At 30.9% G+C, this 72,089-nt stretch overlaps 3 protein-coding genes across 4 annotated transcripts in view; all 3 read left to right on the top strand.

Annotated features, from left to right (window-relative positions):
- The first annotated feature begins 16,969 nt into the window (after nucleotides 1-16,969).
- Nucleotides 16,970-30,646, top strand: LOC120070966 (pleiotropic drug resistance protein 1-like). 2 transcript variants are annotated; one of them, XM_090309897.1, is made up of 24 exons: nucleotides 16,971-17,348; nucleotides 18,321-18,441; nucleotides 18,550-18,638; nucleotides 19,979-20,063; nucleotides 20,579-20,738; nucleotides 20,983-21,059; nucleotides 21,951-22,004; nucleotides 22,428-22,518; nucleotides 22,651-22,952; nucleotides 24,604-24,885; nucleotides 25,843-26,159; nucleotides 26,252-26,412; nucleotides 26,728-26,831; nucleotides 26,932-27,070; nucleotides 27,158-27,223; nucleotides 27,423-27,535; nucleotides 27,857-28,189; nucleotides 28,326-28,616; nucleotides 28,869-28,952; nucleotides 29,042-29,175; nucleotides 29,265-29,492; nucleotides 29,650-29,821; nucleotides 29,900-30,154; nucleotides 30,269-30,646. In XM_090309897.1, the coding sequence occupies exons 1-24, from the start codon at nucleotides 17,047-17,049 to the stop codon at nucleotides 30,524-30,526; spliced, it is 4,218 nt and encodes a 1,405-aa protein (XP_090166023.1). In that variant the 5' UTR covers nucleotides 16,971-17,046; the 3' UTR covers nucleotides 30,527-30,646. The 2 variants fall into 2 exon arrangements, with proteins under 2 accessions (XP_090166019.1, XP_090166023.1); XM_090309893.1 differs by having other exon boundaries at nucleotides 16,970-17,348; nucleotides 29,650-30,154.
- A 30,247-nt stretch (nucleotides 30,647-60,893) lies between these two features.
- Nucleotides 60,894-63,392, top strand: LOC120070341 (putative 2-oxoglutarate-dependent dioxygenase AOP1). Its single transcript, XM_039022272.2, has 3 exons — nucleotides 60,894-61,374; nucleotides 62,079-62,406; nucleotides 63,038-63,392. Exons 1-3 carry the CDS (start codon nucleotides 60,980-60,982, stop codon nucleotides 63,278-63,280), a joined length of 966 nt encoding a protein of 321 aa, XP_038878200.1. The 5' UTR covers nucleotides 60,894-60,979; the 3' UTR covers nucleotides 63,281-63,392.
- A 4,155-nt stretch (nucleotides 63,393-67,547) lies between these two features.
- The window catches only part of LOC120070171 (uncharacterized), a 5,044-nt gene continuing 502 nt past the window's right edge, over nucleotides 67,548-72,089 (top strand). Inside the window, exons 1-3 of the mRNA XM_090308253.1 lie at nucleotides 67,548-67,686; nucleotides 67,983-68,068; nucleotides 71,935-72,089. The exon at nucleotides 71,935-72,089 is cut by the window's right edge and continues 26 nt beyond it. Coding sequence (XP_090164379.1) covers nucleotides 67,650-67,686; nucleotides 67,983-68,068; nucleotides 71,935-72,089 — 278 coding nt within the window. The 5' untranslated portion in view covers nucleotides 67,548-67,649. The remainder of the gene's footprint in view (nucleotides 67,687-67,982; nucleotides 68,069-71,934) is intronic.

Below are 72,089 nucleotides of genomic sequence, written 5' to 3'. Positions count from 1 at the left end.
TCAACTCTTACAACATTGCAACATTTTATTTTAACTTTTGTATGAGTTTTTACCCAAAATTTTCATCATCTTAAAGTCCAACTGATGTAAAGAATAATAAAGGAAAGTTAGTCAAAAAATGTGACATTTAGAATATAATATGCCATTTTTAATAAATAATCAACCAATATTTGTTTATCAGCAACAAGACTAGACAGTTTATAGACTTTTTTTTCTTCTTTTCGAAATTCACCTTTCAATCTCAAGAACATTGAATTAAAAAGATATCCTTCATTATTTGCACATAATTTTTATATTCACATTACACTTTATATATTTTTGTTTGTTTCCATGTTATTTTTATATTCATATTTACTCATATAGGTTTTTAAAATTAATTTCAGAGTTCAAGTAAGAGGATTATATGTTGTCAATCGTTTAAATATATAAACTTGACAAGCAAGTTTTAAAATCTTCTAAGACTTTAAGTTTTTATACCTTTAAATCTATATAATAAAATGTAATACTTTTATTATTAATAATTTTGTAAAGTTAATTCAAAATTAATATGGAGAGATGTTATAAAAGAAAAACAATAATAGAGACCATAGAGTTATCATCATCAAAGAAGAAAAATGTTTTAAATTCTGCATAAATTAATCTAGAAAAACTATCTGTACATCTTGGTTTAAAAACCAAAATTTATAATTATAATTAAATATTCGAGATCAAGTTCATTTAATTATAATCATATTTTTCCACATAACACTACTACAAAATCTATATTACTTGACACTTGTAGTTTTTAATTACTTGACATTTCTTTGGAAAAAAACGTAGAGTAATGACCTTTTAGAAGAGAAAATGTCAAGTAAAAGAGTTAAAAAAGCGGAGTTTGAGGGAATTTTTTGGATATTTTCACACGAACATTACTTGACACGTTTTTCATGTGAAGTAATATAAGGTCTTGTTTGACACGTTTTTCGTGCCAAGTATAAGAAACTCTTACTTGACATATTTTTCGTGTCAAGTACAATATAAAAAATAATATTTTTGTAATCTTTACTTTTTGTTTCTCTCTTCCCCATTTTCATTCCCCTCTCAAATTTGGTTTTCCTCCCACCAAAATTATCAAATAAAATATAAAAAATAATTAACTTATTATTTTAAACAAGTAAAAAAAACTTCCCTCTTTCTCCTTTTTTCTGTCGCAACCCCCTTCCCCCCTCCAAAAACCCTCTCTTCGCAGTAGCCAACTTTCCCTCTCCCTATGCTCGCTGACTCTCCCTCTCCCCGCCACCAGCAGCTGTACAGCTAACCTCCGTTCGTCAGCCCTGCAGATCCACTGTCTCTCTCTTCGTTCGTTAGTCCAAAAACCCCTCCCCCCCGTCGTTCGTCAATCCCTGTTCGCCAGCCCAGCAAACCCCACTGTCCCTCGTTCGTTAGCCCAGCCCTTGTCTGCACCCCTCATCGTTTCGTCTGCCAGCCCTCGCCGCTCTCCCTCTTCTGTTCCACCATTGATCTGGCGGCGGTTCTAACCTCCATCAGTAGCCACTTGAAGATCCATGGCTTTTGACGCTTACTGTTACAGCTCTAATGAACGAACGAAATCCGACCGAGACATTGGTGATGAAGTCTCTTAACGAAGAGCATCCATGAGCGCATTCGAATCTTTCCGATTTCACCGTGACTGAAATACAATATATACATTATAACATACAGTTATGCAAACAAACAGTAATTAAAGGCATGCTTCAAACAATAAAAAAACGAAAGGAAAGAGTTCTCATTCTAGTTGAAGACCCTCTTCAAGTGATGAATTCAGATGCAGCGGAAAACCTTTACGCAATCTCTATCGCCCAGCAAACAAGTCGTCTGCAGTAGCACGAACTATCACGAACAAGTGAATGCAGCGAGGACGACACCACCAACAGAATCCCTTGGTATTCTCGGAGTGAGAATCCAAAGTGTGGTCTTTGGTGAGATTGGTAGAGGTAGAAGAAAGAACTAATCATGTAGATGATAAGCAAGTGGGAGAGAAAAGGAAGCTATCATATAGCTAAATGCTTATCGTTTAGAAGAAGCTACACGATCGTGTAGGTTTTACTAAGCGATCGTTTAGTAAAAGGGTGGATGATCGTTTAGAAAACATGACACACTATGCGATCATTTAGGAACTAGCGCGCTATTGTTTAGGCGCGAGGTGTGTGATTGTTTAGGCGCTGAACGACTATCGTATAGGCTCTCGACTATGTGATCGTTTATGTTTCCACACTGATGCCAATTTTTCCGAACCTTTGCAAAATGAAACAAATTTTTATTTTATTCTTCGGTTACCATAACCGAAGCGACTGCTCCCACTAACGCACGTCCGAGAGAAATTTTAGGTCAATTATCATATAATTAATCAATTAAATAATTAATAAACATAATCATATTATATTCTTTACCCTATAGTTTGATATCACATATCTACTATAGTAATTTCTCCTCTACTTGATATAAATCATATTTATATCTAAATTTTCTCCAAAATAATGTATCTCATACATTTAGTCAATTATATCAATATAATCAACTAGTTCAATTATATCATATATAATTGAACTCTCTCTTATCAATTTGAACATTTTAGATTAACCCAAACACTAATTCTCGACTTAACCCAATCTACCTAGAGGACCTAATGGACCTGTGGCTCGAAGCTCCAACGGTCCGTGAATAGCTGACTAAACTCTTTAGCCACGAGATCCACCATCCGTTAACTGTCAAGCATTCTACTAAAGACCAACAGCTGAACTCTTCTTACCACAGATATTTTCTGTGTCCATCGGATATAACCAATCATGAGTACGATGATCTTTCACAGATTTTCGTAAGTATAGTTGGGCCAATTTACCGTTTTGCCCGTGTAGTTACATCTCACTCTTTAAGTACCACTGATTCCTCTAATGAAAAATACAATATAGTTCAACTATGTGTGAAGACCCCTTGGGCCATGAGAAGGTGTGTGGCGCCACATCGTTCAAGCTCTGGAATCAGCCCTTAAGGGAGCTATCTATCTACTTACCCTTATATCGGGGAAGGAGTGAATTCCATCTTGTGTAGCTGAGTTCCCAGCTCTCAAATCAGACGAATCCCCAAAATGGTAGGTTTGAATCGGCGACCTAGCCACTCGCACCCATACAAATCAAAGGACCGCTCTCAATGGCAGGAGTTCTCAACTCACTCAGGATTGAGGTCATGTTACCTATGGTCATCCTAGTGAAGTGAAGTCTCTGTCATGAACGGTATTATATAACGAGACGATAACACTTCGTGGTCAGGTCTTATACAAACTCTTTGTATAGGACACCCCAGCTCGCATGTCCCCAACACGAATGATCAGAATCAGACCATCTATGACAAGTCACAACACTTGTGACCATTCCACAAAGCGGGCTGTATTCATAGCGTTACCAAGATAAGGTTTCTCTCCTATATCCATATACTACAGACCATTTTGGTTATCACTCAAGACGTGATCTACTTGTATGTCACCACATATATGCTTAAGTTGCATACAAATAAACAAAGATTTTATATTTATTGGTTTGTGGTAAAGCAAATAAAACATACAACTGAGAAAAAAAACAAGATGTGAAGTAAATATCATATATTATACAATACAAGCGTTCGTACAAGCTGTTTTACAAACTACAGGACATGAGACTTTAGGGCATCATCCCCAACAGGTGATCCAAATGTAGTCCTGCAGACAGTTTTCAAATTCGTCAACTCTGACAAATAGTCCGATCAATTTTCTGCTGGGAGTTAAGGTAAGGTTAAATTGTTTAGTCTTTGATTGATTTGTGTAAGAAGTTCTCGAAATTTGTTGTTTGAGATTTTAATTAAATTTTTGACTTAAATAACCTTTCGAAATAGAATACTCTGCTGTAAATTGTTTTGTTTGGGTATCAATAAATATGTTGGAAGTGTTGGAATATTTTACTTAAACAACCTTCCATTTGTGCTTAGGTGAACTCTAAATTTTCTTTATCAAATATCATTCTAAGGCTCCTTTGAAGCAGGATTCCTCTTGAACTTATCAAACATATTAATTAAATATTTTACTTAAATAACCATATGAAAAAAGATTGTTGGAAGCAAAGTTGTGTAGCCATGAAGAATTGTAGCATCTTCTATAATGATTAATTTTGATGTGTTGGAAGGGGTTGAGTTGGTATCCAATAGGTCTGAGACCGATATTGGCAAGGTTTTGGTAAGTTTGGAGGTTAGTATTAATAGTTCTTTGTTATCCATTGAAGTATTGGTCTAATAATTGACTTATTTTCAATTTTTGATGTTCAATTCAAAGATTTCAAGGGATTGGAGCCACTGTCCAGCCAAGTGAACGATGTTTGGACATTTTGATAGGTATTGAGGCCTTGAAACTCTTTTGGAATTGTTACATAGTTGCTGGAATTTGCGTTTTGTAACCATTATTATTGAAATTTTTGTAGGTTGGATTACTTAGTTGTAGCTTTGAGATGGCATTCGAATCAAGTCAAACTTTGGGTAATTTATTTGGAGTTAATTGGTTATTTTGGTGAATGAAATTTTGAAGAAATTTTTTATTGCTTGTAGATAAGATTGAGCTTCCAATATTCTTTATTTTTTGTGAAAGTTGTGAAAGTTGGGGGAAATGTATCTGCATTCTTCTATTTTAAATTTTAGTATATGCTTGATTTGTTGATAATCTTCTTCCTCTTTATTATATTTTCTCAAATCTCTCACATCTTTCTTTGTTTTGCAGCGAAAGGCAATTGTTCCTCCTGAGGTTGGATATGGTCAAAAGAGAATGAATGAAATCCCAGTAAGTCCATAACTTTAAGTTGTAGATATTTTTTAAGTTTCGAGTATGATATTTTTCCATTACATAAAGTAAGCCAATCATGTACATTTTTCCTTATGCGTGACTTTTTTTATTGTTGTATCTTAACACTTATTTATATATTTTGAAATTTGATGTTATCGCTCTTTATTCTATGTTGCAGGTTGACTTGCTTAAACATAGCTTGCCTAACCCTTAGTTCTTGATCTTTAGACTTCAAAGCTCAATGTATAGATTAAAATGTACTTTGTTGAGAGGTTACTTATTAAACAATTTATCACTTTTGTGTTTGTTGAAAGTTGAGTTTTGTATACAAAAGCAATAGTTGAGATTTTATTTTGTGCATGTACATTTGAAAGAGAAATATTGTTGTAATTTGTGAGGAGTGTTCATATGAAATGTCATAGTTGAACATATGGATTTTTAGTGAATATATTGAGTTGATAGATCTTAAATGTATAATATTTATTTGGTTGATGTAATTGTATTGTTGGAATACAAGGCAGAAAATGAGAATATCGATTGGGGCATTTAATTTGAAAAAAAAAAAGACATGTACTTGACACATAAAAAATATCAAAGAGTTATCATATATGATACATAATCAATATCAAGAATCAATAAACTTGACATACTACCAATGTCAAGTGTATTATCTTTCTTGACGCGAAAATTGTATCAAGAAACATTTGTCTCGACGTTTTCTTGGAATCAAGTTATCACACTATACTTAACACTCGAATACTCGATGCTTTTATAAGTGACAAAGTAATCCAATTTCCGTAGTAGTGTAAGAATTTTGGTACAAAGTCAAGACAATTTAATATAGGTTGGTTAAGTGAATTTCTAATTGGTTAGAATATAACATTTTAAAGAATGTTGTATTTTGTTTATATTGCTATCTATTCAAACTAGAAGTAAGTGAATAGTCAAGATCACTTTCAAAACATGAAAACTTGTAGAGAGCCATTATAATGTAATAAATTAGTTAATATATGAAGTTATATGAATATTTTTTTTTACATTCATTTATAGAATTTTTTTAATTTTATTTTAGACTTGTAACATAGTGCTTGCCTATATAAAATATTTGGCTAATTGATGTCAACTACCATTGAATTATGGCCACTTTAACTATTACTCACTAAGTTATGTTTGAATGAACTATGAATTATATATATTAGCAAGATAATGTCGGTGAACATATTGTTTGTTATAGCCTTATAGGGCTTTTATATGAGGTACCTTCTTGGTATGGGCCATTTATTGCAAACTATTTATTGTAAATGTAGGCTATTCATTTGTCACTTTCTTATCTGTGTATGGGATCACATGTCGTGCATACGACATCTAATGCTTATATTAATTTGAATGTTTTTTTTTATATTAAAATTAAGATGGTGAAAAATTGAATTTACATCATTATTAATTTTAACTATAATTTTCACTATCTATTATACATTTCGTTTGAAAAAACATCGTATGAGATTTATAATTGTATCAAAAACCACAAATTTTTATAAATTAATTAATTTAGACTCTTATGTTAGTGTTTTCTTTGAAAAATCGTCAAATACATCAACTACTCTAATCTTCCATTTTATAAAACCAACATTTGGATAAGTTAACAGACATTTGAGAATTGATGCATAGATGATTTTTGAACATAATTGTAATGAATGATCTAAATTGATTTGCTTATGAAAATTTAAGAATTTAATTGATACAAATTTTAAGTTTTATATGATATTTCAAACAAAATATGAAGGAGGATAAAAATTAATACACTTACAAAAACTAAGAGTATAACTTCAATAATTAATTCAAGGTTTTAATTAATACAAACTCCAACAAATTTGGGAGTATAAATTGATATTGTCATGTTACATCACGATTTTGAATCAAAAGAGAGATTTCAAGAAATGACAAATCTACGTCATCTATCAATAATCGAGTCGATCGGTGTATCATAAGGGATTTTTTTTTTTTTTCTATTGATTCATATGGATTGAATCAAAAACAATTCTTGAATGAGGTATTCAACTTCAGGACAATGAATTGAGAAAGAAATATTTATTGATTCTACATCCTATTTTTTATGAAGAAAATGATTATTATTATTATTATTATTATTTTTATCGAAGGACCAAGAAAGAAAAGGGTCCAGACGGGAAGAGTTAAATAAAATTATACAAAATACTCTTAAATTTGTAGATATGTTTCAATTATATATTATCCAGGATGTTGAAAAGTTTTATTTTTGCCTTTTTATCCCTAAACGTCGAATTTTGTTTTAAAATATACCCTTGAATTATGAATGGTTCTAAGAAAATATATTTTCCATAAAAATGAAAACGATTTCCATTTACACTTTTACTGATCTTCAGCAAACATGATATGTAGTACTCATAAAGAAAGTCTAATTATCATCGATAGTAATACTAATTTAACATACAAAATTTTTTGTTTCCTTTTCTTTAGATTTGTGTTTTATTTCATTTAAACGATTGGTATGATTTTGCATATTGAGACTGACAAATTATAACTAATATTGTTGATTAATAATATTCAGGTTGGCAAATTATGATTTTGCATATTTTTTATGGAATGCATCACTTTTGGATCAGGGTGTAATGAGGACGCTAAGGGTATCCCCAACTTCTAATATTTTGTTAAAAAAAAGAAATTATAGCTAATTTGTTTAGATAAAATAAAAATTGGCTACCAATTATAATTCTTCAAAAGATTGACCATTTTTGCTGAAGTTACACTTGTTTGTTGAGTGAAAAGCTCTTCTTTTGGAGAATAATTGATTAGGGTTTAGGGACATTTGAAAAACTAAAATTACCAACCAAAAAGTTGCATTTTTTTTACTTGTTTAGAACATAATTGTGATTCAAGAAGTTATAGATTTCTCGGCTTTATTATATGTTGTTGAGCTAAAAAGTATCTTTTTATTTTGTCCTTACTTCTAGTATATTCTAAACTATACATATGGCATCTAATATCTAGTTGTAATATATATATATATATATATATATATAGATAGATAGAGGGAGAGAGAGAGTTGTGAATAATATAGACCAACACATCATTGAGAATCATTTACAGATTTCTTTATTCCAAAGTCTTGATCAATTGATAAAATAGAAAAACATTATTAATGTAATTTTAATTCTTATCAGGAATTGAGATGAGCTACAATCGTGAGAGAATCAATTGAAGTGATCATGAAATCAATCAAAAGGAGAATTTAAATGGAAATTTTAAATTTTATAAAATGTGTGATGTACGTATTAAAAGAATAGATCATGAGTAAATTTTTTTATTAGAAGAATAATAGCAACAAAAATAAGAGAGAGAAAAAGGTAAACTAATGAGTAAAAAAAGTTGTAGGTCTCTTTTTAGGGGTATTTTGCTCACCAATATGAGTTGACTTAAGTTGGTATAATATACTAATTCAATATTTGGTCTACCAACTTTAAATGTTTGTGGAGTTGAGTTGGTATACTTTACCAACTCACCACAACTCTCATTGTTCCAATGTTTCCAATGACTCCACCCTTCGGCCACTGTCGACGACTATGTGACCACACTTCGGGCTCCGACAACGACTTTCGATGACAGTTCTAGCGACTCACTTCAATGACCAATTTCGGACTCCGGCAACCACGTTCGATGACAACTTTGGTGACCCAATTTCAATGACCACCTTTGCGCGACCAACTGCGACGACTTATTTTGGATTGTGATAACCACTTTCGACAACAAACTTCAATGACCAACTCCGATAACCACCTTCATAACCTCCGAAAACCACCTTTGTAAGCTTTGACAACCACCTCCGACTCCAAATTTTGACGCCTTTGATGATCACCTTCGAGTGAGTAACTCTTACGACCAACTCATGGCTTCGACAACCATGTCCAATGACAAAACTCCAACAAACAATACCAATACCAATACCAACTTCGAGCTCCAACAACCACCTCCAACTACAAACTTCGACAAAGAATCATCTTTAAAGATCAACTTCAACGACCACTGATAGGTAGAGATTTACTGTCGCCTACAAACCTTTGCTTAACAAAAATATTTTTATATTATCCAAACCTATGTCTTATACTAACAAGTAGCATAAGCGGCAAGTAAGGGTCGAACCACAAAGAAAGGCCAAGAATTAAATCTTTCCTAAGCTAAATTTGACTATGAAAAGCAGTAAAAACGAGGTTTTGGTTTGCTTGATAAAATTTGAAAACCTGTAGGAAATTAAAATGCAAGGGATAAATGTAAACACGGATTGGTTTATCTAGTTCTCAAATCAAGTTAGACATTCAATGCAATTTCTATCATTGTTTTCTGCCAATTACTAATGCAATTGAATTATGCATGCACAATTACTTGCTTGATTCAATCTAACTAGCCTCTATAGTGGTAGACAACTAGCATGAATCTAACCAAGAAAGCGTCCTACTTATTAATTAAGGTTGGAAAGGCCATTCCCTAATTAATCTACATGCTTCTAAATTCTATAGGGTTTGATAGAGGCCATATAGAACTAAAAACACATGCATAACGATTTAGAATTCAATTGTGTCGATTAATTGTCAAGAAAGCCATATTCAATTAACCAATATTATTTTTGAACCTAGCAATTAGCATATTCTAGGAATAGCCATCAAATGCCTAATTAACTATTGCTACTTAGGTAACCTTAGCTAGACATTTTTATGCAAAAATACATTAAAACGACATATTGATGCAAGATTGTGACAAAACCAAGAATCATAGCTTATCGTGCTTATGAGTGAAAAGTCATCCATACAAACATGCTTTTAGAAGTTAAAGAAGATTGAAAGAAAACATAATTCAGTATGCAATCATCAGGAGTAGAAGACTCAAGAAATTAACATAGAATATTTGATCCAAGAAACTAGATAGAATTTACCTAAAAAATCCATAGAAAATCCCATGAGGTACAACCCAGTCCATGCTTATAATCCAAAATAAAACATAAATCTAGCATAATGATACTAAGAATGTAAAGAGGAAGGAAGAAAACTAGGCCTCACCTCGACCTCCATAAAAATCAGCATAAAAATTTGACTTAAAACCAAAGAAAGATTATATAGAAATTGGGGCTAGCATTGCAACGCTAGTCAGAGCATTGCAACGCTCTTGTCAATAGCAACCCTCGAGCATTGGCTTGACATTGCAATGTTGTTGTGATGCTCACTTGCAACAGCCACACACGTGGGGATGCTTGGTGATTCATTAATCATTGTAGCGTTGTAACATCAAGGGTAGCGTTGCGATGTTGCCCTGCATCTTCAGCTTCTGCCATTCAGCATTGCGCGAACATTGGAGCTATACATGTATGAGCATTGCGATGCTCCAAACAGGGGCAATATGATCATTTCCTCTCCTTCGAAGCCTAGATGCTCAAATTACCTCCAAATTGCTTCAAATTAACCCCATTTCTCATCAATTGGTCAATTCTACCTCTTGATTGCTTGGTGCCTACAAAATATGATATTTAACATGTAAAATCCATTCACGAGCCTAAATTAAACTAGGATTTATAGCTCTTTTTGAGAGCTATCAACCACCTCCGCGTGACCAACTCCGACGATCAATTTTGGACTTCAAAAACTACCTCCGACGACAAACTTTGGCTACCAACGACAAACTTTGGCTACCGACTCCAATACCACCTTCATGCAACCAACTTTATGAAGAAAATCAGACATGAGGATTTCCATGAGCAGCAAAATGATCGTTCCACATTTCATTCGAAATTGAACATACACAGTACACAAATGAAAACTTATAGGTCATGCAACAACTAGAAATTACAGCATCCCGACAGATAATCAAAAGATAGAGTGTCATACCCTTGAAGACTCATTCTTTAAACTCCCTTGATCACAAACGCTCGTTCAGTTTCCAAGACAGCAATACACGAACGTTCGAATACAACGACCGCAACATAACACGATCAACAACAACCACCACACGAACAATGCGAACACACAACGAACGGCCTCCAAAACCTTGAACTCAGTCAAATTGAGTGAGGACACTACCACAATAGTTACCTTGGTATTCTTGGTGTGAGAATCCAGAAGTGTGGGCTTTGTATGGACTTGGTTAGAGGAAGAGACTGGAGGAACAACAATCATGTAGACGATTGAGCAAGTGGGAGATGAAAAGTGTTTATCGTATAGAGAATGCTCAATCGTGTAGGCAACCTATCGTATAGACAATGTCCTACGATCGTTTAGCTACAACCAGCTGAGTGAACTATCGTATAGTGTCACTCCACGATTGTTTAGTCTCTCTATGAGCTATCGTTTAGTGAAACCATTTCACTTGATAGCATTCCGTGAGTTTCTTCCGAATCAAGCAACAACTCTTTAATTTTAGGAAAAACTTTTTTCTTTTATCTCACGGTTACCATAAAACCACCAATAACCTCCCACTCAATTGGTTATTAGAGAAAAAGAGATAATTATCCAATAATTAATATTATTATAAATATATATGATAATCAACTTACCATATTATATTTATAACCTATAGTTTTAATATTTCATCTCATGAAATATATAAACCATAACTCTTTTCCTATTTCATAGTACTTAATGTAAATCATATTTATATTAATCCTCCACTTGATGTATCTCATACATCACACCGATCATATCACCCATACTAATCAAAGGACTGTCCTCAAAGGCAGAAGTTCCAAAAACACTCAAGATTAAGGTCATGTCACCTATGATCGTTTAGATGAGATGTAAGTCTCAAGTATCAACGACGTTATATAAAGAGGCTAGTCATCTCGTGGTCCAGTTTTATACATACTCTTTGTATAGGACACCCCTACTCGCATGTCTCCACATGAACGGTAAGGATCAACCATCTGTAGTAGTTCACAACACTTGTAAACCTCTATAAAGTGGGTTGTATCCGTAGTGTCACCAGGATCAGGTATCCCTCCTAAATCCTTATACTACAGACCTTTTTAGGTTATTATTTAAGGCATGATCCACTTGTATATCTCATATACATACTTAAGTTTTCATATAATAACCATGGAGATTTGTTTATTGAATATGAGTAAATGCAAAATAAAATAACTCTTATTTTATTCATAACAATGTATACAAAAACTACGAGACTTGGGGAAAATTACGACACCAATCCCAACACTTTAGACTCTGATAACCACTTCAAACTACAAGCTTCAGCGAAAATCATCTGTGATAATCAACTTCGACAACCACTTTCGACTATTATAAGACTGATGATTATTAAAGTATGTTGTAGGGTTGGTGATTACATAAATAATTGTATATTGTCTACATTAAGTGCAATATTTATACATAGAAATTTGTATTTTATTTAATTGAATTCACATATCAAATGAGTTTTAATAATATTTGGAAAAGTATATATGGTTGTTGAATAGTATGTAACACATAATAAAAAAAAATCCTAAAATGGAGATTTTTTTCCTAAACATTTTCTGGCAAGAAATAGTGAAACATAGAAATTTGTTCTTTGATGACCCTCCAAATTTGGAAGAATTAAATATCTATTTTATTCAATATAAAGATGGGTAGAATTATTGAATAAAAAAGTTTCAAAATAAAAATAGTCGTCATAAAAGAATATTATTTAGGTCCCATTTAATGACCATTTTGTTTTTTGTTTTTGTTTTTGAAATTAGACTATGGACACTACTTCCACCCCCAAATTTCTTCATTTATTATCTACTTTTCACCGATGGTTTAAAAAACCAAATCAAAATTTGGATGAAATAGGCTTAATTTCCAAAAACAAAAACAAAAAACCAAATGGTTACCAAACGAGGCGAGTTAAAAAAACCACACCAGATATCTAGACATATGAACTCAACTATGCATCTCAAGCATAGATATATGAACTCAAACCAAATAACTTTGCACCATAAATATAAACATATAAGCTCCACATATACATGAACTCCAGACATTATATCTCAACTCAGTGTCCCAAATAGCCCTTTAATGATATTGTAGTCCAAAGAATAAGAAACGAAAATAAAATTGATGAGAGTTTAGGAGAGAAACAAGACTACTCCATAGGAAAATTTCATTCCTACATTATAGTAAACACCATTGATATAATAGTAATAGTTAAATTTTCAGAAAAAACAAATGTAATCATGTAATTTCATTCCTATATATATTTCTCGACTTCTATTCCATTGAAGTGAAGAGACGGATATGTGTCATAACTAAGAAGTATATTATGTACACAAAAGAAATCTAGTTGTGAATAACATTATATCATCATAAGATTGGAAAATCGTTTTAGATCCCTTTATTCCAAAGTCTTTAATTGATAAAATAAGAAACATTATTAATGTAATTTTCCATTTGATAAATTATATACCGTTTATTTTTTTCAAATTGTCACATGCGTCCGGATACATATATATATGAATATGTATCCAATCTATTAACATTTGAAGTCAATGATGTGTTGGTTCTTTATAAGATATTCCTTAATGTATTAAACATATTAAAAATATTAATATATCAATAGATATATTAAATTATATATTACTATAATATTTATTATTCCATAAACATCAGAATACAGTTTGGAAGACATGCTAATGACTACTCACAATTTTATTAGTTTTGGAATGAAATAAACTAGGAGTCATTTTTAATATTATTTATTTTGTTTTGAGCCTTTTTTAATAATATTTATTTTAAAAATATAATCGATTCTACTTTGATATCACAACAAACTTATTATAGACTATATATTCATGAGTTAAGGATGATTAAGAATGGAAACGGTAAGAAATAACCCTAAATTCTTTCACAATTAGAACTTTTCTTCCGAAATGGTTATTATAGTTTTTTTCAGTCCTCCCTGATCGAATTTGATTAACATATTTTTTGAAAACGTTTGAAGTGACAATAAAAATACCATTTTAACCCTAATTCAAAACATAAATGGTTTTTCCTTTCCCAGCATATGAAAAAACCTTTACTCTTTACCCTCATGTCAAAAGACTCTAAAATTCTCTTAAAACAGTTTCAACCTTTTCCACCTATTTGTTAGCATTTCAATTTTATCAATTCACACAAATTAAAGGAAACCTATAATTATCAACCTTCTCAAACTCTCTTCATTTTGACTTTTTTGGATTGAAATCTTAGGATTTGAGTTTGTTCATCTAGAATAAGTATCGTGTAGTGCATACTAGCCATTTAGGAAAAAAGTTCAATCTTGCTCGGATCATATTGAATAAAGGCATATAAGTAAAATACCATTTAAATTAAATAACCGACAAATACATGGCATCAAGTAACTTTCTAATCGTTTCAAAAAATCTTGGGGTTGATCTTAGTCGAGAAAGATTGAGAGATTCTATGATAACAATTTCTAAAAAATGGTACTAATTGTGAAAAGATGAAACCTGATAAATTTTTAAATTTGAAGAAATTGAAATACATATATTCTTTAAGTTTAGAGGGGATGATATTTTTTGAAAGCAACTTTTATCACATGATTGATATTTTATATTTTATAAATTCTACGTGCAAGCACATGCATCTATATTAAAGAGTCTTTTAATTAGCTCAGCCACGGGATACCATTAAAGAGACCGGGTGGTATTGTTTCTTTAAAAAGGAAAAAAAAAAAAAAAAAACAATCCTTCGATAGTTGTTGGTTAGGATTACTTTTCTATTTTTACCCCAATATGTACTGTTTTTTTTTTTAAAAAAAACAAGATATTCCGATGGAATGATTAATAAATATATTAAAATATCTCAACTAGATTGACATATTCTTAATACTATCATCATATTCCGACACAAGAAGCTCTCACGGTCACAATTTGTACTCAATAAAAAAAAAAATCAAATTTTCTATGACAACAAATTAATTATTCCATAATTTAATTGGTTTTTTAGAATTAAGCCCGAATACGTACATGTAGGTACTATATAAAAAAATGAACAAACTCCATATGTTTTCATCATGTCCAAACACAAAATTGAACACTCATAAAATTGTATAAAAATAATTTTTTTAAAACATAAGATACATATAAACAATCTTTTAAAAATTTAGAAAAGGAAGAGAAATAGCAAAGAGATTGAAGAAAAATTTTATAGTACTGACATAGTATTCATGTACTCCTTCCACACTCAAATTTGCGCACGTAATTGGATTATAGATTATTTTAATGGTTAAAACATCATTTTGATCTCTATACTTTATAGTTTGTTCAATTTTAGTCTATATATTTTTAATTTTTCAATTTTAATCACTGTACTTTAATACATATTATATTTAGTTTTCAATGCTAGTTTATTGTTGATTTTTTAAAATTTTTTTTTTTTTTGTTATTTATAGCATTTTTACCATAAATTTGAAAACATATTCCACATATTTTATTTTTTTACATAAAATTATTATTATTATTATTATTATTATTTAATCAATTTTGGTAAAAATTAATTTTGAGTGACTAAATTTAAGATTTATTAGAACTATAAGGACTAAAATTGAACAATTGAAAGTATATGGACTAAAATTGAATAAACTTTAAAGTATGAGATCAAAATCGTATTTTAGCATATTTTAATTCATGGATCCCATACAATTCTCAAATACATTTTTTTAAGGAAAAACAATAAATAAAAGTAATATGAAAATTCTTTTGTATTACAATAATACGAGTGGGATAACTTTCCTTATTCACATACAAATCTCAAATACAATTTTCTTTTACGGAGAACAACGGGAATGTTGCAAGGTTGTCAAAAAAAAAATAATAGTGAAATTAGGTCCATAATCTACGGATATGGATTTTACAGAAAATGGCAAAATAACAATTCCAACCCAGTTGAAACAGTTGGATGACCAAAACGTCCTCACAATTAAAAATGCGTGATTGCATTTGATTGTCATCTGATTGTCAATAATATCAATTACTATCTTATTGTTGTCTTATTACTGTTTGATTGCTATTTCATACCGATTGTTATCTTATACCGATTGCTAATGGTATTGATTTGCTAGCTAATTGTTGTCCATTTATTATTTGATATTGATTGTTCTCTTATTGTCAATTACATCAGTTGTTATCTGGTTGTTGTCTGATTACTATCTGATGCTACTTGTCAATGATACTAATTTCTATCTTATTGTTGTTTGATTACTATCTGAGTACACTGACAATGATATCGATTACTGTTTGATTACTATTTATTTGCCTTCTATTTGGCTTGGGATGTAATCAAATCGTTGGTAGCTTATGATATTGCATTTTGACTACATTCATTGGTAGCTTATGTAATCAAATCGTTGGTAGATGAAGCTTACTGGCAGCAGCAGCCAACGATCGATGGAAGAGCGGCAGAACAACGAAAGCAAGCAACCATTGATCGGCGACAACTTGGAGACTGGAATGTGAGAGCGAGAGAGATGACTGAAAAGGAGGTTTAGGAGGAAATATATTTGAGGGTAAAACGGGAATACAATAAAACTATAAATAGACTGAGTTTTTTTTTTTTTTTTTTATATTTCTGCCAAATCTGAAAAACTCAAGCTGCATTTATTATTCCCCTAATTAGTTTTGCCCTCTATTATAATTTCCCAAAACATAAATAAAAGTGATAAAAAAAATTTTAGGAAGGAATTACAAAAACCACCCATAAATACTAGTATTTACGATTATACCTTCAAACTTTCAATCATAAAAATTAATTCCTCAAACTTATATAAATGTTGAAATTGGACCCTTAAACTTACATAATCGTATAAATTGGAGAGTTCAATTTTTAACCTTTTTGGAGGTTTAATTTATAAGTTTGAGAGTTCAGTTTTAGCACTATTATAACCTTGAGGATGTAATTCCAATTATTGACGGGTGGGTTTTACAATTTGAACTTTCCTTTCACACTTGGAAAATTGCATTAAACGTGTAAAACTCAGACGACTCTGCCACGTTTTTTGTTTTTTCAATAATGAATATTCATTAATGGTGGTTGTGCCATTTCTTTTCCTACATAAATCTTCATCTCAGATTCTCTTTCTATAAAGCTGCAGCCCATAAAATTCTCAAAATAGGAAGAAAAAAAATATCATTTGGGTCATTTTGAATGAGAATAATTTAGATGGATTTGGGGATTGGGAGTTCATTTAGAAGCAATGGAAGTTTCAGAAATATGGATGGATTTTCAAGATCTTCATTGCGTGAAGAAGATGAAGAAGCTCTTAAATGGGCAGCCATTGAAAAGCTTCCAACTTTCAAACGTTTGAGGAAAGGTTTGGTTACAAGTTTGAATGGTGAAGCCAATGAAGTTGATATACTCAATCTTGGGTTTCAAGATAGGAAGAATTTGATTGACATGTTACTTCAAGTTGCTGAACAAGATAATGAGAAGTTCTTGATCAAGTTGCAGAATCGTCTTGATAGGTATTTTTTTTTTCTTTTCACTTTTTTTCCCATTCTCTTTTTAATCTTTCCACTTTTTTTTTCATTATCACTAATTCGATTAGGGGGTAGTTTTGAAACATTTATGAATAGGTGAAGATAATATATTGTTTTCTCGTGGTTTTGTCATTTTCTTGACTGGTTGCTATTGTGGATGAAAATATCGTGGACATGTCGATATATCCACTGATATATCTGTAAATTGAAAGGTTCGATATCAATATTAAATATTCATGTATATCTCCAATATCTTAATTTTATAAACTAATAGTCCAACATGAATATAAATATGATTACTAATAACAATAATCATAACTTAGTTTTGGAGTAAAAACAACTTAATTATTAATCTAAATAAATTTTATAAATTTCATGACTTACATAAATATTCATTGATATCAATAGGGTTTTTGAAATTACAAGGTTGATTGATACCCTTGAACTTTGTCATTTGTTTAAAAAATATACCTCTAAACTTTTATAAATGTTAAAAAATCGTTGGCGTAGAAATTATTTAGAATTTTGGATGGAAATTGAGATATGAAATGTGTAGTAGTGAGACCTTGAATGAAAATTATGATCACCACATTATTTTTGATCAACGCCCGATTTCTTCTTTAAGTTATAAAGAATTTCTACTCCAACGGGTATTTTTGAAACATTTATAGAAATTCAAGGAAAATTTTATAAATTTGAAAGTATAGAAGTATTTTTTTAAATATTATTTGTTACAGTTTAGCTTTAAGTTTTTGACCGATGTCTACTTTACAAATGAATATATATATATATATATATATATATATATTCTCTCCCCAATCTTTACAAAATTGTTATGGTCAGAAAATTTGAAGGTTGATGGATGTATTAAATTTTTTTAATTCGTTAACTTATGATTTAATTTTCTAATTTTTTAAACTGAGATTTACAGTGTTAATTTATTTATGTAATTTTCAGAGTTGGAATCGAAGTTCCGACAATAGAGGTTCGTTTTGAGCATTTGAATGTGGAAGCAGAAGGTTATGTGGGAACTAGAGCTTTGCCAACACTTCTTAATTTCACCCTCAATATGGTTGAGGTAAAATTATTATAATAATTAATCAATATTAATATTTATCATAATCTTAATTAAGGATTTTATTTATTTCTTTAATTGCTGATGGGTTGACTTTGATTTCCTCCAAAGGCTTTCTTGGGTTACCTTCATATGTTTTCCAGTCGAAAGAAGCCTATAAAAATCCTTCATAATGTCAGTGGAATCGTCAAGCCTGGAAGGTAAGCAAAACAAAATTAAAAAAAAAATTTAAAAAAAAAATCCAAATTTACAAATTACTTAGTAATTTTGGTTTACTTTTTTATTAGATTAATGCGTTTGATTTTTAAAAGGATAATTGTTTTAAATGATAAAACTACTTAAAATATTTTGAAGCATTAAAAAATATTATTATCTATCAATATCCGCGATAGACCGTACTAGACATCTACCATTGATATAAATAGATTTCTATCACTCTTTATCGTAGTGTATCACAATCTATCATTGATAGATTGTGAAATTCTGCTATATTTGTAAATAAGTAGACTCATTTTTTTTTTTTTCAAAACAACATATTTTTAAAAATCAACCAAGTTTCGAAAAAAAATTAGGTTTAAAAAATATATATACACATATACAGAAAAGGTACTTATACTTAAAATTCTAAGTGTTTTGTTAATAAAGGTAAAAAAAATTGTAATTGAAAAATGGAAAAAAAAAAGCATAAATTCTTGAAACAAAATTATTATAAACAGGGCAAAAGGGATGGCCAGTAAACTAGTCAAACCTAATGAATTTTGTATAGGAGCAATGATTAGGTACAGTCCCATATGCTTCCCACTTCTTTACCACATAAAAAAACTTTAAAAAAATTAATTTTTAAAAAAATAAAAACTAGCACGTGATGGTATCATATTGTACTATATTTGGAATACATTAAGATAAGTGCATCCATAGAAACACATAAATTTTTCTCTTGGTGCAGCAGCAATAAATTGAAGTGAAAATGAAAGTAAAAGGAAACAAACTATTTTTTCCTAAATTATATAAAATACCTTTAATCTTGAGGTAAGTTTTGAATATACACTAAATTTTGAAAAGTTTTAATTTTTACTATTAGAATTTTAAAAATTTGTTAAAAAAAATATTTTTAAGCTTTGAAATTTGCAAAAAAAAAATATATATATCTTTTCTCATAAAAATAAAGGATAAAAATTGGCTATGATATACAAATTATTATAATCGTAACTATTTATTTCATCTTAAAAATATCATTATAATTATTTACATACATAAATTAGTACGTCACTTTATGTAAATGATTTCACGTCTATTTTTTAATTTTATATACTAGTTAGTCTAGTTAATTTTTAATCTTAGCTTAATAGATTTTGTTTTAATATAGAAAAAACTCTGCAAAATGTATCTTTTAAAACAAATTTCAAACTTCAAAATAAAAATGAAACTTTTTAAAAATTTTAGAGGAGATTTTGTATAATTTAACAAAAGAAAGAAAAGGAAAATAAATTCTACATCATAATTATTTTCTTGTTTCTATTCTCTTTAATTCTTTTGGCAGAATGACACTGCTGCTGGGTCCTCCTAGCTCTGGAAAGACCACTCTTTTATTAGCACTGGCAGGAAAGCTTGATCCTCAAATAAAAGTATATAATTTTTCTACCCCTCATTTTTTTAAGTCTTCATTAAGATATTTACATTTTATTTTAAACATCAATATAATCGTAATGTGATTTCATTAATAAATAAATCATAATTTACCTCAATCGTAAACGTAATTAGATTGTTTTTTATTATGTTTATCTAGAAGGTTAGAATTATGATTCTGTCATATTTACTGTTACCGTTATCATTTATTACAGTAACAATAATTATAACGGTAATGGTAAATGTAACAATAAATGTTATCGTTCATACTTTTTATATTGTTATAGTAACCGTAACAGTAAAAGTAATGGATGCTACATAATTTTCAAACAAAACCCGACTTAGCACCCTCCATTCCTGGTCTATTTTCCATATTATTATTTATGAATTACGTTTAACAAATGTGACCTTAGTGCAAAAAATTTATGATATTTTTATCTTTTCTCTAAACTTTGATAAATTTACTTTTATTGATAGTATTAGTGTTTGATCTCATAAACATTTTGCATTTTAGATAACTGGAAGGGTAACCTACAATGGGCATGGAATGAAAGAATTTGTACCCCAGAGGACTGCTGCCTACATCAGTCAATATGATCTTCATATTGGAGAAATGACTGTTAGAGAAACTTTAGCTTTTGCTGCACGGTGTCAGGGCGTTGGCTCACGACACGGTTAGTTTTATATTTAATATGTCCACACTTAGTTTGATAATGATTTTGTTTTCAGATTCATAAAAAAAAAAAAAAAAAAAAAACGACGACTAATTTTGTTGTCGATTTTGGACAGAAACGTGTAAGTGAAAATAGTATTTATAAATGTTTTTTTTAAAGATAAGATGGGTTATAATTAATATTAATTTTTGGTTCATATTCTCTTCATTTAAGTTTTAGTTACTAAGATAGCCTACTTTTGCAGACATGCTAGCAGAACTGTCAAGAAGAGAGTTTGCAGCAAATATAAAGCCTGATCCTAATATTGATACTTTCATGAAGGTTAGACATTATTAATTTGTATTAATTACAACTTTGTATTAAATTCATTATCATACTTGGAAGTGAAAAAAAAAAAGAAAGTGGATTTATAGTATGTTTGAAAAAACTTGTGAAAAATGGCTTTTTAAACCAAATTAATTTTTGGGAAAAGTACATTTTAAGCTTTCATGTTTTGAAGAATCTATCCATTCTTTTAGTCTTTGAATTTTCCAATTTTACCTGTGTAAGAATAACTTTAAAAAGTCCTTCTACTAATCTTTTTTTATTATTTTAAATAATTATTTAAAATTTAAATTAGAAAATAGTTTAAAACAATAATTTTAGAAAAGAAAAGGTAATTTTTAAAATTATTTTTCTAATTTAACATGTCATATAAATTATTTAAAATAATAAAAATTACTTCAAGGACCTTTTAAATTTATTCTTAAATATTTGGGATTGAAACACTACATTTTAAAAATTAAAGGACTAAAAAGGTAGATTTTGAAAATAAAGAAACTAAATGCAAATATTCTTAAAATTCGAAGACTAATAACGGTTTTTTTTCTTAATCTTGTATAAGTATCTCTCAATTTAAAATGTGTTTAGTTTAATTTCTTAAATGATTTTAGATGATACAAATGTTTTTTTTTTTTTTTTTTTTTTTGTTTAGAAAAACATAATAAATAAAAAAACACTTAAAAAAATTGGATGAATTTAAAAGTCATGTTTAGATAACTTATGTCTTAAACGTTCTTTAAAAACAAGTTCTAAATTAATCTAAATTCGTCAAAGCAAAAAGCATTTTTTTTTCCACAAGTAATACAAACACACTATTATTTTCCTTTTTTTTTTGGTTTTTTGATTGATAATGTTAGTGATACTAATTCAGATGAGGAGTTTTATTTTCAGGCTGCTGCAACAGAAGGTCAAGAAGAAAGTATGGTGACAGATTATATCCTAAAGGTAATACATATATTGGATTTTATTCTCATTTTTCATATTAGTTTTTTTTTTTTTTTTTTTTTTTTTATAATCAATTTGAAAGAAAAATTAGGCCACCCAATAAAGAAATTCTAATTTCTCATCCAAATTTGTATTTTATTCTCTTAGATGACCTAATTCATCTAATAACATATTAACAGATATAACACAATGTAAAAATTTTGTAGATATAGTAAAATTTATATCTAGCTTTTGAAGTCTATCAATAACAGTGATAGATTATATTGCCAACAAGAGTCTATTAGCAATTGAGTTTATTAAGGATAGATTTTGCTATGTTTGCAATTCTTAATTATTAGCCCTAAAAATGCTACCCGTTAAAATTGCCCTAAATTGAAACTTTGTAATGAAATACTTAATGATATGCTCATGATTATCATGTAGATTTTGGGACTGGATGGATGTGCTGATGTAATGGTTGGTGACGAAATGATAAGGGGGATATCCGGAGGACAAAGAAAGCGAGTTACTACAGGTAACTAAACGAGTTCATAGAAACCATGAGAGTTATGACCGGTTTGATAACAATTTTGAAGGAAGAAAAAAACAAAATAGTTATCAAACGAGCTTAACAAAGCTGTTATATTAAATGAAATTACACGCACAGGCGAAATGTTAGTTGGGCCGGCGAGGGCTTTATTCATGGATGAAATATCAACGGGACTCGATAGCTCGACGACATTTCAAATAGTAAATTCATTGAAGCAATGTGTACACATTCTTAAAGCAACAGCAGTTATTTCACTTCTGCAGCCAGCACCAGAGACTTATGAGCTTTTTGATGATATAATTCTTCTTTCGGATGGGCAAATTGTTTATCAAGGTCCTCGTGATCAAGTGCTTCAGTTTTTTGAATCTATGGGGTTTGTTTGTCCTGAGAGGAAGGGAGTTGCTGATTTTCTTCAAGAGGTAAGTTTTATTTTTCATTATTTTTATGTTGTATTATGAAATTAACTAAATATATATATATGTTGGAAATCTTATGAAAATTAAATACGTAATCGAAGTTGTAGCTCAATTGACATAAAGAATAATTATCGACTAAGAGATTAGAGATTTCAATCTCTTACCCAATGTATTGTTGAACTCAATCCAAATCAAACTCTAACTTGAATACTAATGTAATACGCACATTTAGAAAAGTTATATTTATCGTATATTTGAAAAAGAAAAAAAGTATTCATAGGAGTGGAATTTATATGTTTGTCTTTAATTTATGAAGGGTTATTAGGCCCCATTTGATACGGTAATTATTTTGTTTTTGAAAATTAAGTTTATGGACACTATTTCTACTTTTAAATTTCTTCTTATGTTATCTACTTTTCACCAATGGCTTAAAAAACCAAGTCAAATTTTGGGAACTAAAAAAAGTATTTTGAAAAAATCGTTTTTGTTTTTAAATTTGGTTAAAGAATTCAACCATTGTACTTCAAAAAGATCATTATAAGAATTATGAATAAAATAGGTTTAATTTTCAAAAACAAAAACAAAAAACCAAATGATTACCAAACGGGACCTTAGATTTTAGTTTTTGTTTTTGAAAATTACACCTATTGACACATTACTTCCACCTTCAAATTTCTTTCTTTTTACTAAAGGTTTAAAAAATCATGCCAAATTTTGAAAACAAAAAAAATAGCTTTTAAAAAGTTGTTTTTGTTTTTTTAATTTGTCTAATAATTCAACCATTTTACTTAAGAAAGATACAAATTATTGTAAATAGTGGAAGGAAATAAGCTTAATTTTAAAAAACAAAAAGAAATGCTTAGACTTTATTTATTTATCTTTATTATTATTATTATTTTTAGAAAGATATTGTAATTAAAATGTAGGGTGGGGAAATCGAACCTCAAACCACAAGATTGATTGTATGAACACTATGTCAAATGAGCTCTTTATTTTTCATACTCGTTTTCTTGGAAGTTCCAAGTTTGCTTTATATTGTTTATAAAGTTTTAGTATACAAAATTTTTAAGAGAGTTTTCTAAATTCTTCTCCAAATTCCTAATCCCCAATGCTGAAACTGTGTTTCTTAATTAGCAGAAATTTCAAACTTTTCCACACTCAAGTGATGACATCTCTTTCAAATTTCAATTTATTTCTTGAATGATGAAGTTTATGTCTATTTAGTCCACCAAATTTTAAAAGTATCTAATAGGTCTCTAAACTTTCAATTAAAAAAACTTCAAAATAAATTGATCTATTAGATATAAATTAAAATTTTATGTTTGCTAGAATCCTAAATTTTCAATTTCGTGTCTAATAGGATAAAAGTTTAGAGACTAAATTTGTAATTTTGAAAATTTAGCACCAAATCGATACCAATCCTTAAGTTCAAAGAATAATTTATAATTTAACCTATAATTTATCCATTAGCCACATTTGACATCCACCCATAAATGAAAGATACCAACTTGAGTATATAGATCGATGATATTGTTAAGACAATAACAACTAAATAGAGTCAAAATACCGAACATAATTCAGTTGACTAAGACATTATATCATTGACCAAAAGATTAAAGATTCGAATTTCCGCTCGATACTAATTTTTTTACAGGTGACATCAAAGAAAGATCAAGAGCAATATTGGAAAAACAAAGAGGAGCTTTACAATTTCATTACTCCTCTTGAATTTTCTGAAGCATTTCAATCATTCCATGTTGGCAGAAAACTTGGAGATGAACTTGCCATTCCTTTTGATAAATCTAAGAGCCATAGAGCTGCTTTGACAACCCACAAGTATGGTGTTGGAAAGAGACAACTCTTAAAAGCTTGTTTCTCTAGAGAGATTCTACTTATGAAGAGAAACTCATTTGTCTACATTTTCAAACTCTTTCAGGTAACTTTCAATAATAATTTTCTATTTTGAGTATGTTGTTTTGTTATGAAAGGATTGTGACCGAATAAAGCAAGATTGCATCTACATATATTGAGAAAAATGATGAGGGAAAAGTTCGTTTTTTTACCCTAAACTTGACTAGTTTGAATCAATCTTAACCCTAAACTTTTAATTTTATTAATATAAACCTCAAACTTGAATGATTCTATTAATTTTACACTATCGATTACATCGCATCAAGATTAAAATCGATACAATCTATAAAGTTTTAAGTTTAAAATTGATGAAATTGAACATTTAATGTTAAAATTGTGCAACCCGACAAGCTCAGGGTAAAAAAAAAAAAAAAAAAAGAAAGAAAAAGAAAAATCCTGTAATAATAAAGGAGAGGAGAAAGAATAACAGAATTATTTTACCTGGAAAACTTCTTAATAAATATGATTAAAAACTACAAGCAATGATAGAAAAAATCCACGGTATAAAATAGGGATTTTTTTTTCTTTTAGAGTAAGAAAAAATTCTCTTTATTTTATCTCTCACGTTTTCTCACTTGATTTGAGATGGTTTGGTTAAATAATCTTGGTCATGGAACAAATCCAATAGTCTCAAATCGACCTTGAACAATATAAAAAATTGACATTTAGTCGATGTGAAAGATCTAATGACCATAAATTTATCTTGAACAACGTGCATGATTCTTTGGCTATAAATTGGCCTCGTAGGAAACTTCTTGAACAATCTTGAATATGATATTATTTAACATTTTGGATGTAGTCTAATTTAGTTAAACTTGATTGATGATATGTTACCTGACAAAATCCTTACGGTTAGTCTATTGACTTTTTAGCTTTTGGACTCAAAAGAGATTTAACCTAGTATGAGAGTAGGAAGACGATCATGTGTTTGAAATCGTTCAATACGATGTATCTAACACAATTACTTTTTTGAAATTTTCAGCTATTGGTAATGGCTCTAATTACAATGAGTGTGTTCCTAAGAACTGAGATGCACCATGATACCATTGTGGATGGAGGAATATACACTGGTGCTTTGTTCTTCTCGGTTATTATGGTTATGTTTAATGGATTATCAGAGCTATCATTAACAACAATTAAGCTTCCTAATTTCTACAAACAAAGGGATCTTTTATTCTATCCTGCCTGGGCTTATTCTCTTCCTAATTGGATCCTCAAGATTCCGATTACTTTTATTGAAGTTGCTTTGTGGGTTGGAATCACTTACTACGGCATTGGATTTGATCCAAACATTGAGAGGTTAGCTAATACAAAAGTGTTACTGTTTTTGTTCATTATTCTGTTCCTTCTTTTTGATGTGTGAATATGAATGAGAATAAAAAATGCTGCAGGTTTTTCAAACAATTCTTGGTGCTTTTACTAGTAAATCAAATGGCTTCGGCTCTATTCCGATTCATTGCTGCATTGTGTCGGAATATGGTCGTTGCAAACACGGTCGGTTCTTTTGCACTTCTGACCCTCTATGCACTCGGCGGTTTTGTACTGTCTCGAGGTACGGCACTGCTGCACATAATAAATCCAATGGTTAAATTAGAAGTATGATCTTTAAATTTTCATGCTTGTGTTTAATAGGCTCTTCATCTTTACAAAACATTAATAAAATTCTAAACAACATACTATACAACTTTACGGTTTAGTGGCCTATACGATATAGAATTGAAAGTTCAAGAGTTGAGTCAAGATTTTTCATAATGTTTAAGAACTTATTAGATGTGACCTCGAAAATTCAGAAACCGAACTTGTTATTTAGCCCTACGAAATGAAGCTCGTACGTGGATTACGATCTTATTTGGGTTGTTTTGTGCAGAGGACATTAAGAAATGGTGGACATGGGGCTACTGGATTTCACCAATAATGTATGCTCAAAATGCTGTAGTTGTAAATGAGTTTCTTGGAAAGAGTTGGGCACATGTAAGTCTTTGAATTCTCTTCTTAGAAAGGTTTTGTTGCATAAGTATCTTCTCTATTTTCAAATCATGTTTTTATTTTTATTTATTTATTTTGTTTTTAGGAAGCTTTAGGATTTGTGGTTTTGAAGTCACGTGGATTCTTCCCAAATGCATATTGGTATTGGATTGGTGCCGGAGCATTGCTTGGTTATGTGTTTTTGTTCAACTTCTTCTTCACTTTGGCATTGTCGATGCTCGACCGTAAGTATCTTGACCTAAATACGACTTTATAACACATATATTTTCATACAAGAGCTTCATATTAACATCTTCGTTTTGATTTTGTAGCATTTGGGAAGGGTCAAGCTGTTAAATCAGGGGAAACAGAAAGCATTGACAATGGTGACAAAAGAGGTATGAAAAAGTTGTAACTTGAAAGTGATAAGTTAGGTTTCGTTTGTTAATCATTTTGTTTTTAACAATCGTGTTTGTTTTCTTGTCATTTCCTTACCATGATATTCATCATCTTCCTTGAAGAAAGATTTGAATTCATGGCCAAATTCCAAATTTCAAAAACATTGAGAACAATTATTGGGGCTTGTACTAATTTCAGGGACTGAAATGAATGTTCAAGACAATACCCAAAGGAGAAGAGGAATGGTTCTTCCATTTGAGCAACATTCAATTGCATTTGAAGATATCACATACTCTGTCGACATGCCCAAGGTAAATCCGATCAAAGTCAGACTATTTTGTTGTTAGGGACAATGAACTTAAATATTTTCACAATGATACAATATCGTCCAAAATTCTCATAACTTTATTTTTGGATTCATCCCTCATTCTCACTCATATCATCCTCTTATCTAGTCAGTATGAAGCTTTGGTCGTATTCCAAACATCTGTCAACTTCTTAAATCGACTAATTTCTTATATGCCCAACTCGGAATTGAAAAATGTTGAAACATAATAGAAAATTTGAAAAGGTAAAACATTCAATAAGTCTATTATTTTGCTATCCTAATGATGTGAGATGGGGTTTTGTAGGAGATAAAAAATCAAGGTATTGTAGAAGACAAATTGGTACTACTGAAGGGTATAAGTGGGGTTTTCAGGCCAGGGGTCTTAACAGCTCTTATGGGAGTGAGTGGTGCTGGTAAGACAACACTAATGGATGTGTTGGCTGGTAGAAAAACAGGAGGATACATTGAAGGAAACATCAAAATATCTGGTTATCCAAAGAAGCAAGAAACATTTGCTAGAATCTCAGGTTATTGTGAACAAAATGACATTCATTCTCCTCATGTTACCGTCTACGAATCCTTGCTCTACTCGGCATGGCTCCGTTTGCCTCGTGACGTGGATTCCAAAACTAGAAATGTAAGTTCAACTATGCCAATCTCTATCGAAGTTATCAATGTCTTAACTAGTACAACTGTATTCATATATAGTAGATAAAGATCGCGATGAGTAGTTGTTTCCTTGTGCCTTCTTTAATTGCAATGAACGAAAACAGATGTTCATTGAAGAAGTTATGGAACTTGTGGAATTGAAGACATTGAGGGATGCTTTAGTTGGGTTGCCAGGCGAAAACGGTCTCTCGACCGAGCAGCGCAAGCGACTCACAATAGCAGTTGAGCTTGTAGCAAATCCATCCATAATATTCATGGACGAGCCAACCTCAGGGCTTGATGCTAGAGCTGCAGCAATTGTCATGCGAACAGTCCGAAACACAGTGGATACTGGAAGAACTGTTGTTTGCACCATTCATCAGCCGAGCATCGACATCTTTGAAGCTTTTGACGAGGTGAAGGACTAAAAAAGAATAAACATCTCTAAAGCTTTGTTTCATAACCATTTTGCTTTATATTTCTAAAACAAAAAAAAAAAAAAAAAAAACAAGTCTTTTCAAAATATGGTATATAACAAAATAAAAAAAAATCTATAGATGAAGTAGTGTTTATAAGCCTAATTTTCAAAAACTAAAAACTAAATGTTAGGTGGTTATCAAACTAGACCTAAATAATTCAAAAGATTATGGTGATTCTATTTCTTGCAGCTTTTCTTGATGAAACCAGGAGGCCAAGAAATATATGTTGGTCCATTGGGTCGCCATTCTTTTCATCTAATAAAGTACTTTGAGGTAGGATTATTAAGTCTTAATAATACTCTAAAAGTACTTTTTTTCCCCTATTATTTAATCTTCTATACATTTGTATCTTTATTCTCAAGGAAATCAAAGGAGTTGCTAAAATAAAGGATCAGTATAACCCTGCCACATGGATGTTAGAAGTAACTTCCCCAGCACAGGAATTAGCTTTAGGGGTTGACTTCACTGATTTGTACAAAAATTCAGAACTTTATAGGTAATTCAGCAATTTGCATAAACATCATGCTCGAGAAATCGTTGAAAGTTTGTTAACGTCCTAACGATGTTTTCAAAAACATTGAACAGAAGAAACAAGATGCTGATCGAAGAATTGAGTAGCCCAACTCCAGATTCAAAAGACCTATATTTTCCAACTAAATACTCGCGATCACTTTACACACAATGTGTAGCTTGTTTATGGAAGCAACATTGGTCTAACTGGCGCAACCCGTCGTACTCTGCGGTGCGATTGCTCTTTACTATCGTCATTGCGCTGATGTTCGGAACAATGTTTTGGGATCTTGGTTCCAAAAGGTTAGTTTTTTGCCACACTACCCAATAGATTCTTGAACTTTTAATATTGTGTATTAACATTTACAGAGTATTATTGAAAACTAATAAAGATAATACTAAAAGTTCAGGGACGAAACTTATGAAACGAAAACTGAACATTGTGAGTTGTGTAATGAAGGAAAAGACGACAAGATATATTCAATGCTATGGGATCAATGTACACTGCAACTCTTTTCTTGGGAGTCCAAAATGCTTTCTCTGTGCAACCAGTGGTCGCCGTAGAACGAACCGTATTTTATCGCGAAAGAGCAGCAGGAATGTACTCGGCCTTATCATACGCATTTGCAACGGTAACGATGTCGTTCCCATTTCGAACTTTGTATCCATGTACAACATATAAGAAAAATAATCCCCTTTCATTTTTACAGGTGCTGATTGAACTCCCATATGTTTTGGTCCAAGCAATGATTTACACTGTTATAGTGTACTCAATGATTGGATTTGAATGGACTGTTGCTAAGTTCCTTTGGTATTTTTTCATCATGTACTTCACTTTGCTCTACTTCACTTTTTATGGGATGATGGCTGTGGCAATGACACCAAATCATCACATTGCTTCAATTCTCTCCTTTGCATTCTTTGCATTGTGGAATCTCTTTTCAGGATTTGTAGTTCCAAAACTGGTATGTTTTCGTTTCCGACTTCGAGTTTTTCGTTTCAGTGTTAAATTGTTATGATTTTGATGACTGAACTATGATTGCTAATTTGTTTTGTTTTGTTCTTCTTTGAACTGACAGAGGATTCCAGTGTGGTGGATATGGTACTATTGGGTTTGCCCCGTGGCTTGGACTTTATATGGATTGGTGGCTTCTCAATTTGGAGATGTGAAAGATGTGATTGAAACTGGTGTAACAGTGGAAGAATTTGTGAGATTCTACTTTGGTTTTAGACATGATTTTCTAGACATTTCTCTTTATGTAGTTGTTGGATTTGCTGTTCTTTTTGCTTTTGCATTTGCCATCTCTATCAGCATTTTTAATTTCCAAAGAAGGTGATAATTTCTTCTTCTTTTTTTGGAGGGGGAGGGGATTGTATAGTGTTGTATAAGTAAAAGATTTTGGAGATCATTGTAAAAGTTATTGATAATAGTTGGTATAGGTCATTTATAACGTTCATGTTTCTTGTTTCGTGTTTCATGTTTCATGTTTTCTATTTTCTATTTTTTTTTAAGAATTAGAAAAAAGCTATATTTGGTAAGTATTTCTTGTTTTTTCATCATGTACTTTGCTCTACTTCACTTTTTAAGAATTGAATGGACTGTTACTAAGTTCCTTTGGTGTTTTTTTTAAGTAATAAACAAGAATAAAAATTGTTTGATAACTAGTTCTTGTTTGGTAATTAATTCGTTTTTTTTTTATTTCTCTTTTTAAAGTTTAAATAAAATTTAGTTATTACTAAAGGTTGTTAATTTGTTGTACTCTAATAGTTTGTTAATTGTTCTACTCTAATATTAGAGTTTATTAATTTGTTGTATTCTAACTACTTTGACTAGAGTTAGTTTTAACTCTAACTACTCTAACTAGAGTTAATTTTATTCTTTTTGTATCTTATTTGTTGTACTCTAACTAGAGAATTATTTTTTATTAAAAGACTCAATGCTTTAATATGGTATCAGAAGTGAAACGCAAGATCTTCTCTTGAGTTTTTTCCGTATTCCCCTTTCGATTCTTCCCGCGCCTCCTTCAACGATGAACTTCTCGCTTTCCATTTTCCTTCTTTCCTTGGAACTCTCTGCCATGGCCGGTGAATACCCGGTCCCCTCTCCACGAAACCCTAACGTTCCCACCACTTCTTCTACCTTCGACTCCTCATCAATGCCGCTTAATCCTACCATTCTTGAACAATACACCAACCCCTATTTTCTTCACCATTCCGGCAGTACCAATCTGATTCTTGTGTTCAATTTACTCACTAAAACAATTTATAGATCTTGAGTCGAGCAATGGTCATCGGTCTCACTGTGAAGAAAAAATTGGGATTTGTTGATGGATCTATTCCACGTCCAACAGGTGATTTGCTTGGTTCTTGGATTATCTGCAATGGTGTAGTCACCGCTTGGATCCTTAATTCATTATCCAAGGAGATTTCTGCAAGCATTAACTTTGCTGATTCTACTCACGAAATATAGGTTGACCTCCAAGAACGATATCAACACAAGAATCGTCCAAGAGTCTTCCAACTTCAACGTGAGTTATCAAATCTTTCTCAAGATCAAACTTCTATAATTGCTTATTATGCAAAATTGAAAGCTCTCTGGAATGAATTAGCTTCTTACCAACCAATGTGTTCTTGTGGTCGTTGTACCTGTGGTGGTATCAAAGATCTTGTTCAATACTTTCAAACTGAATATTTAATGACCTTTCTCATGGATCTCAATGATTCTTTCAGTCAAATTTGAGCCCAGTTGCTACTAATGGAACCTGAACCAACCATCAATCGAGCATTTTCCTTGATTATTCAAGAGGCAGAACAATGTGCAATCCCATCCCCTGCCATGACACCTTCCATTTCTTTCACTACTACCTTCATGGTCAAGAACTCTTTAACAACCAATGGAACTACCACTAATTCATCCAATCGATCAAATACATCTAAGAAGAAAGATAAACCTATTTGTTCTCACTGCAACATTTATGGCCACACTGTCGACCATTGCTATACGCTTCATGGCTATCCACCCGGCCATTGACTTCATGAGAAAAATCCTTCATCCGAGAAGGCTGCCCCATCTAATTTGCTCTCTTCTATGACTTCTGAATAGTACCAGAGGTTATTGTCATTATTACAGTCTCATTTAGCCAAGACCAAGACTAAAAATGAATCAGCTGCCACTACCTCACATATTGCATATATGTCCCAACTCCCATGATTCTTTTATTACATCTGGTGCTTGGTTTTTCAATAGCTCACATATGTTATCAAGAGGATGCTTTTATATCTCTTATGCCTGTTGCAAATGCTTCAGTTTCTTTGCCAAATTAGTCTAAGATTGTTGTCCAATATATGGGAAATGTAAAGTTATCTTCTAACTTTATCCTTCAAGATGTTCTGTTCGTACCTGATTTCTACTTCAACTTGATTTCTATCATTGCTCTTACTAAACAATTACCTATTGCTGTCAAATTTGTTGAATCTTCTTGTGTGATTCAGGACAAGTTATCTTTGAGGATGATTGGCAGGGCTAGCTTGTGGCAAGGTCTTTACCTATTTCATCTTGAATAACAAGATAGACAGGTTCCTACAGATGTTGTTGTCTATAATACATCTCATTGTTCAGCTTCTATCTGGCATAATAGACTTGGACATCCTTCTCACAAACACTTGATTTCTTTAAAGAATTTGATATCTGCTGATTCTTTTCGACTTTCTACATATGAACCTTGTTTGATTTATCCTTTAGCAAAGCAAAAACGGTTGAGTTTCCATTGTAATCAGCATTTAGCAAAAAAAATGTTTGAACTGATCCATTGTGAGACGAAGGGCCCTTACCCTACTTCCACACATGCTGGTTGTCGTTATTTTTTTACTATTGTTGATGACTTTTCAACATATACATGGGTTTTCTTAATGAAGAACAAGACCAAGGTAAAATGTTTTAGGTCAGACAATGCTTCTAAGTTATCCTTTCAAGATTTCTTTTCATCCAAAGGTGTTGTTCATCAATTTTCATGTGTAGAATGCCCTGAACAAAACTCAGTGGTTGAAAGAAAACATCAACACCTATTAAATGTGACAAGAGCCTTGATGTTCCAATCCCGAGTTCCCAATCAGTTTTGGGGTGAATGCTTATTGACAGCTGCATTTTTTATTAACAGAACTCCTTCCCCTGTTTTAGACTGGAATACCCCTTATTTTCATCTTCACCAATCACATGTTGATTATTCAATGCTTTGAGTGTTTGGTTGTCTTTGTTTTGTTGGTTCTCTGCCTTCCCACAGATCTAAATTTCATCCACGAGCTATTCCATCAGTTTTCTTTTGATATCCTCCTGGAATGAAATGATACAACTTGTATGATATTGAAAACCAGAAGTTTTTTGTCTCAAGAGATGTGGTTTTCCATGAAACTATATATCCTTTTCACAAAATCACACATCAAGACCATGTTGTTGATTTATTTCCCGACCTTGTCATACCTACATCCTTTGACTATTTTGACAGTTATACAACCCATACTCCAGCAGCTAATGAACATAACCACATAGTTGATACATGCCCCAGCCACATCCCTAATTCTGACATGGATGCGCCCCATTCATTTCCTATTCAGACTGACAACTCTCCCTCAACCCACAACCTTTCTTCTACACAGGCCCCAACTGCTCTAGCCTTAATCTCACCTTCTAAACAAAACCAAATTTCACCAGATATGCCCTCACAAGTTCTCAACAACCAGCCAATCATGCTTAGACATTCTACTCAAGCCATTAACCTTTCTTCATACCTGAAAGACTACCACTGCAGTCTTCTACAGGTTCAACCACTTACCTCTTCAACAACAAAATTTCCTATACATAAATACTTTGGGTATGACAAGCTATCTTCTGATAACAAGCACTTTGCTTTATCAGTCTCCTCTGTTTTTAAACCTGATTTCTACCACCAAGTTGTTCCTCATGAACATTGGTGCAAGGCAATGACTGAAGAACGCACAACCATAAAAACAAACAACACTTGGTCTGTTGTCCTTCATCAAGTTAACAAACATTCCATTGGTTGTAAATGGATTTATAAAGTCAAGTTTAAAGCAGATGGAACCATTGAAAGAAACAAGGCTCGCTTGGTTGCAAAAGGGTATACCCAACAAGAGGGGCTCGATTATATTGAAACCTTTTTCCCGGTAGCAAAACTTGTGACTGTTAAAGTTTTACTAACCATAGCTGCCTCTCTCAACTGGCCCTTAGTCCAATTCGATGTGAACAATGCATTCTTACATGGTGATCTCCTTGAAGAGGTGTATATGGACCTTCCTTTGGGCTACAAGCATAATCTTGTTATATCTAAGGGGGAGAAACTTGTATGTAAGCTTCACAAATCAATCTACGGGCTGAAACAAGCCTCACATCAATGATTTGATAATTTTTCTCATGCTATTTTACAACTTGGCTTCAAATAATCCAAGAATGATTATTCTCTTTTTGTTCGTGGTAGTGGCACTTCTTTCATTGCACTTTTGGTTTATGTAGATGATATTATCATCACAGGTGCATCTACTGATGAGATCACTGGTTTAAAACAACTACCGAATGCCAAGTTAAGGTTAAAGGATTTGGGTTTCCTATGCTATTTCCTTGGGTTAGAGATTGCTCGCTCAGTAAAAGGCATATACTTGTCCCAAAGGAACTATACACTGCATCTATTAGAAGATTCAGGTTTTTTGGCAACCAAGCCATCTTCTATCCCTATGGATCTTAATGTAAAGTTACGCATTGATGAAAGTACACTGCTAGAAGATCCAAGTTTGTATCGTAGACTGATTTGGAAGCTCCTCTACTTGACTATATCTCAACCTGACATCACGTTTGTTGTCCACAAACTTAGCTAATTGGTTGCTAAGCCAAGACAATCTCATCTACATGCTATCCACACTCTTTTGAGATATCTCAAGTCGTCTCCTGGTCAAGGCATATTTTTACAAGTTTCTTCTTCATTTCAGTTGAAGGCTTTCTCTGATGCTGATTAGGCCTCGTGCCCTGACTCATGAAAATCTACTTCAGGCTTTTGCATTTTTCTTGGAGATTCTCTTGTCTCTTGAAAAGCCAAGAAAAAAAGCACTGTTTCCTGATCTTCTGCTGAGGCGGAATACTGTGCATTGGCTGCCACAACTAGTGAGCTATTTTGGCTACATCAGTTGCTATCCGACTTACAAATAACTTCAAATCTGCCAACTCTGATATTTTATGACAATGATGCTGCTATTCATATAGCAACTAATCCAATGTTTCATGAACGTACGAAACACATTGAACTAGATTGTTACTTTGTTCGTGATCATGTTGCCAAAGGAACCGTGAAGCTCATGCCAATTCGGTCTTCTTCCCAGCTAGCAGACCTCTTTACAAAATCTCTTTCTCCTTCTGTTTTTCTTCCTCTACTATCCAAGATGGGTGTCATTAACTTCCTCACTCCATCTTGAGGGGGACTATTAGAGTTTGTTAATTTGTTGTACTCTAATATTAGGTTTGTTAATTTGTTGTACTCTAACTACTTTGACTAGAGTTTTTTTAATTCTAACTACTCTAACTAGAGTTAGTTTTATTCCTTTTGTATCTTATATATATACCCACCTGTACACTTCAATAATATGATGAGGGAATTATTTTTTATCAAAGACTTAAGGCTTTAATAGTTATTAATTTTTTTTTAAAGATTAAAATATGTGAAAATGGCACACACCTCCTCCCTTCCCCCAAAGAAATTGTAAGATCAAGATACTCATTTGCCAAACAAATGGCTAATTTAAGGGATGTTTGGAGCTTTAACTTTGGTTGAGTTGAGTTGAGTTTTTAACCAAACGAAGTATTTGATCCACCAACTTCACAAGTCGGTGTTAAATAACTCAACTCCACCAACTTGAATATTTATCGAGGAACTTCATCTTCCTCTCTTTTTTCCCCCCTTCCTCTGACGTTCCCAATGACTCCACTTGTCAGCTACCATGGACGACCAATACTGGTGACAATCATCACTGGCAATATGTTCCAATGAATCTCTGGTAACCATCTCCGATGTCTAACTTCGTGTGATTACCACCTCCGATGGACAACTTCAACGATTATCTCTAGTGACCAACTCCATTAATCATTTTCAACACTAACTCTAACAACCAACTCAAATGATTTCTATACTTTAAATAAACTTGGCTTGTGAAAATGGTTTTAAATACAAAATTAAAATTATTAGTTCATAATGTTTAATAATAGTCTTTAAGGAAATTTTCATAAAAAATCCTTTAAGCGGAAGCAAAGATCGTCCCAAATTTTATTTTTATTGAATATAAGGTTTTACAGTAGAACAACAACGAGATATGCATTTACTTAAAATTGTAGCATGCTTAAAAACAAGTATAAAAAGGATTTTAGAAACTCTTACTTTTGAAGAGCTCTTTCTTGAAGAAATCCCTCGTACAAGCCACGAATGGAACTCCTTCCTCGCATATCTTCTTCTTCACGAAGTCACCACCACTCGAGAACCCTCTATATTCTCTTTGGGATTAAAGGATTCAAGCAAGAGTTGTGGACTTTACAGAATCCTTGGAAGAGGGAAAAATATGGAGAGGAGGAGATGGATAATTCTATAGAGAACTCTTCTCCTTGGAGAGTGAATTCAGGAAAAAGATGATTCTTTCAACTTCTTTAATCACAAGTTAGTCATTGAGAGAATACTGGGAGAGAGTTATAACTCCTTCCCTTTTATTAATTTCAATTAAATTAATAAAAAAGAGTATATATATATATATATATATATAAGATATTAATAATTACTTTATTATATATATACACACTATATGTTATATCAAATATAACATATAACCTATAATTTTATATTGCATCAAATACACCATAAACTATAGATTTTATTCTCTTTCAACTATACATGACATTTAATATAAATCATATTTATATTAAATCCACTTATATGAATCTTATCCATATAAATGATATTTTGATCATATCCAAATATTTAATTCCTCTCAATATAAATCATATTTATATTTAATTACATGGATCTCATTCATATAATTAGTATTTGAATCATATTCAAATTCTTCTCATTTATAATATATCAAATACATTATAAGTAATTATATTATATATAATTAATTTCCTCAACTAATTTGAACACTTCAAATTAATCCAAAGATTAAATCCCTGTTGAGCTACAGTGGGGACCTTATAAATCTATCAAATTGAAGCTCCAATGGTACTCAGATAATTAATTAAACTCTTTAATTAGATTACCCAATATCCATTAACTACTGATCACTCCACTAAAGACCAACAGAATAGATGAATTTTTGTGTCCATTAGATATAACTAATCAACAGTGTGATGACCCTTCATAAATTACTCGTAAGTATAGTTGGGCCAAAATACCATTTTGTCCCTGTAGTTACATCTAACTTCTTAAGTACCACTAATTTCTCTAATGAATAATAAGTCATAGTCCCACTATGACTAAGTCCCTCTCGGGCCAGGAGAGGATGTGGCCACTATGTTCAAGACTCGGAATTAGCCCTTAAGGGAGCAATTTATCTACTTGCCCCTGCATTGGAAAAGGAATAAATTTCGTCTTGTGTAGCTAAGTTCCCAACTCCCCAGTCAGACGAATCCCCAAAATGGTAGGCTTGCTGAGTTTGCAATCTGAACACTGTCACCTATACAAATCAAAGGATCGCCTTCATGAGCAAGAATTCACAACTCACTCAAGATTCAGGTCATATCACCTACGGTCATCCTAGTGAAATGTAAGTCTCTATTATTAACGGCGTTATATAAAGAGACTAATCATTTTGTGGCCCGATCTTTTACAAACTCTTTGTATAGGATACCCCTGCTTGCATGTCTCCACATGAATGATTAGAATCAGATCATTTGTAGTACTTTACAACACTTATAATACCTACAAAGCGGATCGTATCTGTAGTGTCACAAGGATGAGGAACCCAGTAAACAATATCCACTTGTATGTTTCTACATACTTGTTAAAATTATATTAAATAACTTTGGATCTTAGTTTATTGGATTAAGTATATGCTTATAAAATAACATTTATTTTATTAATAACAATATGCTTATACAATGTTTACAAACTACGAGATTACAAGAGATTTAGGACACCAATCCCAACAAGTCTTCTATAGTAATTTAACATTAACAGAAACATTTTGAGCATAAGGTCAAACCAAACAAACTTGTGTATAAAAGCGCTTTTGAGAAAATTTTAACCAAACATATTATTATTTTTATTTTGAAATTTTATAAAAAGTATTTAAATGCAAACAACCTTTTGAAAAAAAAAATCATCATTTGTAAGAAAACTCAACCACTGATGCATACCACTGTGGTTGTATCTTTTGAGGTCTCCACTTCTTTGTTTGGCACCTGAGGATTCTACCGATATGATTAAGTCAGAGCCTAGAGCTACAGACCTCCAGATATCTCTAGGATGGTATGATATTGTCTACTCCGAACATAAACCTCCATAACTTTTCTTTTTTTTTTTTTCATCCAAAAGGTCTCATACCATTGGAGTTAATTGCCCTCCCTCATTAGGGTTGGTAAGGAGCAAGGTGGGGATAAGCCATACGGGTAAAGATTTCCCATCAAGGAATTAGGTCCACATTCTTTATGTAAATTTTTATTAGTTATTATTTTTTATTTTACATTTTTGAAATAATACTTTTAATTTTCTTCTTCTATATAAATTGCATTTTCTTAGTAGTTTTTTGTCAAATGCATACAACTTAAACCACAAGCATTTCTAAATTCATAAAATTTCAACCATTATGAAGAGAAATAAAAGGAAAATTGAGTTTCTTTGTCTAAATAGTCATCTTTTAATTAGCATTTTCTTTTGTATATAAAATATAGTATATCTAAACAGGATGGGTTTAAAGTCATTCTTTTAATTAGTATTTTCCTTTGTACATAAAATATAATATATTTAAATAGAGCGGGTTTAGGGTCATTCTTTTAGTTAGTATTTTTTTTGTATATAAAATATAATATATTTAAACAGGGCGAGTTTAGGGCTCGAGATGAGGTGGGGATACCACCTCTCCATTTCTACCTCAAGACCTGTTTTGTGTATTTGATTTGACCCCAACCTCATTTAAAATGGGGATTTCTTGCCTTGATCGAGGACTTATTTTGAGTCCTGAGGGGGATTTTTCCCAAACCTATCCGTTATATACACGTGATCATTCCCTTATCTAGCTAATGTGAGACTTTAATCACATTCTCAACACAACATACATGCATAATAAACTCTAACCTACAATTTGACATAAGATGCCATTAAAAATCCTAATCCCCTTGGTGACCAACTTTTTTTGTGTGCATATTATACCAATGCATTCTACTAATATGAGAGTATATTGTAATTTTGTTATTTGTATGAAACAAGAGTATTTTGTCTACCTCAAATACAATGGTTACATGTAAAAAATTGTAAAATATATGTGAAGTTTTTAAGTTGACATCTCAATTGAGTGTTAAAAGTTTGAAAAAATATGTGTGCAATTGAAGTGTTAAATAAAAAGTTAAAAGCAAACAAAAATTTATATTACAAAAACTCACCAGATACCCTTGACTTAATAACTACACTCTACACCCTAAATACAGACTTCCTAACTCCATCAACATATTATTTCTATACTACAAACTCAACTCAGTACCCCAAACAACCCCTAAATATCTATGATCACTGATAATTTATATTTCTACAAGCTATTGTGTCTTAGAATTAGTATATTAGAGATCTGTGATGGGTAAATCATTAATATCATGGGAAAACAAGCAAACTACCTTCTTTGTATTTATTAAATGGAAAAATAAGATGTTAGAAGTTTTCATCACTAATCCAGTGAAAATGTAGGAAAACAAGAGAAATAAACCTTAGGTTGGTAAAGGTATGTGGGAATAATTATGGAGAAGATTGTCGACAACTACAACAAATGACGTAAAAAATATGTCTAACATGTTTGCTGTACTCATGAATGGCAGAGTGGTCCCTGAGTCCAAATATATATAAAGGCGGCCATTAGAAGATTAGATCCATTACCATCATAGGGAGAAAACATTCCATCCCTAAAAAACGTTCTCCCAAGAAGCACCACCCTCACTTATCTCCATCTATGTTGGGAACCAAAGCTCGAGAGAGATCTCTTCTTCCCTTCATCCTTTCACCGCATCCAGGGTATAGTGAAAAGAAGTAGAAGTACAATCAAGCTGATGGGAAGCAAGATTGCTACTGGCAGCTTGTTCATTATCATCCATCACTTCTTTCGTTCTTGTTTTTATTTTATGCATATGTAAATTATTGTAGTAATTCTTTGACCATTTAATCCATCATGAACTTCATCTCTTTCATCATCTCCATTTTTACATTTTTCACGAGCATGAGTAACTAAATCTTAAGTAGGATGAGGTGAGTTTAACATCAATCTGGTGAGCATAACTTAAGTGGACATTCATCTTGTTTAATATATGTTTAATGTTCATTCTTTGTTCCATCTAGCTAATTGAATTAAGAAATAATAGTTACTACTTGAAAGAGTAAGTGGTTGTGGATTTCATTAAACATGTTAAAAAGTAACTAGAAAGATAAAGATGACCTTAAGTTCAACTAGTCTAAGCATGTATCATAGAGATATGATAGTATGGCTAGCTCACTGAGAGGTGAAGATTAAGTTTAAGGTTATAAACATAAATTGAAACTTGATATTGTGTTCAAATGATTGATGATATTCATCTCATCTCTATTTCTCTCATTTGCATTTTTTTTTCAAGCCACTATTCTGCTTCCTCACTGCAGAACTTACACTTTCACTCATCACCATTAAACTATGTTATTTTCTACCCTTTGTTTCCTTGCATTTACTAAACACAAGTACCTATGAAACCTAGAGGAATAACATTAAGTCTTAGGGCTCCATTGTGTGCTTAATTAATTGAAAAATCTAATTAATTAACTAATTTTCTTTGAACCTAATTGAAATAAGCATTCTAAGATTTGGGTCCAGTCTATAAAACTTAGATGCAAGATTCAATTAATTGTTCATGGTGATTAGAGCCTAAACGAACATAAGAGATACGCACGAGCCCTAAATCAACTGGCTACAATATATATTCAAGGGTAGAGGCGTCAATCCATCTAAGAACATACATAAAAAATTTAAACAAATTCAAAGAGGCAAAACCAAAATATAAAATTCATACAAAATAATCCTCGAAGGAATTACATACGGTTTACTCCCAAAACTAGATTAACACTTACCTTAAATTCTCCATAGATAAAGAAAGGCAAGGGAAGATCTTAAAGTCCATAATTACAACCCAGAAAAAAAAATCTAAGCTAAGATGTGAAAAAGAAAGAAAATTCGAGCAGGGGTTGGTTCTTCTCCTTCTCTTTCTCCTCCATCATAGTTTTGTCCTAAACATCGAGGGATCTTTTATAATAGTCAGTCGAGCATAGCTACATTGTAGAGGAGCGAAGCTATGCTGGCTTTTGCCAGCCGTAGCGTAATACAGGGTGTTACTATGCCCTGCCTCCCAACACACGCATGCGTGCTAGCCTTGCCATTCCATCAAAGTCTAGAGCATTGCAATGCTTCAATGCAGCGTCGCAACGCTGCATGAAACTCATGCTACTGCCTTCCAGCGTAAAGGGCAAGGTTGCAACACTGCGTCCAAGGGCTTTTTGGTCATTTTACCCTCTGGTTGCTATTAAGTGTTCCGTTTCAATCTGAATTGCACCTGAAACATGCCGATGATCTTCTTTGCTCATTTTCCTGTCAAAACACTCAGTAAAACATTAAACTTCTAAGAATTAATACGATTTAGGTGGAAATGAATAGCTCTTTTGGAGAGTTATCACATTGCTTGCCCCTACTCGATTTTCGTTGTTTATAGTCTTTAAAGCTTTCTCTCAATCATCACAATACAAACTCTTCTTTGGTTACCTCCATTTCATTGATTCATAGTCATAACGAATTAAAAATCAATCTAATCCTGTGGGATTCGACACTTAGAATACACCAAGTTTATTGCTTCATCGATAGTGTATGCTTAAACTGAGAACTCACTTATTCATAATATTTTATTGCTCATAAATCAAGGACGATTAGTATCTTTAAAAAAAAAAACCTATAAAATAGTCTATACTTTCTTCAAGAATGAAAGTTCTTCTGAAGACTAGGTTCCTTTAGGTCAACTTTAACTGTGAGAACGAGTTGTTAATTGAATCAACCCAAGAGGACATCTTAGTTATGTAGGCTTGTTCAAAGATCATTTGTTACTTGTTTTTCCAGATTTTTCTTTTTAGTTCTTTGTTATTTTTCTTATTCAATTTATGTTAATTGTTCATTTACTACATTGTAACCCATGACATTTGATCTAATCATTCTTATTTGTTTATGGGCTAAATTTATAAAGGATTTGGTCTTGTGGATTTCCTAAAGATAACATGGTTAAAGACAATATAACCACATCACAATTAGCATTTTCTTCTTTCTTTTTCTTTTGTTGAATGATTGTTATATTGCTAGGTTAATCTGACCATTTAAATTAGCAATCTAATGGAGTTTTAATATTGAGAAAATTAAGATATAAACAGAACTCACAAAAGAATATGAGACTAAAAGTCTAGACATAGATTGTCATGTGACTTTAGATGTAAGGCACACCATAAGATTAAGAGATTGTGTGAACTCAACGAAGAAATAATTAGCTATAGAAATATATAGAATTAATTACTTAGACTTCTAAAAGCACTTATAAAACAAGACTGAATGGAAGTTGTTCTCAGTTCATAGAATAGTGATGTGATTATGATGTGGTCGCATAATCGAAGCCAGTTTAATCTATGGGTTGAAGCTTGACCTATAAATACCTATTTCTTATTACTGTTTACCATTAATATTGCAACTGATCGATAGAATTTGTCACCTATTCTAGACTAAATGATTTTCCATTCCTACCAAAGAGTGTGTAGTAGTGATAGCACGAATCAAACTCAGGGAACTGAATGATTTTCAAATTAAACAATTTATAATCCGAAGTAAATGGGGGTATGTGTTGTGAGATTGATTGTTTGCAAATGAAATTAAATTGCATAAAATAATGCATAAAATAAAAGTTGAAAAATTATATGAGAAAGTGTAGCTTGGGTTGTTACGGAATTTTCCTATTCAACATACTTGATCATCGATTTTTCATTATCAAAATTAAATATTTTCTTACCACAAACCGAATTAATTAGAAAAGCTAACTAATCGTCCTAATCAACTAATTAGTCCAAATTGAATTGATGAAAAGCATGCAAATTCAAAATTTTCCTAATTGCATTAAGTTCTAGAGCAACGTTAGATTGAATATGTGATTTTGAAGCACCTAATTAAGTATTCGTTTGATTCAATCCTAGGTTGGTTCGAGCAATACTTATCTTATTTGATTCACAAGCTAACCTAACGTGTCACTTTCTACAGATCAACATATAATCAAGTGTCACGAGTCATACATTATTCAAAAGCAATATCATACAATCCCGAAGCGTACACAAATATGATAATATTCCATTAAAACATAATTGAATCCAACAAATACAATATAATTCGGTTAAAAAAACTCACAAGTACATGAAAGTAGAGAAAAATCCTAAAACTCAAGCTAGAAAGAGACCTTAGCCAATAATCGATGTGCCAATCAATGGGATAGAATTTGGATACATGAACATACCAAAAAATAGAAGAAAATAGAGAGAAATCGTGCTGCAAACATATGGGATCGGAGGTCTAAAACCCTAGACGGCTAAAGTTCTATTTATAAAAATTGAGGTGGCATTGTAGTGCTGATGGAATTCATGCACGTCCAGACTTTCAGATGAAGGTGTTAACAATTAATATGCAAAAACAATTAGGATCTTAAGCACTCTAATCTCATTCATTTTAGTAATTAAGCATGCAAGGTCATAAAAGTAGAAATTTAAGGTTTTGAGCATAACCTTTGTAGAACTAAAAAATTCTTCAAGCCTTTACACAATTTTTGAACACGAACTCTTTGTGGACCACCGTAGGAGTCTTCCCCACTATTTTTAGATCTTTGGAATTGATTGTGAGACCCATTTTGTATAGGAATTAAAGGGAATTTTTAGAGTCGGAGAACTTTGGTGTCAAAAATTTGGATAACAAAATTAACCCAAAATTTTCCAAAATTCCATGAAAATTTATACCATTAAAAACTTTCCCCAATTTATAGAGCATTTACACACATTTCAAATGCATAAAAATTTGACACCACAACCAATTTAATGTAATGAAAAATAGGTGTTCAAACAAGATTAAAAATAGAAAAAATGGGATTTTTCCCACTTTCCATTTTAAATACATTTTTTAAATTCTAATTTAAAAAGAATTTTCCTTAATTTTAATTAAAGTAAACTCAAAATAATTAATTTTAGAAAAAAAATAATTTTAATAATTAATTAAATAATTTAATTTAATATCAAATATAAAATTAATAAAACACTTATTTCGAACATGAATAATATTCATGTATGTAATATCTAAAGCAAATTTAAATATTTAAATTCTTCGATTCATTAAATTTGATAATTAAATATTTTAATTATATCATATATAATTAATAATTTCATAAACCTAATTTTAATGTATTCTATTGGCAAATGTGTTGATACATGACACAATGTAAGCGCACGTTTTAAAGTAATAAATTCCCAAAAAATTAGATATCATCATTAGAGATTGGTATTAACGCTTTTGCTTAACTATTGTTACCGACTTACTAAATTTATCTAGGTAAATGGCAAATTGATTCAGTTTAAAGATGAACATAAACAATAAAACAAGTATAATGATTCAATGGGAAACTAATTCCAGGGTGTTGCTTCATAATGAATGATCATGTATATACAAATCAATTATTTAGATTGCATGAGTCTAGAAGTTTAAATTCGGAATATTCTTTTCTAAGCTCAATCCGTTCTAACCCTAGCATTTCAATTTGAATCTCTTCATAATTATTATACTAATGCAACATTACAAACCTTCAATTACAACCCTTGTAATTTTCTTATCATTTTTATGCACCATTCAATAATAATCTAACCTATCATGTATAGTTAAAAACTCTCTCTCTCAATAGAAATTTTTTTCTCAAAAACATTTGATTAATGACCCGTTAATCAAAAGAAATCGCATAAAGAAATTAGAATATAATCATACTTATAAATTATCCAAATATCAATTACCAATTGAATTGTAATTCATATATAAATATTACCTTATCCTTATTATTAATGTTGTTATGAAGTCCTTTTTGTGTTGGGTGCACCTTCTCCACTTGTCAACCTTCTTAAAACACGTCCAATGCAATCTTCCTATCTTTCTTCTAAATCCCCAATAATTAAAATTTAACCTTACACGTCAAACTTGAACCTAACAAATGAAAAACTTCACTCAAAATCAAGTATTGAATCAAAACAAATATCAATCCAAACAAATATCACAATAAACCGTGTCCTTAGACTGTGTTTCGTATGAGCCAATATCAAGGACTCAGTTCCTATCGACGAAAAGAAAAGTTAAAAAACAAAAACTTAGCAAAGTTCAAAATTCCATCAATCCAAACAAATATCACAATAAACTGTGTCCTTAGAGTTAGACACTTTCTATAAATACTTCAAGAAAAGCTAACAATAAATACAAAACAACGATAACTAGAATGAGAAGCAACATGATGTAGTCCCCAAACATCACAATGTATTAGTTCAAAAACATAAGCAACAACATGTTTATTTGATGCAAAAGACAAATGCTTTTGGTCTAGCCAGTGGGCATACATCACAAGTAGTTGGCAAATATGAAACATTGTCCAAAATATACCATCCATGAGATAAGCTAGCCTTGCCAATTGTGGTAAAAGACGACTTGTCCTAAAGAACACAATTGTTACCATCAAATTTAATAGTAATAGTAATTGTTGTGTTAATGCACTGATGAAGCTGAGATTGAAAGCAAAAGTGGGAATATACAAAATATCAGTCAAGACAATATATGTAATGAGACAAACATCCACATGACGTGAGAACCATTAGGCAAAGAAACAGAAACCCCAACAAAATCCACCTGAGATTGAAACCACCAGACGGAGACCGATTCAGATATAGTCAAACAGATTCAACAAAATCCATTCAACATTCATATCCATTCAGAAACAGTCAAACAAATTCAACAAAATCCAACAAGATTTGAATGCAAACAAGAAAAAAACAAAAATAATAAAGCTAAAAATGAGACTGATGAAATTTCTTTTTGAAAAAAAAGAATGTTAACTTTCAGGTGGTGTGAAATGCAATCAAGAGGGCAAACGAAATGCAATCAGAAAATTATGGGATGCAATTAGTTTGTGAGCAGAAATTTGACAGAGGATATACCTACGATGGAGAAGCTTGGATGACGACGACAGAGGATATACCTGTGTTTATAAACATAATCAAATGATAGAGGAAGACAACCCACCTAAAAGCAAATGAAAATGTTGTTCAAATATACCTGCGATGGAGAAGCTTGGATGACGAGCTCGTTTCCGATGACCGCCCGATGAAGACAACCCCACCTGAAGGAAAACGGCCGACCAGCAGCTACTGAGAGAGGAAATTTTAGGGCACTACGAGGGAGCTTCAATGGCTTCGACGGTGTTCAGTACGTTTGGTAAAGTGAGAGAGCTGAGAGATGAAAGTTAGGGCACGCGCGAGAGGAAAATCAAAATTTAATTTTGATAAATTTTTTTTTTAAAAAAAATAAAATAAATAATGGGAGGCCTTCAATGTCGGTTTTAAATCGACATTGTAGGCCATCTTCAATGTTGGTTTACAATCTCCATTGAAGATCTATTTTTTTCAACCGACATAATACATCTAATAATGTTATTTTCAACCGACATTGAAGCTCGAATTTCTTCTAGTGATAATTTAACTAATATTCTAGAATTTGAAAGTTTGGCTATACATGATCATAAATTCAATGATTCCAATACAAAATTAATCATGACATAGACAAAGAAGAGAGAGAAAGAATTAGGTGATTCGATCTCCCTCTTTTTGCCATCACCTCATGAGCTCTTGACCTTCATCTTTGAGTTTCTAATCGATGATCTCCAGCAACATCTACCTTTTCAGACGGCTCTCCTCTAGTCTAAGTTAAAATCTCATGAAGAATCCCCCTCTTTCGAATGACTGAAACACTAATTAAACAAGTTTTCATATCGCAACTAGAGATGTCCGAAAAAATCTGTGGGTCGGGGACTTACAGAAATCTGTCTTATTCAATCTTCGAATACACAGGAAATAGGGAACGGAGTGGGGAACTTTTTTTCCCATTAACAATCCAGGATTGGGGATGGGAATTATATTCCCCATTCCCCGTTGTTCCTCCCCACCCCGATTTTTATATATGAATTATAACTTTGTAATATATATATTAGAGACTTTGTTAGGATAATTATAGATGTTTTAGTTATTTAAGTTTATGATTTTATTACTTCAATTCCTTAGATGTTGTTATATTTAAGATACGATGTTCTAATTTTTTATTTTTAATTTTTACAAGTCATGAGAATTTAGCATTTTAATTATATCTTTTCAAATTTCATGTGTATTATTATTTTTATTATAAAATTGGATAATATTTTATTTAAATGAAAATTGTATTGGAATTGTTAAAAAATATATTTAGTTAAAATAAAAACAATTATTAAGAAAAATAAAGGTGGAGATCTTTTTTCTCGTGGGAACCCGATCCCTTCAAAAAAATCTGAGGGAATAGAATAGAGGGCAGGAACGGGGATGAGGAATGTTTCTTCGTCCCCGCCACATGCCGTAGACATCTCTAGTCACAGTGCCATGGTGCTACGTAATATCTTTAGAGCGTCCAAGTTCGAAGCATCATGGTGCCCATGCAAAACTTACTCTCGTGTTTTTACCCCACACCTAGCACTTTAGAGCGCTACAACCCTCATTTTCTTGCTTTTCTTAGCCTCATTTTCCCCCCTCTTTGCATGCTTGGCCCTAGAATCCTTATATTTGGACTTTTATACCAACTTTCGCTCAATTTGCTCCTATACCTCGATTTCTTGAAATTTACTAAATAAAACACATTAAACCATACCAATTAGCAATAATAACTCTAAATTAGAGGCAATTAAAGCATTTTTCAAATTTAATACACCAATGGAAGTAAAATGGAATGTTAAATCTATAAATGAGATCTAATGATTTTTTTGCTATATTTATAAATTTTAAATATTATTGCTAAATTTGAAACTTAAAGAATGCACTTTTTTCTATTCTTGAAACTGCCTAGTTGGAAAAATAATAAATCTAAAATACGAATAATATAGCTATTGGAATAAAAATTTTAGAAAATCATAGGTCACTACGTCATCACAACGAAAGCTCATTTTGTTAAACTTAGACCAATTAAGAATTATTGTGCTGTTAAACTAAAATTTGGAGACAAATAAATGGTAAACTAAAAATGCTACATGTCTCATTCCTGGCCATTTGATCATAACGATAGGGTTATCAATTTAAACGGTGATTAAGCTTGGACAACCATTGATTAATTTGGTTAGTTGTCTTATTAGGCTTGAAATTTTAAATTTGATTGGGTCGAGTAATTAAAGTTGCTTGGGTCTAAAGTGTAATACAATTCAAGCCCATGATAGAAATTTAGGCCAAAGAAAAGATAGGGTCCAAGTCCATATAAAGCCCATAGGTGGGTAATTGCAATGGATTTCATTTTAGTGATTATAACTAAATGTATAACAACTCATTTTACAAGAATTGCAAATATAGGAAATTTTATTAACTATACAGTTTATTGTTGATAGAATTCTACTAACGATATGGTCTATCACTGATCTACGAGTGTTAAAATCTATCACCAAGGCTATCTAAATTTTGCTATATCTGCAATTTTTTTACATTATATTATATCTGCTAATACTTTAGGCTTGATTGTTATATTTGCAATTGCCCCCGAAGATTTTAGCCCTTCACTTTGGAGGAAGTTAGAAGAACTGTAGAAGGAAGCTTTGAAGTTCGAAGTCCGAACCTTTTAAGCACACAAGCTCTGAAAATTGAAACTCTAAAACTCCAAAGCTCTGAAGATCTAAAGATAGCTTTAGAGATTTTAAAAATGCATCTCCTTTAAAGCTTTGAAGATTAGAAGACAAAGTAAAGCTCGGAATCAAAAATATATTTTTCTACGAAAAAAAACTTAGGTGCAATCGGGTTGCACACATCTCTTGTGCAACCCCGTGCTGCACCCATTTAAAAATTGGCATGTGTCAACTTTTCTAAAAAAATAAAAAAATATATCTTTTAGTGTGGTTAGAAGAAGAGAGAATGAGACTTAGGTGCAGCTTCAGTCTCAGCCTAAATTACACCTAAATATTATTATTATTATTATTATTATTATTATTTATTTTTAGTTTTTTAGACCTTAAAAGATGGCTCTTTTTTAAAAAAATTTAGACCTTTAATAAAAAATTTAGTTCCTTTTCCTTTTTTCGGTTACTAACAGACATAAAAGTGAATATTTTTCCCTTTTTCATTTTTTTTACAAGGAAAACCTTCATTAAGGACCAATGATATTTCCTCGTGAGCTACAAGAGAATCACAATCCAAATAGAGAAGAGTACAAAGGAGAAAAACAAGAAATATTTACGTTTGGATTGAGGTTTTCTCAATGCCCAGGAATTAAGGATGTCTGGAAATTATATGTTTGGGAATAAAATTACTGAAAATCAAGGATGACCATGTTTAGTTGTGCATGGAAAACTATGTGAATAGTATGTGTGGGAATAGTATGTGGGAATTAAAAAAGAAAAATTGATATGGTGAAAACAAGTCCAAACGATCGTTTACAAAATACTATACGATCGCTTAAATTATCTACACGATCGCTGAGTAACAAAATGTTATACGATCGCCTACCAAATGCTAAACGATCGCTGAGCTCGGCTACACGATTGGTGAATAACAAAATATATACGATCGTCTACCAAATGCTATACGATCACTTACCAAATGCTACACGATCGCTTAGCTCAGCTACACGATCGTTGAGTAACAAAATGTTATAGATAGCCTATCCAATTCTATACAATCGCCTACCAAATGCTACACGATCGCTTACCAAATGCTACACGATCGCTTAGCTCTGCTACATTATTGCTGAGTAACAAAATGCTATACGATCGCCTACCCAATGCTATACGATTGCCTACCAAATGCTACACGATCATTGAGCTCGGCTACACGATCGCTGTGTAACAAAATGCTATATGATTTCACAGCTGGAATGAAGAAAAATCGTGGTAGGAAGCGGAAGAAGAAATGAAAACCCACACTTCTCAATGGGTATGCGATTCCTTCATTTATGTGGATAAAAGATACCTAGGAATTATTTTTTTCAAGATAAATAAACAATCCCTCCAACCAAACATGGGCTTTATAAACCCATTCCCATCCCCACCCTCTTTTCCCTCCAACCAAACGGCCCTAAGACCAATGATATTTTCTCGTGGGCTACAAAAGAATCACAATTCAAATAGAGAAGAGTACAAAGGAGAAAAACAAGAAATATTTAAAGGGAATGCAAATTAGAAAGCAGAATCCACATTCATGGAGGATGATCTTCAATCTAAATTTTGAAAGTTCAACTCTACGAATATGAAAAGCTAAATCACGAACAATAAAATTATTCTTGCCATTGACTAGATAGAAGTTAAGGATTCCGAACCACGGTAATGAAAATCACGAAATTTCGAACCATACAATACCATGCAGATGTAGAAAAATCTAAATAGAAATGTCCAATTGTGGCTCAATGTCCTTATTCAATATTTGAATCAGTTAGAGGCAATTTGACTAAACACATCAACGACACCCAATTGCAGATGATCTCCCGAACAGAGTCGTTGAAAATTTAGAAACATATTTGACAATTTTTAATATTTATGAACCAAATAGACACAAATCTCAAATTAAAATATGGGGATTAAATTTATAATTTAACCAATTAATTAATTGAAATATAATAAACGTCATCACTTTTGGATTTCTACCTTGATACACTCTTGATATACTATTGATTTACACTTGATACCCTTAATACACGAGAAAAATCATAGAACATTACCAAAAAAAGAAAAGAGAAAAAAGGGTTTATGGTTTATGGGTGAGAATCCAGTAAAGGTACAAAACCCAGAAGGCAAAGCTCCTAAAAAACCACAGAGTATTCAAATTATTGGCTTTTTGAACCTTAATCTCAAGTTAATTAATTAATTAACGTATTGATGATAACAAACATGAAATAATTTATTAACAATCTTAGTATTTGAAGTGTCTATTGCGTAGAACTTGAAATATCGGTTCCAACGTGATTTGAATTACTCAAATAAGAGTTCAAATGAAGAAGATATAACTGAAACAAACTTAACGAAAAAATCTCGAGTAACAAAATTTTTCTCATCAAAGTGGATTAATTGAAAAGTGTCACTTGGAGGAGTGAAATATGGTGGTTTTTTTTTAAAAAAAAAAATTGGATTGATTTTAAAAAAAAAATAAATTTAATATTATTTTATATTTGTGTCTAACGACTAGTTTTGAACATATCATGAACTTTTGTTTTTTGTTGAATTTTTAAAAAGAAAATGAATTTAATATTATTTTTGTTTGTGTCTAACAACTAATTGTTTCCAAAAGAACAAATTTTCAGTATTGATTTTTCCTTTTCAATAACTAAAGACCTAAATTGAATTTAGCTTAGTTCCCTCCCTTTTTAAACTCATCTTCTTCTCTAAATTTTACATAACAAATTTCATAATTTTCAATCTTATTAAAAAACACAAAACTAATTTTCTTCTTTTCATCTTATTCTTTGAGAGAGATTTTTGTATTGTGATGATTGATTTATTGTGAGCTTGAATGTGTAAATTCACTCTTTTAAAGAGTTTCTCAAACGTGTTATTTAATTTTTCAAAACATTTTATAAGAGTTGTTCTTGTCTTGAAAAATAACGGTTGTAACAGTTTGATCCTAATCCATAGAAAGAATTGAGTTTGCTCTTGAACTCACAAAAAGAGAGGTATCGCGATCGAGCTCTAGTGGTGTTTGGGAAGTGGAAAGAGTGGGTGAGATACTTATTCAAAATCCCAAGAGGTGTTTGGGAAGTGGATGTAGATCGGGTTGTGTCGAACCATTATAAAATTACCAATGTCAATTTCTCTATCTCTGTCCTATTTAATTTTACAATTAATTTATTATATATTTTATTTGCATGAAATTATCTACTATAATTTATTCTTGAAATTAATTGCTCACGTTTGTCTATTTAAGTTGTTGAATTTATCTTTGCATATTTATATTATCAACTTGTTATCAAGATGAAATATGATGTTTTAATTTGTTAATGTCTCTTTATTGGTCATTTAAAGTAAATGCATATGTATGAAGCTATTATTTAAGGCCCCATTTGGTAATTATTTGATTTGATTTTTGTTTTTGAAAATTAAGTTTATTTCATGTACATTTCTTACTATGGTTTGCATCTTTCATAAATACAATTGTTAAACTTTTAACCAAATTAAAAAAAACCAAGACAACTTTTTGAAAGCTACTTTTTTAATTCTCAAAATTTGGCCTGAATTTTTAAACCATTGGTAAAAAATGGATAAGAAAGGAAGAAATATGAGGTACAAATAATGTCCATAGACTTAATTTTTACAAATAGAAATTAAAAAAAAAACAAAATGGTTACCAAACGGTGTCTAAATTACTTATTTTTCAAGAGGTATATTAATTTAGAATAATCAGGTATATAGCAGTAATTAAACTATCATTTGGAAAAATAGCAAAATGCGGAGTACTTTTGAATTATAGCAAAGCGCATGGATATCACATGAGTCCAACTTTTTGAAGTCCTAAAATGTTCTTATACATTTGGAAAAATAGCAAAATACGGAGTACTTTTGAATTATAGCAAAGCGCATGAATATCACATGAGTCCAACTTTTTGAAATCCTAAAATGTTCTTATCCTCTATTGATGAGACTGTAATTTATTGCTCAACTATACTTATGATTTAACGGTTACTTTGAATTTCTATATCAAATTTAATAGTTAGTTTGAATATTCAATCATCTAAAACAACTAATGTTCAAATCTTGGTTTGAAATTTAAAATATCATATTATCTTATTTTCAAATTGTTTCTATGATTATCTTATTTTGGATTTTTAAATCTTATATTATATTAGTTTCCTGACTAACTTTTTATATTTAGGATAGATTTTCTAGTCATAATTAAATCATATGTTTTTTTTTTAATTTTTTTTATGATTATCTTTATTATAAAATTGTTTTAAACGTGGATATAAAAAAAAACATCTCAATTTTATTAATTAGTCAATATTATTTTTTGTTTTAAAGATTCGTTGGGAAGAATAGCAAAATAGAAATTTCATCAAATTTATAGCAATTACATTTTGCTATTTGCAGATCTTTTATTATTTTCAATTTCAAATTTTATTTTATCTAATTTTTCAATTTTCATCTTTTTCTTATTGATTTTATTGAGTCTTCTCTTCCTTCTAAAGTAATTATTATCGAGTCATTGTGAAAAGGCAGGTCAAGCATATAGACGGTATTGATATTAACTTATTTGCCTTGGTGGTCGTATACTCATCTTGATCGATTCGATCAAGGAAGTACCATCATCAAAGATTGTTTTTCTTCTATTCATGAAATATCCACGATTGACATCAATGCCACATCATGATTAGTTAGTAATTTCAAAAGATTATTTTTAGTTGGAATTTTCATACTCCAATCTAAAACGGTTTCTTTCTTCATGAATGCAATTATCTACATAAAATTTTTATCAATCCAATCCTCACTTTCTAAACTAATATCTAGAACCAAGAAAAAATATTGTTATAGAATTTTGGGTAAGTTCAAAAGCGAATGATTTGGTTAAGTGATTTTCAATTGTATATGTTTTTAAGTTTATTGTATTTGTTGGGCATATTTTGGAAATTAATTACATTGTATTTGTAGGTCACATAAATATCTCATTAGAAGTATAGCAAAAAACTTTCAAAAGATCTTTGATGACTATAAAACTCTAGGGGTGTTCAAAAAACTCGGTAACCGACCAACCCGGACTACCCAACCCAAACAGCGGGTTAGATTTTATTTTAGGTTGGGTTGGGTTAAAAATATTAAAAAATATTAAATTTGGGTTGGGTCAAGGATTACCAGATTTTTGAACACCCCTAGCTAGAACCAAAAAGCAAAAAAATGATGAGCTAGAAAGTGACCTAGGGTTAGAATAAGAGTGAGAAAAAAAAAAAAGAAAAGAAAAATCCAGAAAAAGACCTAGTGACAGAAGCAAATGGTTAGAAAATTTTATTTTAAAAAAGTCGACCAAATTTCATATAAAAAAAATTAAGTTGTCTCATACAAATCTTTAGGTCTTTTTGTATGAAATTCTGATTCTATTTTATGTTTTCACTGAGTTCATCAAATATGCATTTGGTAGACAGATAGATTTTTGTTTTCGAAAACTGTTTTCGGATTCTATAATCCAAACAGTGCAAATTTTGAAAATAACATTTTTATATTTTTAATGTATCTAAAATTTGAATTCTGAATTTTAAAATGTACAACTATATTAGAAAAGATAAAAATAATGGCAAGTATAGTATTTCATATTTTAAACTCAATTATTTTTTTTAAAATTAAAATATGTATAATATAATAAATAATATATTATATGATATCACAAAATAAAAATTACACCAAAAATTTAGCTTAAAACAAATTAAAAAATTAGTACGTGTCATTTACTAAGTTATATGTTTGAATTGCAATTTCAATCCATTTAACTGAAAATAATATTTATTGGCATATATATCATCTTTCATTTATTGGTTTGTTAGCAAGAGTTGGATACACGTGTAAATGAAAATGAAACTCCAATGAGACTAATAATATATATTTTTCTCTTAAAAATGATTGATTATAACAAGAAACTGCCAAGTATTTCTCTCTTTAATTTCATAAAAAAACTCTCAAAATTTATGGAGAAATTATATGTGACTTCCATAGCTTCTTTATATTTTGTCAATATAATAATTATTTTATTTATTTTAGTAGTGACGGCATTTTGACGCTCGTTGAATTAATTATGGTAGTTCATTTCTTACGATAACTAATGGTATTAAAATAATAAATGAATATAAAACTAAATTTGCACAATTTCAGGTACCTTAAAAGTCTGCTATCGAAGGAGACTAACCACTCGTATATTTTTTTTGAAAAAATATATTTAGATCCTTTTTTATTTAGTCCATAGGTTCCAAAATATTACCCATTTGATTCTTAAATATTTTAGTTTTTTTTTTTTTAATTTAATCTCTAGATTTTAAAATATTATAATTTTATTTTTGAAATTTGAGTTTTATTTGAATTTGATCTCTATGTTTCAAGATTTACACTTTTAATTTCGATTATTCACTAGATGCTCATTTTTCGTCTTTAGTGATAATTGACGTTAATAAATTAAAAAATATTAAAAGAATTATAATTAATTAAATTTAAAATTTTATTCAATTATTTTTAATTAATTAATAAAAATTGAGGTGAATAATTGAAAGTGAATATTTAATTATTTTAAGGGAAAAAAAAAGCACCCACCAAAAATATAGAATTTATAGAATTACACTACTATTGTCCATCTTTAAATAGCCCTTTTCATTTAATGCTAGTTAATTAATTAAAATAATAATAATAATGTACGAAGCATGTGAATCACCACTAAATTTATAATATTATTATCTTGAGAATTCATGTCAACCGGATAAAACTATAATACATTCTAACAAATTCTAATCACTCCAACATTTCCATTTACTAATGGACTCAAATAAACATTGTATTTAAAAACCATGAATTATTGATATAAAATGGGACGACAAAATAATGCGTTTAAATAGGGGATTTGAATTTAGGTTATTTTTTCTTCTTTTTTTTTTTTTTTTTTTTATTATTATACGGTTGTATTTAGGGAAAAAATATCTTTTAGTTCTTACATTTTGGGTTTAGTTTCTATTTGAGTTTTGTTTCAATTTAGTCTTTAAATTTCAAAATGTTACAGTTTTACCTTCAAGATTTGAGTTTTGTTTCAATTTGGTTTCTAAGTTTTTAAACTTTTTACCTTAATTTTTCAATAAATACTCACTTTCTGTATGTAGTGTCAATGTCTATTAGTTAATTTAAAAGAATTACAATTAGTTAAGTTTCACTAGTTTTTATCACTATTAAAACTAATTTTTAATTTTCACTTCATAATTATTTTAAATTTAGTTAATAAATATTAATGACAATAATAAAAAGTGAGTATTTAGTAAAAGATCGAGCTTAAATGTGTAAATCTTAAAACGCAGGGATCAAAACTCAAATCTCAAAAGTAAAATTGTAACATTTTGAAATCTAGAGACTAAATTGAAATCAAACTCAAAACTTGTTTACCAAACTGTAATGAAAATTGGTGCCATCGTAATAAAATTTCATTGATGGATCAATTGTAATGACATTGAATCACAAACGTAATTGGATTAATTTTGATCGCATTTACTTAAAATTATGAAGTTTGTCAATACCATTACTATTACCTCTACCTTTACATCTGAGAGTCAATTACTGTTACCTCTACCTCTACCTCTTAAGGTCAGTTATCGTTACCTTTGCCTCTACCTCTTAGGATTAGTTATTATTACTTCTACCTCTACCTCTAATGGTCAAACGGTAATGGTAATATTAAAGATGTCAAAATTGATAATTTTTCAGCCGTAATAGTAACAATAATGGTAGCTGTAACAGTAACTATAACGGTAATGGTAACGATAAGACGTAATTCTCAGGCACAATCGGATTGAGTACTCTTTATTCATCAATCAGATTGGCATTATTTCATTACAAATTTAGATGTGGGGCCATGTGTCAGTACAAATGCAGAACGTAAGTAAATAATATAAAAAGTAATCAATTGGGGCCTACTTTTTTTATTCCCATTGATCTATTACGTTTTTAGTAGGGTAAAAGTGTAATATTTTGAAACTTAGGGACTAAATGAAAACTATTCTAAAATTAAATCTAGGGACCAAAAAAGTTTTTTTTTCCTATCTTGTACTATCAAATATGACCGTGCCTAAACGGATATATAAGACTTATACTATCAACTTGAAGCTCAAATATATGAGATGTCTTAGACTGTTGCACATTTTTTTAATGCAACAAACGTGATTGCCATACTTTTGAACTTCCAAGCTCAAACCGAGTAGATGGCTTAAGTCTCATTTCATAATTACCATTTGGTTTAGGCTAAATTATTATAAAAAATGTCTAACTTTGTATTTTGTATAAAAAATACCTCTAAGTTTTCAAAAGTTTCAAAAATACTTTTAAATTTTTAAAAAGAGTTTAAAAAATGCCATTGTTGTTATTTTTTTATGGAAACTTTTAAAGTTTTATTTAAAAAATACCTCTAAAATTTCAAAAGTTTCAAAAATACTCTTAACTTTTAAAAAAATTAAAAATTACCTTCATTTTTAGCATATGAACAAAAACCGTTAATATCTCGTTGAAAAATAACTTTAAAAATTAAAAAAAAAAAAGTTTAAAATGCTCATGTCATTAATATAGTGATCAATTTGTTTGAATTTTTCTTAAGTTTGAAAATTTGTATTTAAAAATAAATTATACAGATATTATTATTTTTCATATAGATACTTTTATTTTCCTCTTAATTTTGCAATTCTTAGCTTACACCAGTTTTCTTTACAACCAAAATTTTAAGTTAAATCATAAAATTCCACAAAATTATACAAAATTTTAAAGTCAAAATTTCCCTTTAAAACATAATAAATAGTCAAACAAAAAAAATGTATTCAGATATTAACAGACATTCAACTACGTACAATTTTGTTAAAACATTTAAGTCCTAAAATCCCTTGGTGTTTCTTTTATTCCTTTTTATTTTTATTATAGTCCATATACTTGAACTGAAATGTGCAATTTTATTTATAAATAAATGTCAACAAAAAGATATTAAGAGGGTATTGAAGAAAGGATGGGAGAAAAACTATGGAAAATAAAGAAGTAAGACGGTATGAATCCATCTTAAAAGTTTAAGGGTATTTTTGAAATTCTTAAAAGTTTAAGGATATTTTTGATATAGTGCAAAGCTTAGGAGTATTTTGTATAATTTAGTCTTTGGTCTATAAAAATTGACCTTTTAAATACGGTCCTGCCCTTGCAGATTTAACTAGCATTTATAAGGTCAATTTGACTCATTAAGTTCTTTGTTTATTATCTACATCCTAATTTTGGAATTTGACTAATAAAATTTAAATGATTCTTTAACATACGTAAAAATCATAATAAAGGAATCAACACAATTTTTAGAATTCAAAAACATAAAACAAAATTGTTAAAATTTGTCTGGTAATCATTTTATTTTTTGTTTTTATTTTTGAAAGTTAAGCTTGTGGATACTACTTTCACCTCTAAATTTATTTCTTTGTTATCTATTTTTTCATCAATGGCTTAAAAATCCATGTCAAATTTCGAGAACTAAAAAAAGTGCTTTTCAAAAAGTTGTTTTTGTTTTTGGAATTTGGCTAAAAATTCAATCAATATACTTAAAAAAAATATGCAAATCCTTGTAAGAAATGTGAATGAAATAGACTTAAATTTTAAAAACAAAAACAAAAAACGAAATTATTATCAAATGAGACCTAAACAAGATAACTTTAATCTATAAATTACGTTGAGCATACATGACACAATTATTATTATTATTATTATTATTATTATATATATATAGTCTGAATTAGTCTCTCTCAACTCCAAATTATTTATTTCACAAATTTTGTCATATAAACTTGTAGAAAGACATTTGATTTGTGGATTATTTGACATGATTTCACTTTTAAAAATCAAAATTAGGATTATCTAGGAAACTTTAAAATTCATCGAGTTTTCTATATACTCCGAATAAACTTTTTATATTGTGAATAGTAAGAGTATATGACCTAATTTAGCAATAAATTAAATTACTATCAATTAACCATTATTATTTAATTTTAATTAATTATTAAATTTAAATATATTATTTAGAGTTAGTAAATCTCAACTAATACCCTTTACAATTAATATTTTATATTATTCATTTTAACTATTAAATATAAAATTTTTAATTCAAAGGAAATTACACAAACCACTCTTGAAACTACGGGTTTTGTTACAAATACAACCCTAAACTTTTAATTTGATCAAGCATTCTTTAAGCTTTGTGACTTATTACAATTACACTCCTAAACTTTTAAATCCATCAATTTAACTTCTTATAGTTTGTCAATATTGCAATCAATCCCTATGTCAGTAATTTATTTTTTGAACAAAATAATAAAGGAGGAAAGGACGGGGGGTTACATCAAGACATCTCAACTAGATTGACACCTCTTTAGCACCCTCATCATGCCTCAAAACTAGTAGCGCAACATTCCATAAAGAAAGTTATATACAAAGAGCTAGAAGAAAGTTCCAACCAAAAGAGTAAAAGGAAAAGGAAGCAGGGGTAGAGGCTATAGAAACACCTTCCAGTTTAAGGCAATAGAGGAAGCGTCGTAATTACAAAATAGAGAAGACTTAATATTCCAAAGGGCTGCCAATTGATAATATATCCTCCCACGGATGGTTTTGGTACTAAGGAGGTGTCAAATATATCGATATCAATATTAACATATTGATATCGATAAATTTGTAAAATTCTATATATATATATATATATATATAAGCTCAAGGGTGTAAATGTAGAAATTTAACAAACTACAAGAGCTCTGATTGCAACAAATAACAAACTACGGGAGCTAATTGATTAAATTAAAATTTTAGAAGTGTAATTGTAACAAACCTCACAATTCAAAGGTGGTTTGTGCAATTTTCCAAAATTTTGTTATTGATTACTAATATTCTAAGTTAATTTATATATATTAAATTATTTTTAGTAATTAAATAAAATATTTTGATTAATTTTAAGTAATGTTTAAATATACAAATATTCATTTTTTTTATAACAGAGGTAAATGAATTCGAACCACAAAACTCACGGTCAATAACACTCTTGTATGCCAATTGACCCATGTTCGTTTTGATTGTTCAAATACTTCTTCATTATTATTTTAAGTGATTAAATAATTAACTAATAAAACAATACATAAAACATACTAAATTTAAATCATGACTATATTAGTGTTTTTTCTATTTAATTAAGTAATTATTTAATTTTTATTTCTAAAACAAACCTGAGATATTTTAACTTTCAGAAATTAATCATTCTACCAATGTTTCATCCAACCAGCAATTAGGATATATTCCTTTGGCAAAACTCCAAAAAAATGCCCTAAAATTGGATTCATCGAAATTAATAAACCTCATTTTTTAAAAAAGAATACGCCCCCTATAATAATCTATTCTAATAATTTGTGACACTTAAAACAAAAAAACTAAAGTTATAAATTGACAGGCAAATAATTCAATTGACATCAAGAACAGAACTATTATTGCTAAAGCCAAAGGCATGGGAATTCAATCTTCAGCAAAGTCAGAAGTTCCTGTTATCAAATTCTCCATTGAAAATGATGAAGATCTTCATCCTCAAAGCACCAAATGGTTAGAAACATGTAGCCAAGTGAGAGCTGCTCTTGAAGAATATGGCTGTTTTTTAGCTGAGTATGAGAGTGCCTCATCAAAGCTTTATGATGAAATTTTCAAAGGCTTGAAAGAGCTTTTTGATTTGCCATTAGAAACTAAAATGAAAAATGTTTCTGATAAGCCTTACCATGGATTTTTGGACCATACAGCTCCCTTTGTTCTTCCTCTTCATCAAAGCCTTGGTATTGAAAATGCAACATCTTTTCAAGCTGTTGAGTCTTTTCTTAAGCTCTTGTGGCCTTCTGGAAATCATCATTTCTGGTAAATTACTATAACTGGATTTATATTATGGTTGATAGTAATATGCGCATTTTTTTTTCTTTTGTAATCTGAATCTTTTGTTTTTTTAATGTTCTTCATCTCATTCATTCATTTCATCATATATATATATCTAAGTTAATTGTAATTGATAACAACTATTGTGTTTAATCTTTTTGAGTATGTTTGCATCGCAGGTAGTTTTTATAAAAAAATGAATCAAAATATTTACAAATATAGCAAAATTTTACTGTGGTAAGTCACGATAAACTACTATTTATATCTTTCTGTGTCATGATAAACACAAAGTAGTCTTGTGATATATTTATATTATTTATAAATATTTTTAGTAGTTTTGTCATTTAAAATAATTTTTAAAAAAATTATAAATTATTTTTTCTAATTTTCAAAACCTGATTTGGTTTGTGAAACTATAAGTAGACTATACAACAAAAGAAAATAGGGTAAAAGTAGAGTTTAGAATCTTAATATTTAAAAAATTAAATAAATTGGTTAGCAAAGGTGCCTAAAATTTTCAAAAATAATTTTTCCCCCCAAAAAGAATAGAAAACGAAAGAATGACTCTTAATTTGTCATGGTAATTAGTTTTGAATGGAAAAGAGAAAAATAGGAAAAATAGGAGTATTTCTCATTTATTCCTTTGTGGGTTTATTCATTTTGAAAAAAATAAAATTATTGTTGGACAGTGAAAATCTATTTTCATACTCAGAGATGATATCAGAGATGGAGCAATTAGTAAAAAAGATGGTATTTGAAAGCTATGGAGTGGGAAAATACTATGATTCTCATATTGCTTCAACCACTTACCTTCTAAGAACAATGAAATATAGAATTCCTCAAATGGGTGAAGAGAATATTGGTGCAGAAGCTCATACAGACAAGAGTTTCTTCACTATTCTTCATCAAATTAATGGAGTCAATGGCTTGGAAATCAAACCAAAAAATGGTGATCATTGGCTTCGACTTCAATTCTCTCCAAATTCCTTCTTGGTCATGGCTGGAGATGCTTGTTTGGTATGCCCTCTCATTTCTTCTCTTTTTACGTCTCGGATAATTATTAGTAGTATTTTTAAGAATAATAACTAAATGTATAACATTATTTAAAAAAAATTACAAATATAGACAAATCTATCGACGATTGGCCATATTTGCATTTTTTATATATGCTAATACTTTGGGTCTAATGTACAAATATAGACATTAAGTTTGGCCATATTGAATTTTTTTTAAATTGATGTTATACATTTAGTTATTATTTTTAAAAATGCTACCAATTACAATTACCTAATTAATACTTTTTTTCCTTTAATGTTCTTGAAATTTAGTATTGTATTTTGTAGAAATAGGAATAGTTACCCAAACAAATGTATAGTTTTTTTTTTTTAAACATTCTTCTAACTTGTCTGGAGTGAAGTTGACTATTATAATCCAATAAATATTTGGACCTCCCATTATAATATTTGAGATTTCTAATTATTATAACCCACACCTAGCTACACTAAATCTATTTGAAAATCCTCATTGTTTATAATGTAACTATTTCGTATAACCGTCGTCTTCCTCATTTGTAATTTAAACTAAAATAGTCTACATCTCAATCTAATCGACCCTCTAAACCTCTCTAAATGCTTATTTTTTTGGATAGGCATGGAGCAATGGGAGAATCCACTCAGCCACCCATAGAGTTATCATTGAGGGAAGCAAGGAAAGATATTCAACTGCCCTATTTTCATACCACAAAGGAATTATTGAAATTCCACAAGAATTGGTGGATGAGCAACATCCCTTGAGATTTAACCCTTTTAACCATTATGGATTACTTGGTTACTTTTCCACAGATGAGTGTGAGAAAATGCCTTCCACTGCCAATGCTTATTGTGGAGTTTGAGAGACTTTATATGCCAAATATTATATGTATGGTTGTTGGTGGAATAATCAATTTTCATTATAAACAAACTTATATCACAATATATATATAAAGAAAGCCACGTTACGTATGTCTATATATTGCCAAACTTTTATTTAATTTTCAAGTTGAATTATAAAGCTTATTAATTTTATGTATTTGGGTCACAAGCAACATGTAGTTTGTGTGGGCTAATGAGTCATGTCAAACAAATATAATTTTTTTTTATGAAGATATGAAGCTCTTATTATTAAATATGTAGGTCATTTAGATGTTGATGATGATATTTCTCACATTAGAACGGTGTCATTTCTTTCAAATCAAACTTAATTCAATTAATGAGTTAATTATTTCGTCCACATATATTTTTGCATGGTTTGTTTACCTACTATTTTTGTGGGTTCAATAGGGATAACTTAGAAAGTTTTTCTATTAAGTCATGACAGGAACATGAATAAATTGAGATCACATAGGATCCTAAAGATTTGAAACTTAAAAAATGATTAGGAAATATTTTAAAAAATTGAAAGTTATTACATATATTAACAAAGTGCACATTCCTTTTAATTGGTGGTTCAATTATAGGAACTCCAAAGTTAAGTGTGTTTAGCTTGTAGCAAACTTATGTTGGGTGGCCTCCTGAGATTCTGAATCTTGGGCATAGGGTTTTACCTAATGAGTCAAATATTAACTATTATCAACAACAAGACGTCTGATCACATAAAGAGAGATACAAACCAAGCAATACCTTGGATGATCTAATCACATAAAAAAATTCTCTAGACATATTTTTTTAAAGAGACTATTGGAAAAACAAGGTTAAGAGGTGCACTGGAACATCTTAACTAGGGTTGACATGAGCCTCTCGATGTATTAAAGTTTTAGCAAAAATCCTACACTATACAATATATATAACGTTTAGGAGATGTTAAATTTATTATTTAATTATAAAAATTTAGTCCCTATAGTTTTAAAAAAGAATTTAGTCTCATGGTTTAATAAAACCTAAAAAATAATCCCTAAAGTTTGATAAAAACCTCTCATAAATAGTAACCTCTAAAGTTTTGCTACAATATTTTTTACCTGTTCTGAAGTTTTTTTCCCGACCATCCGTTTTCATCGACATAGACTGGTTTCTCCCGATGTAATGTTAATTTGTCGACCAAAATGAATCAACACTTACGCTTTTTTTTTTTTTACATATTTATGCCGACACAACTAAACACTTATCCCGACACACAACGTGTTGGCCAAATAAAAAAAAACTGCTCCCCCCTCCCCCCATTTTTCCTTTCCCCCCTTTTCCTAATTCCCACTCTTCTTTTCTCCCCATTTCCTTTCTCACTCCATTTTCCCTCATTTCCTCCTCTCTCCCTCCCACCCCCACGTTTTTTTCCTCCATTTCCCTCATTAACTTTTTTCTTTGCAAGCTTGGAGGTCTGGCGGCTACATGCTCCTCCAACGCCGGTAGCTGCACGCTCCTCCAACTCCAAAAATCACAAGCTGTAAGTTTACTGATTGCGTTAACATAATTTTTTTTTTTTTTTTTTTTTGATGATTAACTTGACACTTTTTAAGAGTCAAAATATCACTTAGATGCTTTTAGGAGTCAACATATCACTTAGACACTAGGTATTTTAAGAGTGAAAGTTGTCACTTAGACACTTTTTAGGAGTTTTAATTTGAGTTGGAGAGTGAAAGTGACACTTGAGAACTTTTTAGTTTGGGTTTGAGAGTCAAAGTGATACTTAGGCTTTTTTAGTTGTTTTGAGATTGAAAGTGTCGCTTTGACACTCTTTTGGAGTTTTTTAGTTGATTTTGAGAGTTAAAGTGGCTTTTATAAACTTTTTAGGTTTTTGCAAGTCAAATTAGCACCTAGCCACTTTTTATTAGCTTTTTAGTTTGGGTTGGAGAGTAAAAGTGACACTTAAGAACTTTTTAGTATAGTGCCAATTCATCGTTGTTTTGTTCATATCTCATTATGTCTGACTAATAATTTTTTATTGAACTATAGACAACCAAAAATGGTGAAGATGTTAGCCCAGTATAATTGTTTCACGAAAGTTATTTCTCTGAGAAGAATGGGTGGGTAAGCGAAGCCACCAAAGATGCATATATATATTATATTATATTATATTATACGTGTGTAGATTTGTGTTAACTCTTCGAATATGTGTGTTTTAGTGGATTTAGGAACTTGTTATAATGTTATGTGGCTATCCTGCATCTGTGGTAGCCAATGTAGATACTTTCACTTCAACATTCTTTACGTTTTAGGTGTGTTTAAGACAAGTTTGTAATTTTGCAGAAATCTTTTTTTTTTTCCTTTGCTACTTTGTAGGTTTCAAGAGAAAAATTCTAGGACTTTAGGATATTTTTCCGTCAGAAAAACTAGAAATTCTTGTAAAATTTGTTTGTTTTGTGGCTATCCTGCAATTATGGTAGCCACTTTAGATTATCTAGAAGTCTAAGTATGCACTTTAAAGGAACTTTGTTCTTGACTTATTTGTAGGGATCCGAAAGTTGAGTTATATGTTTTTAGGACTATCAAATGACGGTTTTAGTCTTGAAAGAAATTTAGATGGATTTAAGGTGGGTTTAGTCTTGAACTTTTTTTGTGTAGGGGATTTGTAAGAAGCTAAAAAAGCTCAAATTTAATTGTATATATCGTTTTTGTTCGTATAATTTTATAGCCAGTGTATTGAATATTAGTCTTATTTTTAAATATATAAGCTTAGTTTTATTATATTTGTCCCCAATTAATTTGTTTGAAGATTAATTTTTATTTGTACATAATTATGTATTAAGAAAATAAAAATTTGGTTATTTAATTGTTACAAAAAATATATAAAAATATCAACTTATGCCGACGCAAATAAACATTGGCAGAAATCTGTCTATTGAATTGAAAACTTTTGTTGTTTAGAAATATGTTTTTGTTGACGCAAATTGTATTTTGTTGGGAAAACACAAATGCCAACGCAAAAAATTATGTTGGCTAAAATGGTATTTATACCGACGAAAATAGTTTTCGTTAGGAGACACTTCTTCCGACATGGATATGACGACGATTATGCCGATGCAAAAAAATGTGTTGGCATAACCTATCTCGACGTTTTTAGTCCTTTGTCCGACTTTTTTTGCGTGGGAAAAGGTGAAAATTCTTGTAGTAACCTATAGAGATCAAATTTTAACATTTTTTTTTCAAATCTATAGAGACCAAATTTGTAATTCAACCTATATTGATAAAAAAAAGTCCTGAAATAAATTTGTTGTAGGTTTAAATACAAAATAAATAATAAATCAAATCAAATCAATATGAAGACATATAGGAAACAAAGCTATAAATTGTTTGAGTAATTTTGTACGTTTCAATTCAAAAGGAAAATGATGGGAAAACCAAGTTTTTGGACCAATATATATTCAAATATTGAAATGCTTATACACACAACACTCCCAGTCTCTCTCATTTTTGTCAATTTCTACAACTATTATTCATTTTCATTTGTTTACAAATTTAATACCCTATCAAATCAAAGAATAACAATTTGAAGGATGTCTCTTTCTCTTGTAAAACCCTCTAAATTAAAATATGCCTCTATTTTGGTTTATTTGAATTATATATATTGAACATCGTGAAGAAATAAACTCAAATTAAATGAAGGAAATTGGATTTTGAATATAGTGATCTCTCCAACCTCCCCTTATTTATTTCTTTAATTTAGAGTTGATAATGGTCTGATGAAACTTAGTGGAGCACATGTTAAATAACTGCCTCCAAGATTTTCATTGTCATGGGAACTATATGTGAAATGCTAAGGAAGGATGAAGCCTTTTCTCTAGCCTATCCTCTTTATACTTTTCATTTTGCCCCTTTAACATGTTTTAAATAGATAAGTTGTAGATGAATTAATTTATGAGAGTTGGAAAAATTAAAAAATGAGAGTTAATTAAGTATGTTAACGTAAGAATTAATTTAGTAGAGTTTCACATAAATTAAGTGTAGAATTTTAATTGTTTCATATATATTTAATTAGGGTGTGAGTTATTGTTGGGTTAATTTCGACTTCAAGCCCATGAGGAAGAGAAAGACCAGCCCAATTTGACTTAGTAGGTGAAACGAAAGGCACACAATGTGCCACACCTCTCAGTTGGCTGTGCAACACGTGGGAATCTCCACTAACTCGATTCAGTGGGAGAGATAAAGCCAACCCAATCTTCTTCGATGGTAATTCTTCGGACTTTCTTTTATTTTCTGATCAAAAGAAAATTCTCTCTCGAAACCCTTGCCTTCCACTATTTTGATTTGTGATTTACAGAGATCAAAGAAGAAAATAAAACATGCAATTCGATGAGTAGAAAGAAGAAGAGAAGAGGAACACGAGCATGTACGTGGTTTGACTTAACACAGGGCCTACATTCACGGGAAGGGATGAAGTTTTATTTTTTAAAGATTATACAGAGAAAAGTTTCTTTACAATCTTTTTGTTTGAGAAAATGTAAAAGTACCACATAGTATGTAAATGTAACTACTATTTATATTTGTATACATTTCTGTTATAAAAACTGTTAAAGAAACTAGCCGTTGGCTTCACTTGAGATTATTTTCTTCAAATCTCCACCTTAATCTCAGCTCTGTAAATCTTCTCCCTTCCAAATCTGATCTCTGATTATCCTTTTTCAGGTAGAACAAAGCTGATAAGGTCAAGGCACTTACTGAGCTTGAGCTTTAAAACCGGCTTGGTAAGAATGTCTGCGACATTTTCTGAGGTATGAACTTTTAGAACTTCTACTTGCTCTTTTTCAAATCTATCTCTTACAAAATGGTATTTAATGTCGATATATTTTGTTCTTGAGTGATATTGTGGGTTTTTGGAAAGATGGATTGCACTTTGGTTATCACAGTAGATCTTAACTACTGTTTGATTGATACCAAAGTCTTCCATCAAGCCCTTTAACCAAAATGCCTCTTTTATTGCTTTTGAGAGAGCCATGTATTCAACTTCGGTAGTGGATAGGGCTGTTATTGACTGTAGGTTAGCTTTCCAGCTTAGTAAATTTTAAGGACCTTCTCTTATCTTGATCACCAGTAAAATCAGAGTCTACATATCCATAGAGCTCAAGGTTTGTTTGTTTAACACTTCTATAGAATAGTTTAGACTGCTTTGACCAAATTAGATACCTAAGGATCCACTTAATAGCTTCCCAATGCCTTTTCCCTGGGTTTGACATAAATCTGCTAACAAGACTTGCACAATAGGATAGGTCAGACTTAGTAGAGATCATGAGGTACATTAGACTTCCTACAGCCTGACTATAGGGCACCATTTGCATCTGCTTTAAGTATTCTATGTCAGTTTCTTTAGGTGAATTATTTGTGGACAACTTAAAGTGTTGAGTAATAGGAACAGTCACAGGTTTAACATTAGATAAATTAAATCTTCTGATTACTTTCTCACAGTAGTTTGCTTGGCTAATGCTTAGGATAGATGATCCCCTGTCTCTATCTATTTCAATCACAAGGATCTTTTTAGACTGACCCATATCTTTCATGTCAAATTCTCTCTTTAGGAGATTTTTTGACATGATTTAATTCTTCTTTTTTGTGGTCCCAGCTAGCAACATGTCATCCACATAAAGGAGAAGATACGCCTTATTCTTATAAGAGGTAGAGTTAATATAGGTGCAGATGCCATAAGTGCTTTTCTGAAAACCAATACTTTCAATGTAGTCATTGAACCTCCTATACCAACATCTAAGAGACTGTTTAAGACCATAAGTGGACTTATTTAGGAGACAATATAGATCCTCTTTATTCTTTTCAACAAAACCTTTAAGCTAAACCATGTAAATGACCTCATCTAAATAACCATGTAAGAAGGTTGTTTTAATATCTAGTTGATCTAGTTCAAGATTATACTGAGCAACCAGTGATAGAAGTAGTCTAATAGAAGTTTGCTTGACCACTGGTGAGAAAATTTCAGAGTAGTCAATGCCTTCCCTTTGAGTGAAGCATTTGGCCACTAACCTAGCTTTGTACCTTGGCTTTTCATCTTTAGAGGACCCTTTTTTTAGTTTGTAGATCCACTTAGAAGCTATTGCTTTGCACCCTTTACGAAAAGGTGCTAGAGTCCAAGTGTCATTTACACTTAGTGATTGCATTTCTTCACACATAGCTTCAATCCAGTTCCTAATCTTAGGGCAGCTCACAGCCTCCTCAAAATTGGCTGGTTCCTGGTCAATAGGTGCTATGGTTGCATTTGAAACTAGGTTCATGTATTTTGTTTATGTATACCTAACTGGTGGAACAATCACTCTTCTCTGCCTATCCCTAGCTAGAGAGTACTGATTCAAATCAGGTTGTGCTTCAATGGTTTCTTCTTGTTGATCTTCAATAATACCTTCTTCTTCTGATTCATTAGGGGAATTATGGTCTACTGACTTGTCCTTTTGGGCCTCCACCTCAATCCTAGTTGAAGGGCTTTTAGGAACCTCTATTGTAGTTTTCTCCTTTTGCATGAACATTTCTATTTCTCTAAAGGTAACATCTCTACTAACTACAAACCTTTTCTCAGCTGGGTTCCACATCTTAAACCCCTTTACACCTTCTATAAACCCAACAAACATGCATTTCATAGCCCTAGACTTTGTCCATTTTTCTTCAGGGGTCATAAAGTTTAGGGATGTATGAGGGCACCTATTTAAGGTGTAAACAGTATATTTAGTAGCTTGAGCCCAATACTTCTCATTGAGTATAGTATCTGAGAGTAAGCATCTAAACCTTTCCATAATGGTTCTATTAAGTCTCTCAGCTATCCCATTCTATTGGGGTGTATGTTTGACTGTTCTATGCCTAGTTATGCCAGATTCCTTACAGAACTTATTAAATTCTTTACTACTAAACTCTAGCCCATTATTTGTTCTTAGATATTTAATTTCCTTAGAGGTTTGCTTCTCAATCATGAGTTTCCATTCTTTAAATTTATTAAATACTTGGTCTTTAAATTTAAGAAAGAAAACCCAGCTTTTTCTTGAGAAGTCATCAATAAAGAAAAGTAGATACCTTGATTCACTTAGGTTAGGAGTTTGAGCTAGAGCCCAAAGGTCTGAGAAAGTAGTCTAAGATTTACTTAGTTGAATGGTGTGCTTTGGTGAAGCTGTGTCTTGTTGCTTTTCCCAAAACACAATGTTCACAGAAAGTTAGCTTATCCGAGATTCCTTTTGGTAGAATTCCTTGTTTAGACAAAGCTTCCAAGCCCTTGGCACTTATGTGAGATAGTCTTTTATGCCATACATCAGCTTCTGTTAGATCATTAGGTGTGGTAACATATGCCCCTTTTATCATTTCTACACCTCTAACTATAAATAAGTCATTTACCTCTTCCCCAACAAGAACAACCTTAGAATCTTTAAGAACCTCTAGAGTTCCACCCTTGCCCCTGTATTCACACCCTACTACATCTAGCATACCAAGGGAGATAAGATTTCTTTTAAGAAGTGGAACATGTCTCACATTCCTTAGAAGTTTGATAATTCCATCTTTTAGTTTCATGAAGATTGACTCAATACCTTCAATTTTACAGCCTTAGTTGTTCCCCATGTAAACCATCTCTCCATCTATTTCTTTGTATGAATTAAACCAGGGTCTCATAGGTGTCATATGGTAAGTACATCTAGAGTCCAAAACCCAATCATGTTTTCCAAGGGGGTTGACATGAGTAACTTTATCAAGGGTTGAGGCTAAGGCATCTAAGTAGATATAGGAGCTTTCAACTACTTAAGCTTCAGGTTGCTTACCTTTTGATTCCTTTTCTTTCTCTTGATTTTTCCATTTAAGTATGAAACAATCTTTGATTAAATGCCCTTTCTTTTTGCAATATTTACACTTGACTTTATGCTTAGGTTTGTTTTCATCTGTTTGAGATTGCTTTCTGTCCTTAGTTTGATTTGGTTTAAAATTTCCTTTACAAACAATCTTTCTCCATTAGGTTGTTCCTTCTTGACTACTTGTAACTCTAGTTCCCTAGTTCTTAAGGCAGAAACTATTGCATCAATGGTTATGCTATCCCTTCCATACTTCAAGGAATTTTTAATCTCCCTATAGGATTTAGGTATGGAATTTAAAAGAACATATGCTTTGTTCTTATCTCCTATTTTCTCCCCTAGATTCTTAAATTAAGCAACAATCTTTTTAAACTCATCTAGGTTATCAGAAAGAGTTTTTGAAGAATCTATTTTAAAAGTAAAAAACTTCTCCCTAAGATACATTTTATTAGGAAGATCCTTAGTGGCATATAGGTCTTCCAGCTTTGTCCAAATCCTATAGGCAGTCTCTTGATCAATAACTTGCCTTAAAACACTATCACTAAGGTTTAGGACTAACGTACCATATGCTGCCAACTCCCAATCTTCTTTTTCTTAAGTTATCATAGTATTTGGGAGAGTAGATGGATCCTCTAGGGCCTTGTGAGCCTTTTGCTGATCGATGATTGCTCTTATTTTGTCCTTCCAGAGGCTAAATTCCCCTTTACCATCGAATTCTCTACTTCATACCTTGCTACTGCCATCTTGAATGAATCTTGTAATCTTGATGCTACAAGAATTGAAGTCTTTAATGCCTTTTGCTCTGATACCAGATTGTTGGGTTAATTTTGACTTCAGGCCTACAAGGAAAAGAAAGACCAACCCAATTCGACTTGGTAGGTGAAACGAAAGGCACACAATGTGCCACACTTCTTAGCTGGCTATGCAACACGTGGGAATCTCCACTAACTCGATTCAGTGGGAGAGA

Source organism: Benincasa hispida, chromosome 1 (assembly GCF_027475165.1).
Source record: "Benincasa hispida cultivar pf3 chromosome 1, pf3_genome.v1.1, whole genome shotgun sequence".
Lineage (NCBI taxonomy): Eukaryota > Viridiplantae > Streptophyta > Magnoliopsida > Cucurbitales > Cucurbitaceae > Benincasa > Benincasa hispida.
The sequence above is the reverse complement of the archived record's forward strand: the minus strand, read 5'-3'. Positions and strand labels throughout refer to the sequence as shown.

Coding starts and splice junctions, on each gene's coding strand:
- LOC120070966 (XM_090309893.1), top strand. CDS start 17,047: ATGGATTTGGGGATTGGGAGTTCATTTAGAAGCAATGGAAGTTTCAGA. Junction 22,953..24,603: donor TTGCTGATTTTCTTCAAGAG/GTAAGTTTTATT, acceptor ATTTTTTTACAG/GTGACATCAAAGAAAGATCA. Junction 27,224..27,422: donor TGACAATGGTGACAAAAGAG/GTATGAAAAAGT, acceptor TACTAATTTCAG/GGACTGAAATGAATGTTCAA.
- LOC120070341 (XM_039022272.2), top strand. CDS start 60,980: ATGGGAATTCAATCTTCAGCAAAGTCAGAAGTTCCTGTTATCAAATTC. Junction 61,375..62,078: donor TCTGGAAATCATCATTTCTG/GTAAATTACTAT, acceptor ATTGTTGGACAG/TGAAAATCTATTTTCATACT. Junction 62,407..63,037: donor TGGCTGGAGATGCTTGTTTG/GTATGCCCTCTC, acceptor TTTTTTGGATAG/GCATGGAGCAATGGGAGAAT.